Raw genomic sequence first — 72,089 nt, 5'->3', positions numbered from 1 at the left:
AAGCTACCCAAACAAATTGGGCACATACCCTTAATATATAACTTAAACCAACCAAAATTTACTCTAACACACTTAGCATACATGCCTAAGACCAACAAAGCAAAGATATTCATGATGTAAGCCAAAAGAGGAATAAAATCAAGACCACACAACACAGGGGACAGACCCCTCGTCGCGAGGTGCGACGAGTGTCGCTGATCGCGACACCCTGCCGTCGCGAGCTGCGTCTGCTCGTGGCTTGCAAGCTGCGCTCGTACTCCAATCAGAAGTCCAACGATTCTTACACCTAGCCTCCCACGTCCAAACCAACTCAATTTCATGCCAAACAAAATACCAATCACCCTCACATGGCTAAACCTCATCAACAACAATGACTACTCAAAATCCAAAGTTAACTCAATTGAATCAAAGAATCAATTCAACCACAACAACAACAAGAATACGACGAATCAAGAAGACTTAACAAGATGATCATAGTAGCAATCCAAGGTATGAAAACAACCCTAACAATCATGAATTTACATGAAACATCAATCATAAAATCCTCTAAGTTCCACCTAGCATGATTCTACGTTCTCTAACGCATATTCTAACAACCTAAGTTCAAAATCTATACTCTACCAAACTAGAGTAACACCAGTTACCTTTTCCTTGAAGAGAAATGTAGTAGAACACTTCAAAAGTACTCTAATTACGTTGCGAAAAATCACCGCCTTTGTCTCCTACTAACACAAATGCAACGAACTCAACACGTGCTTGAAACTGGTGCAAAAATGGCTTGAAATCAAGTAACAAATGACTTATTTTTGTGTGAGAATTGTGATTGAAAATCCAAAACTTTTCCTCTCCCTTTTCTTTTGAACTAGGCGTGTGAAATTGAGGAGGAAGGAGGAGTTTTTCTGATTTTATTTTCAGAAAAATGAAGGTGAAAAGATGGTGATAAAAAGGTGTATTAAGAAAGGTAAATGAAGAGATGACTCTTGGTTAACTTAACGTTACAAGAGCTTAATAAGGCTGTCCAAAACCGTTCATATACCATCAATAAAAATCAGGAATTTGGACTTTCTAAAACAAATAATACAATGTACGAAAGCACTTGTACAATGTACATTACAGGCACCAAGTAAAACGTTCAAAATAATATGTATAAGTAAATATTTTTATAATTAAAAATTATAGTTATTAACGTAATACAAATACGCACTTACTACACTACCACATTTTACACCTTGCACAGACACGAGCATTACATTGTCCGTTTAATAAAATAACACAGATACAAGTATTATACGTCTAACAACAATGCCACACATAAAACACATTATAAACACATTAAAACAATATCGATCAAAATAATGTAGGTGTAAAAGTATATATATATATTTATACTTACCGAAAATATATTAGTAACATATAATTTAACACTCAAGTAATAATAATTAACGCGCGAAAATTTCAGAGAAATTTTGGGGTGTAACACGCACCTGATCCACTGTCTCCTGAATCATCTCAGGTCCTAATACCACAGTCTCACTAATGTCGTCCAACACAGAGGGCTACGATACTTTCTCCCATACAGTGCTTCGAACGGTGCCATTTTAATACTAGCATGGTAGTTGTTGTTGTATGAGAATTCTATGAGGTCCAAATGGTCTTCCCATGATCCCTGGTATTCTAAGGCACACGCTCGCAACATGTCCTCTAAGGTCTGAATAGTTCTTTCGGTTTGACCGTCTGTAGCTGGGTGAAAGGATGTACTCATCAATAGCTCACTACCAAATGCTTCCTGGACCTTTTTCCAGCAATTCGAAAGGAATCGCGAATCTCTATCTGATACTATACTCGTGGGTACTCCATGCAATCGAATGACATATTTCACATAAGCCTTGGCTAAGGCTTCCATACTCCACGTATCCTTCATAGGTATAAACCTTGCTGTCTTGGTTAGTCTGTCCACCATCACCCATATGGTATTATTTCCTCCTCGACTCCTAGGTAAGGCTACAACGAAGTCCATGGATATCGAATCCCATTTCCATGTCGGAATGTCTAAAGGTTGAATCTTTCCTTGAGGTCTCTTGTGTTCACTTTTGACTTTATAGCACGTTAGACATTTGGAAACAAACTCAGATACCGCTCTCTTCATTCCAGGCCACCAGAACATCTTCTTGAGGTCTTTATACAACTTATCTCCCCCTGGGTTGACGAAATAAGTCGTATTATGACCCTCACTCAGTATCTTCTGTTTTAACTCTTCACACTTTTGTTGTACGTACCACCTATCCTTATATCGTATGCTTCCATCCTCATGGATCGCAAACCCCTCTGCTTTGCCCTCCTTAAGCTTTGCTTTGACTCGCTCAAGCTTCACATCCCCAGGTTGACTCTCTCTTATTTCGTCTAGAAAGTTGGGCTCGATGGTTAGGGCACTCAGCAATCTTTCTACCTCCCCTTCATGAACAACTTCTATCTGGAGTCTAGAAAATTCCTCACAAAGTTTGTCGGCAACGACTAATGTATTCAGGCTATGGCTAGACTTGCGACTTAACGCATCAGCAATGATGTTGGATTTACCCTCATGGTACTGGATGTCTAAGTCATAGTCCTTAATGAGCTCTAACCATCTGTGTTGTCTCATATTGAGGTCTTTCTGGGTGAAGATGTATTTGAGGCTTTTGTGATTAGTGAAGATTCGACAGGTCACCCCGTAAAGGTAATGTCTCCAGATTTTTAGGGCAAAAACTATGGCGGCCAATTCTAGGTCGTGTGTTGGGTAATTGACTTCATATGGCTTCAACTGACGGGACGCATAAGCTATGACCTTACCATTTTGCATAAGAACACAACCCAACCCATTCTTGGACGCATCACTATACACATCATATCCCTCATTCCCGTTAGGCAAGGTTAGGACAGGGGCTGATGTTAACCTCTCCTTGAGCGTTTGAAAGGCTTTCTCACTGTCCTCATTCCAGTTAAACCTACAATCCTTCTTCATCAAGTTGGTCATGGGCTTTGCTATTTTGGAGAAGTCTTTCACAAACCTCCTCGGGACAACGGTTACTATAGGAGATTTGTGAAAGACTTCTGGAACTCTCGGACTATAGGTACATCCTCAGGTCTCAACGGATTATCCTCAACTCTTCTCACCGAACACATGAATAGAGGTTATCCCTTGTCTACGTAGTTCTTAAGTTGCAAAGCATTGATCACCTTAATCCCGGGTTCTCGAGGTATTCTCCTATGTGACACCCTTTTTCCCGAAGGATCCCTCAGTTCCACTTTCTGCGCATCGCAATCTATCTTAGCCATGTACTTTCCAAGCCAATCCATCCCCAAAATGACGTCTAGGTTCGATAAGTTAAACTCTATCAAATCAGAAGGAAAGAAACCCTCCCCTATTTTCAGTGGCACTTTTAGAAATCTCCTAGAGCAATTAACAGTCTCTCCAGATGGAATAACTATAGGCATAGAAATCGACTCAGACTCGACCAATGCTAAAGTTCTAACAGTTGAATGGGCAATAAATGACAATTATACTCCAGAATCAAACAATACTTTAACAAGAGTGGAGTCGATAGAAAATGTACCCGTGACAACATCTCTACGAGCCTCTTCTTCGCTAGTCGTCATCATATACAGCTTCCCCTTGCCCTTATCTTGGGAATTGGTTGCATGGTTCCATTAGATGTCTGATTGTTGGTGTTGGTTGAAGGCTTGGAGTAATTAGAATTCCCATTGTAAGCACTTCCCCCATTTCCATTCCCGTTTTCGTTTCCTTTCCATTCTTTTGGTCATCAGGGTTAGCTTTATTCTTCGAGTAACACTCATATGCTCTATGCCCCAATTTCCCACATTCATGTCACTATACCTTATAACCCTCACAGTCTCTACCAGGATGGTTGTTAGGGCACTTTCTACACCTATACACACGCTCAGGTCTGTGGTTGTTGGTGTTGTTATTGCGGTTATTGTTGTTGGGATTAGAGTTGTTGTTATTGGGTCCCTTACCGAAATTCCTTTGAGGCTTTTGATGGTTTTGATTCCCATTATGCTTCTTCTCAAACTTCTGGACCTCGGGGTTTGGATTATCTTTCTGTTTCTAACCCTGCTTACCCCCTTCCTTTCTCTTCCTGATGGCATAAAGATGAGCAGCTTTGCCAAACACGTGATCTAAAGAGGTGAATGTATCTCCCCCCAGTCTTCCTTGCAGGTCAAGGGTAAGTTCTAGCTCGAAACGTGAGGCTTTAGCTTCCTCAATAGGGGCAATTTTCGGGGCAAATCTCATCAACTCAATGAACTTCCGGTAATACTCCTCCACAGACAGGGTCCCTTGCTCTAACATCATAAATTCCTGGGCTTTCTGCTTCTTAAGGTATGGAGGGTAATATTTGTCCCTTAAGGCCTTTTTGAAGGTTTCCCACCCAAAACCAGGCTGATTCAAAAGGTTGTCCTTAGCTTAGGTCCACCAAAAATGGGCATCTCCTTGTAGGTAGTAGCTAGCTAAGGGCACAGTTTTCTCATCAGGGAAGGATAGGGTAAAGAAAAGTTTATCGAATTCCCCAAACCAGTTCTCTAATTCCTCGGGTCCCCCTTTCCTATTCAGTATCGGTGGGTTTCTACGGGCAACCTTCTCAAATAAATTCCCATCACGGTTGTGACCTTAGACTAGGTTGGCTGTGATTTGCACCAGGTCACGTATCGATTGCTCGATATTCAGAGAGGTTTCAAGGGTGCCTCCCGTCCGAACCATTCTGCGCTGAAAATAACATAATAGATATCTCAGTGACACACACGTCATCATTTACTTAACCAATACACATTGCACATATAACAAGTAGTTGCGAACAAATATTAAGTCTCTATTGACTTGCCACACAAACATCTCACATGAGACATGACAACCAATAATAAAGAATAACATAAAAGTATCATTGAAGGTTTTAAAACATATTATATATAGGTATTTAAGAGATAAAACGATCGTTTCAATCAAGTAAATAGTTTTGTCGCAAAATAAGGTTTTAGTTTAACACCATTTTTGAAACATCCTTGTACATCCTCTTAATCTATTCATATTTGAAGATTTCAAGAATCTTTCACAACTTCAATTGAGCAATCAGCAACACATATGAATTCAAGGCATGAAACGAAATCACAATTGAAATCAATTCTATGACTTAATGCACATAACATAATCTATATGCTCCTATCCCATACTACTCGTTTTAAAATCCTTTTAAAACGTCTTTGAAAATAGGAGCTTCTGAATTGAGGAACAAGCTCCCTTAAAAGGTAACATTCGATGACCTCCCAAAATTCAAGGGGCCGAAGATCCAAATGATCATCTTAGAGCTTTCTCCATCTCTATGGCTCTCAAGGGCATGAGCAAGGACCTATTTACTTATGTCTTTCTTTCCCTTTGTGTAATACTCCGTATTTTTGGGAATTCATTTTGTAAATAAGAAAATATAATGAATAAAGCGAATGTATTTCAATATTTTTTACAAAAAAAATACAGTTTGGATAAGCCTACAGTTGTAATTTAAATATACAACCTACTTTTTATACTTAATTATATTATGGAAATAAAATAAGAAATAGAAATTTGATTTCGAAACAAATCCTATTACACCTAGGTTCTCATACTATAAATAGGTGAGAAGAAAGAAAAAAAAATAACAGATGCCTAACCCTTCCTATCAGCCGTTTTTCTAAGCCAAGGAATTTTCCCTCGACTCTCTTCCTCTCCCTCGCCAATTTCCTTTCTTCGAGGCACCTCTTCTTCATCCTTCCATGCCTTCTCCCCACTGTGCAAGACCTTCAAGTGTGTGCGGTGTGCTGTGTGTGTGGCGTGTGCAAGGGTCGAGTGTGGTGCAAAGTGTCGCGAAGTGTCGAGGGCGAGCGTCGAAGCCGAGGGGTTGTGCGAGGCTCGCGCTGTGTGACGCGAATGCTGGACGAGTTGGAAGGTTTTGTGCGATGCGGTGCGTGCGAGCGAGCGGTGAGCGTTCGAAGGTTTTGTGTGACGCTGTGTGTGCGAGCGAGTAGCGAGCGTTCGAGAGATTTGTGCGACACCACTATGTGAGCCGTCGGCGGGTCAAGGCGAGCGAGGGTGCGAGGGTGTTGTGTGTGCAGGGTGTTCACGTGGTTGTACAGGAATCCGTTTGAGTGGTTGGGTTAATTGAGTAGCTGTTCGAGCCCGCATGTGTCGCGTAGTACAGTCGACCAATCGGAGGTTCGAGTGGTGGTGGTCATCGTCGTTGGTCGCCGGTGGTTATCCTTTTCTTTTCTTCTTAAAATTATTAGATATAATCTGATTTTCTAATTCAAATGTATTGGATTAAGTTGTAATTTGAGTAAGTTTCTGATTTGACTAAGTTTGTTATTTGATTAAGTTTGTAATTACAAGTAATTTGTAAAATAAGTAAAGGAAATTAGATTTATAACTATAGTTGTAGTTCTTATGATAATTTTATTATTCAAGTCTGTTTTTATAAGACTTGTACATAATGGTTTAAGTGGTATTGTAAAAGTTGAAGCAATCAGATTTGCATATTATTATCAGTTATTAAAAGATGTTAGTATCAATAAAGTTTATGAAAGGGAAGTTTAAACAACAAGATTGGTTATTTTTATATTTCGAAACACTAAATTTTACATAGTTAGTTAAGCTGATTTTTATTTTAATAATATCAAGGACTTAGCACTGAAATATTTTATTATTCGATTAGGTCCCAATTTCATAAATGAGGCGTTAAATAGTCAGCAAAGATTCTTCGTTATAAGGTACGTACGCATACTAGTTCAGTTGGATATGTTAGTATCATGTCAAGTTATGAATTCTTCCATTGCAACCTTGAAATATGATAGGAAACGTACAATTCATGATTATGATTGATGAGATTATTTGGTAACATGAAATCGATTGGAAATTTGTACATATTTCCTGGTTGTATGACTTATGAATTGGATTGCATTATTATTGGAATGCGAAAATTCTATCGTATCACAAGCATGAAATGTATTGGATTGGAATCCGATTATTTAATGTTGTAGCAAGGATGTTACAAGAACTAAAGAATTGAGCAGTGTACTTAAGAAGGAAAATTAAATGACTATATGTTTAATTTTATGTGAATGAATAACACTAAGAATAGATATTTGGCGATAAACTTATAGTTGGAATCCCTACAAGTAATGAACAATGGGGGAGTGTGGGACTTGCTCTACACTCCTACGCGGGCCTACTGTGACGATAATAGTGTCCTTATAAATTTTGATAACTCAAATAGGCGGTTCCGTACGATCTTGGGTTATGCATACTAAGGTGATGGATGTGGGACGGAACAAAACCGTATTTACATTTCATCTAATAGACCAAGTTGTTTATTAAGGATTCAGTAGCCCATATGATTCTAGTAAGATGACGGTGCTCGTTCACTGCTAACTACATTATAAAAGTAATAAATGTAATACTTTTGTAGTATCATGTCTAGGAAAATAAACATATACTAGTGGAAAAATGAAGAAGGGCTGCGCTGAAAAAGGCCTGTAGGGCTGCGCTTTTTGACAGCAGCCCTTCACTTTTTAAGTAGGGCTGCGCTAGAAAAGCGCAGCTCTTAAGCTAGAAGGGCTGCGCTAGTTAGGAAAAAGCGCAGCCCTTCTGAGCTAGAAGGGCTGCGCTTTTTCCTAACTAGCGCAGCCCTTCCTACCAAAAAAAAATAAAAAATTTTTTTTTTTTTGACATTTTTTTACTCATAATCTCACATTTTCTGAAATTAAACAGAAGAGAAGAGAAACGAAACGAAAATACTAAACCCAAAACAAAAAAAGAATGAAACGAAAATGAAAAAAAGGAACAAAAACTAATATACAAAGAGAAGTATACAAGAACATTAATCAAAACAAAGATGAAAATACAAGAAATTATATACAAAGAGAAGTATACAAGAACATTAATCAAAATAAACAAAGAGAAGTATACAAGAACATTAATCAAAACAAAGAGAAGTATACAAGAACATTAATCAAAATATATTAAACAAAGAGAAGTATACAAGAACTTTATAAATCTGAAAATACAAGAAATACCTCCAAACATTAACCTAATAATGTTTAAATACATAAAACAAAACCCTAATACGTAATTTAAGGGAAAAAAATTTCGGAAAAACTTAAAATGGCTATTTGGAGGCTTAAACGAACTCGGATGGCTTAAAAAGCCTAAACCTCACAACTTAGTGGTGAGTTTGACTCGTTGGCTCGTTCCGCTTCCGAAAAGGTATCACAATAGGCAATCGGACTCCGTCGGCATGATTCGTGCAAATCATTTCAGCGTTTTTGTCGCAACATTTCTGGGAGTTTTTGAGAGGATTAGAGAGAGAGAAGGAGGAGAGGAAGAGGGTGTGAGAGAAGGAGGAAAAGGAATAATGAGGGACGTGAGAGAGGAGAGAGAATGAGGGATAATATCTGAATCCCCGCTCAATATTTCAAAGCCCGCGGTTTCGAAATTTCAAAATTTTTCAGGAAGGGCTGCGCTAGTTTTAAAAAAGAGCAGCCCTTCTCAAGGTGAAGGGCTGCGCTTTTTTAAAAGGCGCAGCCCTTCCAATTGAAGGGCTGCGCTTTTTTGAAAAAGCGCAGCCCTTCTTATTTGTAGGACTGCGCTTTTCCAAAAAGGCGCAGCCCTTCAACCATAGGGCTGCGCTTATATCAAAAGCGCAGCCCTTCTTGCGCAGCCCTTCTGTTTTTTTCCCCTGGCGAATGTTTCATATTATTTTGATTATGCTTAGTATATTAATTCATTGTTTAAGTGCGTACTCAGCATAGCTGATTGTTTGTTATTTGTGTTGTTTGTTATTTGATAAGAGGTTTTTAGTGTGTCGTACGGCACCAAAAATCGCTATTCAAACAAAATTCATAAAACCTAACAAGCAATTACTAAGAAAATAGTAAGGGCAAGTAGTCTAAGGTCGATCCATAGGGAAAATGGGATCAATTAAATTCTATGAAGTCTAGATTACCTTATTGGAGGGTATTTCAGGATTTGAAAAGATTCGGTAACAACTATGAGTAGCTAATAACAAGAAGTAGCAAAAAACACGAGTTAAAATATCAGATAGGAAGACACTAGAGTTAAGGTTACTAGTATGAATGAGAATAGACAATGATTGTTAATGCAATTGTGAAACACCTGAGATGATTATGCAAGGTTTAGTTTTCCTCTAAAATACTCGAGTCCTGTCTCAAATGGTCCTCAAGAATAATCACTTAGTCAATCAACTAAATCCTCTCTTGAATGGTCTTTAGTCAATTGATTAAGAGATTCAATAAATTCGGAAAACCCCTAATGAAGGATACCGGCCCCCTAATTTCTACCCAATGTCTTGGCCTAGAAATTAAGTTGATTCTTGGGCATGATAAAAGAGTTCAAAATTCGATTTAAGAACATTTGGATTCAAAATACCAAATTACAAATGGGATCAATATCGATCCTAAGGTCTCAAAACACCAAGACCAATGCATAAACTTCTTTAAAGTATCACAATCACATCAACAAAACATTTAAAACCCTAATCCATACTTTCAGCCTAACCCTAGATAAGAAACTACTCACTAATTATGGATGCTAAGCAATCAAACATGAAATTTATGACTAATTTAGGGATAAATATGATTAAGAGATAATTAAACTAATAGAAATAACAATTATTAGACTATAAGAATGGAGAACTAATAATAACGAAGAACAAGAACAACCACGAAAAGATGAAATAAAAACTAAAACTTCAAATTAAATTGAATGAAAAGTACCTTTAAAGTTGTAAGGATCACAAACTATGATCAACGAATCTCAAATCTAGAAGAAGCTTAAAGTTTTTCTCTCTAATATGAACCCTAACAATATTCTCTATAGTTTAGAATAATAAAGCATAAGTTAAGCTAAAACAAAAAACTATCGTTTTTAATGTTGGCTCGAATTTTTCTTTTCCGGAAACAAAGGGTGCGGGCGCACTAAGATGAGGTGTAGGCGCACCACAAGCAGGTGCGGGCGCACCACAAGCAGGTGCGGGCGCACCTCAACCTTTGTTTAAAAACCAAAATCAGTCGTCAAATAGTGTGGGGTGCACCAAAACCAGGTGCGGGCGCACCATTTTTTCTGATCTGGTCGGACAGTTCAACTTAAAACGAGCATAACTTCTTTGTTTTATATCCAAATCCAGCTTACGACTAGTCGTTGGAAAGATTTCAAAACGGGCTTTCACCTTCAACTAGAATTACCTTCATCCAATTTGTGGTTTGAAAGCTATATGCATTTCAAGTTCTCTATTCAAGATTATATTGTGCAATGTACTCCTTTGTGCGAGCGGACACGGGGAATGGTGCAAGCGCACTATTTCTCAATGTATGCTTTGTTTTCATTGCTACCTTTTCCAACTCTACAAATCGTAGCCATCTTAGTTGTTTCACCTATATCAAGAACATGGCAAAACAAGGTTAAAGCAAATGTACTAGAAATTCGATCAAAAGTGACTGAAAATCTAGCAAAATGTCACTATGATCAAGTATTATCAAGTGAATGAAATAAAAGGGGACGCATTCAATTGCAAACAGAACACTGGTTAATTGAACAGTTAGCAAATCTGTACCCCTAGCGGCCTATTCCCCTCTAAACTGTTGGGGTAAGGACTCGTTGAGCAGGATAGGAAGCATTTTGGGTGTTCCACTTTATGCAGAGTTAGATGTGGCCTCTCATTCCTTAGGGAGTGAGAGGGTAAGGGGGAGAGGCGGGTGGCCCTTTACGCGGGGAGAAGAAAGAGGGAAGAAAGGGGAGAAAGAGGATCAAAATGAGCTAAAAGGAGCCCATAAAGTGCATTTGAAACGCACTTATCATACCTGTGATGAACCATTAATGTTTTGATGGAGAGCATATTAGGTATGCTAGTGATGCTGCATGATAAGGGGCATACGAGGAATATTCTCTAGTTTCTAAACTTTTAAATGTTTTTGTTGAATTTATAGAACTATTATAATTTACTTACTTTGTGGTTTGAATAAAAAAGGGTCAATGATGATTCCCGAGTTGTAGTTAACATTTTATTTCCGCTGCAGTTTAGTTTTCATAATAATGTTTTAAGTGAATGTTTTCATTCCAATAGGCCTTGCATTTCACCGCGGCAGTAACACTCCTAAAGTCGACGCGGCATAGTTTAGACGTGTATAGATTTTGGGGGTGTTACACTTGGCCTTGGATGCACATCCATCCAAGTGGTTCAGATCATTGAATAAGACCAAGCTGAATGATTGGGACTATATAAGAGAAGAGTTCAACAAACAATACATATACAATACTCAGCTTCCTATTGGCCTGTGTGAGTTGGAGCGAACTAAACAAAACTCCAATGAAGACTTCGTTACCTTCCTTAACTAATGAGGGAAAAGCTGCACAAATGACTAACAGGTCATCTTAAGAGTATTAAGTCTGAATGGTGATCCAAAATCTACAGCCTTAGTATGGGGATCACATCATATTCCAACCCATAGAGTCTTTCACAAAGCTCTATAAGGTAAGCCTATTGATCGATGAAGAGGTCCAAGCCTCAAAGAGTAAGGGTTGCAACAACAACTCTTTTAAGAAGAGTAACAATAATCCTTCCGGCTCCAAACGTAATAATGTCAATGCTCTAACTACTGAAAAGAGAAGTTATCAAAAGTCTCAAAGAACATTCACTCCATTGGGTATGACTCTAGAAGAATCGTTCATTAGGCTTCATGCAAGAGGAGAAATACAGCTAATTGATCCTACTCCAGACCCTGCTCCTGAGAAAAGAGCCAGTAAATGGAATCCTAATGCCTATTGCAAGTACTAACAAGGGAATGGATACCCAACATCTACGTGTTGGGCCTTAAGGAATACTCTGCGGGACATATTTGATAATGACAGACTTCCTATTCCGCCGGCAGCAAAAGTCAACAACAACAACCCCTTGGGCATCGTATCAACAGTGCAGGGGGCTTCATTTAGCGCTAGTTTTCTAGGTTGAGTCGGAGAGTGCCTCTCCTAGCTCCTTCATTTTCGTTCCCGTCGAGTCTATGTCATTTAAGATTTTTATTTCTTATAAGCCTTGTTTCATTCATTTTCAATTAATAAAATAATCGCATTTTCATTTTCATTGGCCTTCCATCATATTAATTGTGCTTGTAATTTAATGATGTTAGTATTTTCAAATCAAAGCTCCACAAATACCCTTCAAACCTTTCACTAACCTAAACCAATAGCTTGTGTGCAAGCCTTACCACATCAAAATACATCAATGCCAGGCAAAATAAAATTTAAAAAAGTGAAAAGATCAAAGTGCAAAAAATATAAAGCAAAAGAAAACGTATACGACAAAACAAATGTAAAAGGAAAAATGCCAAAGGCAAATAAATAAAAAATCAAGCTAGGAGGCTTGCACACAAGTTCTACCCCTCATTCAAATCCCTCAATCCATACCTTAATCATGTAATCCAAATATATGAACCTACACTCGCCCAACCAATTAAACCTTCATCTAAACTTCAAGCCTTAAACCCTTCAACCTTTCATCAACTGTAAATCCTACTTCAAGGTATGTCCAAGCCCGTCAGGTTGAAAACTCTAAAGGGCGAACTAGGCAAAAATTAGGACACAAATAATAATAATAATAATAATAATAATAATAATAATAATAATAATAATAATAATAATAATAATAATAATAATAATAATAATAATGATAATGATAATAATAATAATAATAATAATAATAATAAATAAATAAATAAATAAAAAAATAAACAAATAAAATCAAATCCAGAGCTACGAAAGATCGTATCCCGCAAGGATACGTAGGAATCCTCATCTCAAGGTTGTCCGACCATTTTAATAAAATAAAATTAGTCATGGTCTAATGATTTGAGCATATCTTTTCTAGATCTCGACATAGACTTGAGTCTGAACATAGCCTCGTCAAAGCCTTTTCCCACCTATATTCATTTGAGTCACAAATTTAAACCTTTTTATTTTTCAATCCAAACCTCAAGGGTACCTTAGGAAATTTTCCTATTTTTTATCGTCCAAAAACCATGGAATTGTTGGAGAGTCGTTCAAGGATGAGTATTGAATTTTGAAGTTCAAAGTTTAAGTTTCAAGGGTACCTTAGGAAATTAATGAACTTGAATTTAGGTGTATGATAAGAGTATTTTGAGCCCAAATACAAAGTTTAGGAATATTTGAGGAATTCCCCAAATGTGAGGGGTAATTTGAAATTTACGTCAAACCTCAAGGGTAACTGAGGAAATTTCCTAAAAAAGTAAGCTTTCGGGTTTTCGGTCTGGACCAAATTTTTCCAGGTTTGGACCGGACTGGATTTTTCCAAGTTTGGACCGGATCGGACTGGAACCCGATCCATAGAAAGTGATGAATCTGGGTTTCCGGTTTGGTCCGGTCCAAACCCGAAAAAATTTGGTTCAGATCGGGAACTCACAAGCTTAGTATTTTTTTTAAAAAAAATAACTGTCAGCCCATCTTAAATGACTAAACTAACATTTTTCACTCTTCCTCTCCCATTCCTAGATAAACCCTAAAATCACTCAACACTGGTCCTCGCACCCCTCACACGGACGCCACGATGCCGATCAGACGACCGCAACCACTGCCCACCGTGTTCTATTGTTCCCCTCTTTACCGGTAAGTACTTTAGATTTTTTTATTTTTTAGTTTTTCATTTCTTCTGGTCTATTAATCGTTACCCATCTTCTATCTTCGATTTTCAGTTTTAGTTTATGTAAAATGAAGATTTATGTAAAGCGAGTCCAAGGAGAAGATGACATAAGCATGGAAATTCAAAGTTCAACCATCTAGTAGAAATGATTATTTCTTGTTTTTGATTGTAAATTTGGTATTTGATTAGACCGGTTGTGCCAATGTTTGGTCATATTATTGACATTTTGGGTGAGAAGAAGAGATTGGCAAAAAAAATTCCTCTTTTCTATGAAGTGGCATTTTGTGGCAACATTCAATGGAAACTAATTCTGAGTAGTGGTGTCATAAACAGATCTGACCACTGGGTCAACCTTATTCTGACCTGACTTGAAGCTGGTTCGACCTGTGAGGGTCAGTCCTCAGACCTGATCGAAACCTGACATGGGATTACCTAAACCTGACCGGCACCTGACAATATTATATGCTGACCTGACAAGACAGACCTGCATTAAAACTTGAACCCGACCGTACTAAACCAGATATTACTAAAATTCAATTATTTTTTATATTTACAAAACTATTTAAATATACTATTTTTATCTTTTACTAAATATATAATATATCATTCCTTTTATCACTATTTATAAGTTGGTATTATTTAGAATTATATTTTTTTATAACATGATATCACTAGTAGAGTAATATCACTGGTATATCACCAGTAGAAACTGCAACAAATTATACGCAATTTTTTTAAGATAATTGTATCTTTGTTATTAAATTTGAAGGATATGAAATCATAGTTTAAAGGATATGAAGATCTTGATTGTGATCTATTGAGTAATACGAACTTGAATATTTTTTTCATTAGAAAATTGAAAGAATGACAATGGTACAATTGAAAAGAAAAAAAAAAGAATTTCCAGAATAATTAATACAAAATTGAGCAGAATAACTTTATCCTAGATCTCACAAAAAACTAATTCAACATAACATAAGTATATAAAAATCAAAAAAATGAAATTACAAAAGGGAAAACTCTCGTGTGGGCTGCAACCACCACTGACTCCGATGAGATCTTCAGTCAGCAAACCTTCATCGAGATCTTCGCTTGTTCAAATCAAGATTTGAGATGAAGTTTTGCTTGAACCTTCGCGTTTCCAGATCTTCGATCTTTTACGTTCGATAAGATCTTCGATCTTGTCCTCCAGCGAGAGCTTCTGTAATACTCCGTATTTTTTTAGTAAGTTAATATTTATATTTTTAGAAAAGTTTTAGTTTTTAAAATGATTTTATTTACTAAAAAGGCTTATTATTTATTAAAAAGGCTTTTATAAAAGATTTTGAGTATTTAAAAATAAATTGTAGCCCAAAAAAATATTGGGTCTAAGTTTACTAGTTTTGAAACCCAAGTATTATGGTTACAAAATATTAAAAATGTTTTAAAGAAAAATCCAAAAAGGTTTAAAAAAAAAAGAAAAGGAAAAAAAAATATTTGCAAAAGATTTTTTTTGAAGAAAAAAGGAAAAAAAAAGGTTTTCAAAAGAAAAAAAAAAAGGTTTCCGACGCATGTCATGCGTTGTGAAGTTTGGTTAGTTTGTTTTGTTTTTATCTTTTTGTTATTTTATCTTAGATAATTATGTATTATGGGATAATTTATATCTTTTCCTAATCTTAACTGGATTATCGTAAATATTAACTATATCTTAGCTAGATTAGTTTATCTTTTTCCCTAAATCTATCTTTTAGTTTTCTAATCCTATCCCGATTCTACTTTTCCAACTAGTATAAATAGGGGTATCCACCCATCATATTTTTCACACCAAATTTGAGAAATAAATCTCTTTTGGAAAACTTATTTTAATATAAAACTCCTTGAGAAACTTGAGAGTATTACCGCCACGTGATAACGTTAAAGGCTTTAATACTAATTACTAACTGAACTTAAACTAATGCAGCGGAAATAACTTTAAACAACTTCTCTTTATTAATATAAACTTTATTGTACAACTATATAACAATGAAAATAAAGAAAATAAAATAACAACTCCTTGACTAATTATGATTCCTCACTAGCTCCCCCATATGAAGTATGCATCAATCAACCTATAAATTCTGCTCACCAAAAGGGTCATCACAGGGACAAAGCCATAAAACAAAACAAAACAAAAGCGTGTCAGTAAAAATACTGAGTACATGTATATGCGGAATATTAAACACTTTATTTAATTAAACTTTTAAAATATTTAATTTCAAAAAACCTTTCTGGATACTTGATAATACTTGTATAATATAAAGTATATAACTTTGATAAAAATCCTTTTTCCTTGCCTAGGTACCTTGCCTAAAGTGTGCACACCCCCAAGTTTAGTATTCTTTTATTTAATTAAACTTGTAAAATATTTAAGGGCTGGGTAACGGGAGGTGTCGGACGGCGCTAGAACAAAAATTCTTCATAGATAGTGATCATCGTAAAGTGATGGAGTTTAAAGAGAAAGAAGATCTGAAGCAGTGGAATTAAATGATACGAGTTTCAGACTCCATAGTCCATACTTATGGTGTTAATCTATTACACAATTAAGTGATAGTATAATTATATTTATTAAAGTGAACTTATATGTAATGTCACATTAACTTTGATTATCGACTTGATACATTCATTGTTCTCATCCGATAATAACTAACTTGTTTCAATCCAAATACATGTTTTAGTTTCAAAATGCATTTACACATGAAGACTACTATCTAAAATAGGGTACTATCACTAGTGGAAAAATAAGGAAGGGCTGCGGTCAAAACAGCCTTAAGGAATGCGTTTTTGGCCAGCAGCCCTTTCCATAGCAGCCCTTCAATAGAAAAGAAGGGCTGCAGTTTTTAACCGCAGAGCCCTTCAAAACGAAGGGTTGCGGTTCAGGCAAAAAACCCAGCCCTTCGTAGCTAGAAAGGCTGCGTTTTAGGCTTAAACTCCAGCCCTTCTTCAAGTAAAGGGTTGCGGTTTTAAGCTTAAAACGCAACCCTTTGAGATGAGAAGGGCTGCGTTTTAGGATTAAAACCGCAACCCTTCGTATTCCTTTTTTTTAATAAAAAAATAAATCTGCCCCATCCTGCACTCCCCCAGCCCTACACTTCCCCCAATAGCCCTGCATTCCCCCCTGCCAGCCCCCCCAGCAGCCCTCTGCCAGCCCACCCCAGCCAGCCCCCCAGCAACCCCCTGCCAGCCCACCCCAGCCAAAAGCCCCCTACACCCAGCCCTGCCCACCCCCCACACCCAGTCCTGCCCACCCCCACACCCAGCCCACCCCTGCCCATCCCCACACCCACCCACCCCTACCCCTACCCCTACCCTGCCCCTGCACTCCCCCCAGCCCACCTGCCCCCTTGCACTCCCCCTACCCCCAGCCCACCCCTGCCCTGCCCTGCCCCTACACTCCCCTTCCACCCCCAGCACACCTGCCCTCCACTCCTGCACTCCCCCCAAGCCCTGCCCACCCCAGCCCATCCCCTGCACTCCCCCGCCCTGCCCCCTATCCCAGCCCACCCCTTCACTCCCCTGCACCCCCACCCCAGCCCACCCTCTGCCATCCCCTCCACCCATTGTTGCTAGCCACCCCAGCACCCAACCAGCCCCATAGCCCAGTCCACCATGGTAGCCCCCACCCCACCCCCGCCCAAAAACTCCTTTCGACACAAAAAAACAGATCAAATTGCAATAATATATGACAAGTTTTTTAACGTAATAATTAACTTTATATATGTATATTTAATAATGTAAAAAGTGTACATAGAATTGATACAAACTAGTAGATGTAGCTAATTATATCATGATATTCCAGCAAAATGTATCATAAACAATCATCGGTAATGTGGGACACCAACTTATCCCGAACTTCACGTAATTCATCTGTGGTGAAGGCCCTCAAACTTGGTGTGTTATTCATATAAACCTTGCAAAACAACCAAGGAATAAACACACATAATATAAGAATTCAATCATTTATCTTAGTTAGTAGTTCTAAAACTGACATATACCTTCCCGAAATTCAATCAAAAACAAATGCAAGCCTAAAACTTTATACACTAGTTATATTATATTTCATATTATCATATTCAAAAAGAAAATGGAGTTAAATAACTCGAGAAACAGTAATTGGACGCGAAAAGGCAAAAATAGGCCTAAAATCACATTTGTGTTCCCGATATACAACCAACAAGAAATGCAAGCCTAAGAATCTACACAATAGTTACATTATACCTCATATAATCATATTCAAAAAGAATTTGGGTTAAATGACTCGATAAGTATGATTTAGAAGCGAAAAGGCAAAACTAGGCCTAAAATGTCCTTTTTGTTCCTGAAATGCAACCAACAACAAATGCAAGCCTAAAAATCTACACAATGGTTACATTATACCTCATAAAATCATGTTCAAAGAATTTGGGGTTAAATGACTCGATAAGTACGATTTGGAAGCGAGCAAAACTAGGCCTAAAATGACCTTTTCATTCCCAAAATGAAACCAACAACAAATGTAAGCCTAAACATATACACAATAGTTACGTTATACCTCATATAATCATGTTCAAGAAGAATTTGGGGTTAAATGACTCGATAAGTATGATTTGGAAGCAAAAAGGCAAAACTAGGCCTAAAATGACCTTTTTCGTTCCCGAAATGCAACCAACAACAAATGCAAGCCTAAAAATCTACACAATAGTTACATTATACCTCATATAATCATGTTAAAAAAGAATTTGGGGTTAAATGACTCGATAAGTACGATTTGGAAGCGAAAAGGCAAAACTAGGCGTAAAATGACCTTTTCGTTCTCCAAATGCAACCAACAACAAAAATTAAGCCTACAAATCTACATAATAGTTACATTATACCTCATATAATCATGTTCAAAAATAATTTGGGGTTAAATGACTCGATAAGTACAATTTGGAAGCGAAAAGACAAAATTAGGCGTAAAATGACCTTTTCGTTCCCAAAAAATAAGCCTAAAAATCTACACAATAGTTACATTATACGTCATATAATCATGTTCCAAAAGAATTTGGGGTTAAATGACTCGATAAGTACGATTTGGAAGCGAAAAGACAAAGCTAGGCCTAAAATGCCCTTTTCGTTCCCAAAATCCAACCTACAACAATTGAAAGCCTAAAAATCTACACAATAGTTACATTATGGCTCATATTATCATGTTTAAAATGAATTTGGGGTTAAATGACTCGATAAATACGATTTGCAAGCGTAAAAGGCAAAAATAGGCATAAACTAACATATAATAATAAGTTACATACCTTTTGAAGATCATCGACGTTAGTGCAACGGTTGACGATATCGAACATGTACCTCAGCACGTAATAGCCACATGCAAGTCCATCTTTTCTTGGACACTAAATGTTCACCAAAAGATGCATTGAATGACATTCATGTTAGATGTGTAGTATGTGGCTAAAAGTGTTTCTATAAAAGGACAAATAAATTAGTCATGTTACGTCGACTAATTTCCAAACAGGAGCTTTTGATGCTCGAAGTCCTGTTGCACTAACATACTTCATCACACTACATCAATATATTATTATAAGATTAGATGTACTAACTGTTTAAAAAGTACATATTAATAAAAGACATGTTATGATGAATTTAACAAGATCCCACATGACTATATTTTTATCCATGTATAAATTACAAATGATGGTCAAAGTGAATTTGTGAATAGTGTAAAATATCAAAGTGTGTAGATTAAAATGAAATGGAGGGAGTATAATAGAGATAGAGATAAAATCCCACACGACATCCTTCACATCCCCTTATTTGAGTTGGAACCAAGCAATAGCGTTAAGACAGTAAATCTTCCAGCAACTGTGACACGCGGGAAATATACGCAAAATTACATTATTAAGATTTGAGAGCCCTCCTACCAACATTTAACAATTAAACAGACTGTTTCAATTATTTTCATTTGTCTTTGTTTTTGTTTTGCTCTTTTCTTCAGTCGTGCTTGCCACTTTCACACCTCTACTCTACTCTCTCTCTCTCTCCTCACTGATGAAGAACCAACGACTACTTCTCCATTTCTCACCACCAACCTCCATTGAATTCACTTCTACATTTCTCTCTATTCCTTTATCTTCTATGCTCCATTTTGTGCGTAACACAGGAGTTTCACGCTAAAGTGAGACAAATTCTGCATTCTGCAATAATGGCGACTCAAAAACCGGCGAAAGAGAGGCAAACATGGCAGACATCGCCCTCGTCATCCTCGTCGTCGGCTAATTCTTTGAATAAGAGCATGAATGGTCCTATAATGACTCAATCCAATCGATCTAAGACGGCGAAACGGTCCGTCACCCCGAATTCTAGGGCTCAGGATTCCAGACGCTCTGTCACTCCAGTTCCAAGAGGTCATAACAATGCCGGAGACCTTGATTCTGTCAAACCAGTTACAATCACCAAGCGCCCGGTTACTCCGGTTTCAAGACCTCATAACAGTCCCGGAGACCTTGATTCTGTCAAACCACTTACTACTAAGCGTTCTGTTACCCCTCTTAATAGAACCACCTCCATTATCGCCCATGATCCAGGTTTTCATTATTTTTTCTTACTCTTATTAAATTTTGCAGTCTTGTTTGTTTCTTAAGCATAGTTCTCAATTTTTATCCGTTTCTAAATACATGCAACATTTCGTGCCTTTATCCAGTATATTACTTTGTTCCTTACTATCTTTAGTTATGCCGGGAAATTGGTGGTGGTGATTCCAATGGTGCAATTCATAGTGGTGTTAAAATAAGAAGGGAAAGGGGAGGTGAGAGAAAGGGTAGAAGAAGGGTATACCAATACAGTATAAGAATAAGTATTTAGGGCGTTAATAATAATTTTTTTGTCGTAATTTAGCAACCCAGCTATGCAAATGCTCAGGGCCGTCTCGTACAATTTATGGGCCTTGTGCTCAATTAAATTATGAGACCCTAAAGGTTGAAAAAACTATACTAAAATATCGTAGGTCCTGTGCAGTTGCTCACCCTGCACAGGGCCTTAGCCGGGCCTGCACATGCTGCATGTATACAGAGCTACATTAGTGTATGACGTTGAGAATTTATCAAGGAAAATTGGACAGGAATAATCAGATCCTAAACAAGAGGAAGATTAAATTGGTAAGATGAAGAACAAAAAGGTAGTAAACAAACCAATCTTAGTTCGATTTGTGAGGGAAGAAGAGGAGAGAGAAAGAGGAGAGAGAGAAGAGCACGAAGATGGCGAAAGAGGGTTTGCTCTGCTGTTTGGTTTGATATTTTATTTGAGATGGATGGAAGGGTTATGATGAGTGAATGGATTGATGAGAGTGTTTAGAGAAAGAGAGAGAGAATCAGGTGTGGTTATTTCGGGAGTGGGGCCGTGGGGGAGATGCCTATGGGGTGGTTTTGGTCGTGGCAGCGAGGTTGGAGAGTGGTTTTGGTGGTGGCAGCCAGGTTAGGGAGTGGTTTTGGTGGTGGCCGTGGGTGGTTTCTGGGTGGGGGAGGATTGGGGTAGGGTAAGGAGGGAGAAAGAATAAAGTGAACATATTATTATTTGACACGTGTCCCTTTTAGTTGTTGAATAAGTTGCATCCGGTTTTTACCCATTTAAAGAAATTTTTATTAAAGGTTGCATTATTCAGGAATATTTGAAAGATTTGCCTACCTGTTGCGAATGACCGAAATGTTGCATTATTAAAATAAAAAAATCTAAGTTAATATGCAAACGTAGGATTATTACAAAATAATTCAAAGGTGGGATTATTTTTGGCAGATTGGCAAAGGTGGGATAGTTCTTGTCCAATTTTCCATTTATCAATCACGTTGCATTTATTTTTTCAACTTTAACAGATATATTAGCTTTGCCCAATCTCAATCTCATATTCATTGTTTAGGGGCATTTTGGTAAATTACAAATATATAGATACAACATTAAAAAACTGCAATACAACATCTATAAATTAATATCTTATGTTTTCCTTTCAACAAAAATAATAATATCAAACATTCATTTGTAATTTAATACAAGACTCGATAAATATGTAAGGTAGGTAGTTATATATATACAACATTTTCTCTTTATTAGGGTTAAATATACAAGTAAGCTATAATAGAACATTTGTAAACTAATCAAGGAAAAATTGATTTAATCAGTCCCAATTATGGGTGTCTTGACAAAAACAGTCTCAACTATTATTTTTTATTGCTCAGTCCCAAACTTTGAAGACAATTTACGTCATTTGCCATTTTTTCTATCTTCTTCCTCACTCCTCCCTACACTCTCCTCCCTCTGCTCCACTGCCACCCAAACGCCTCCCCTTCCACCCCACTACCCCCTCCCCCTCCCCCACCCCCCTAGCCCCTAACCCCTCCCCTGCCCCAGCCAACCCTCCCATCTTCCTTAAAACCCCCTTCCCCTGAAACCCCTGTTGATGTATGAGTATCAATTAGCTTTTCCTGGTACTAAAAACTATGCAATCCAATTATCCAGGCTACTAAGAAACTGTGTTCAGAAGTGTTGAATTTATCTTGTGAACCTATAATCAAGTCTATTACGTTTGCATTTGACTGTTCCAAGCGTGCATCATGGGAAATCATCTAATCAGGAAGAGTCTTTGATGCTTGAAGCTTGTCGTTTGGCATTGATTGCTCGCTGGCCAGGAAAATATCATGGTTATCTATGGAAGTTTAGAGTTGATAAAGTTCTCATCCAACTTTTAATGCACAATTTCCATAACAGTCATTGTCAGTTGAGGACCTTATAGCTGTGGCAAGAGCGGGGTGGGGGGGGGGTGGGGGGGGGTGGGGGGGCTGGGAGAAGGATGTGCAGGGGGATCGGGTGGTGGCAGTATGGTGGTGGGGTGGTAGGGGAAGGGGAGGAAGGAGGGAGGAGAGAGAAAGACGGAAAGAGGGGGTAAAAACATAGGTGAAAAAAAAATGGTTAATTCGTTTTTTACCGGTTTAGCAAGTCACCAGTCCACTCGGACCACCAGTGTAAAGGGGGGGGGGTTTAAAGTAGGGACTGAAGAATAAGATAGTTGGGACTGTTTTCGTCAAGACGCCATAGTTGGGACTAATTAAATCAATTTTTCCATCAATTAATGTACAACATTTATTTATTTGTGAAATATGATTTAGTTTATTTATGACATTGCTACAAATATATGCGTTCTTCATGCTTAATTTTTGCTTGGTTAGATGATTGACTGGGCGAGAACTAGTTATGGTTAAATATAAAATTGGAAGATAATGTGGTATATTTGAATGGTGTGAAGAAAATTGTACAAGAAAGATCAATCTCTATGAAATGGATTGACTTTGCATATGGTATTCTAATGGCTTTTTTTCCTTTCACTCGAGATTTTCATAATTTTGAGTTCAAGAAGTAATGTACCCAGACAGTTCTCGAAAATTACCTTTCTCTTAGCCACATCCCAAGCTAGAATATCATCTATTGTTATGAATCAACACACCTAGTAGCTCAATATACTTGTAAGTAGTTATTCCTCTATTAGTTATTATGCATCACATGGAGAATCGGACTATGATTTCAAGTTCAGCGAAAAGGAAATAAAATTTGTACCACTATTAACGGACGAAGGAGTTGGATATTTGCGCCAGAATAATGGACAAAAACTATGAAGGGGGGAGGGGAGGGTGAGAGCTTGCAGCACACAGAGTTACTGAAACAGAAGCCAATAAAGATTTGTATCCCTATTGATGAAGGAGAGTTTGCAGCACATGATGATCTAGGGTGATTTGCCATCTAAAAAATTTCCGAACAGCGGAAAAGAAAAGAGTTTACTGATCTAGCTTGACGCCCATTACAGAACCTGGAAGAGTAAGAGTTGCTGTGAGGCTTCGACCGAGAAATAATGAAGATCTTGCTTCAGATGTAGATTTTGCTGATTGTGTTGAACTACAGCCTGAGGTGATTGTTTCTCCTATTTTTTGGTTTTTAGTCAAGCATTTATCGGTTTTGTTTCTTTAGCCTCCTTCCTAATTAAATTAGATGACTGAGCTCATAGGGAAGAATGAAAAATTGCATATCTATAAATTTCATACGACAAATTGCTAATTTGTAATTAAGATATAGTTAAATCATACTCTGTCAATGTTTCACTTATTTAAGCAGAGTAAATCTGTAGTCTACATATCGGGAAATGTCTTCTTGATTGCTGTTGGATTGCAAAACTTCTAGAGCTTTGATTTGTCAAAGGTACATATATGGGATAAATACCAATAATGCCTGTAAGGAATCACTTTGGAAGAAGGCATATCGATACTAGCGGAGAATGTTTTATCAGATTGGAAGCCGTTTTACAGGAGCAGTGAGAATATTAATTACGGAGAAGCTGCTCGCTTCTTATTTGAGCTAGATCTCACGCAATCAACTCAAATAAAAGAAATAATGAAAAGACTAAAAGACATTTATGATCAGAGAATTATTGCTTAATGGGTGTTTTCTCAGTTCAGAATCTTTCAATCATTTGAGGTAAGATTGTGTCTGGGAACTGGGAATTCTTGTAGATATGTCGAATTCTTTATAAGACATAAGAACTCTGATTTTCAATTTTTATCTCATTATTTGAAGAACATTTTTGATATTATACTTCCAGATTTTTTAGCTCTAAAAATCCAAATCACCAAATTTTATAGCTCTAAGAACTCTGACCTGGCCATTTTAGCTTTGGCTTCACCTGTTCACCATCATCTTCCAAGAAATATTTCGTGTTGCTGACTATAAAGTTGTTTTTCTCATTTCCAATCAAGCTAACTTAGTTTGAACCAAACCTTGAATCTAAATTCCTACTCCAACTTCATTTTTTGAGTATGAATTTCCAAAAGATGAAGTTATTGGAATTTTGTGATAAAAATGCAGTGTAACATAATTCCCTATTCTCCCCGCAAATTGCGATCCGAAAAAAACGAAGTATGGTCGGTTTTGGCCTATTTTGTGCCAACTTTGGAGAACCGCAATCTGAAAACAGAATTATATAGCGAATTATGTTACACTGTGAAAACGATTAAGGCTTAAATGGTAGCAAATTTTAAACATTACGTTCATCGACTTGCTATTATGGAGAAGACATAATTAAAGACATGGAGAGATACAAAGGGGAAGTATTATGCATCCATACCTTTCTAATATGTGGTGAGAAAATTTTCCATGCTTGATGGATTGTTAGCCATGAAAATTAGCATTTAAGTGAAACTCGATGGCCAAGGTGAGGAAATTTTCCATGCTTGATGGATTGATAGCCATGAAAATCCGTTTAAGTGAAACTCGAGGGCCGAGGATTTGGGCTTTTGCTGAGGTTGCAATGATTTTGAAAATTGCAATACTTGTGGTAAAGAGTCTTTTTATTGATCTAATGAGGGTAGAGACAAGCATCTCGTCCTTTCGTTTCTAACTATCTTTCTATTCTTTGTTTCCATCAGTATTGTTCAATAAAAAATCTCTTTTTCTTTGGCTCACAAAACATGCTTAGCTTAGAGGTGATGGAATCAATCGACTCAATAGCATACAAGTTCCAAAAATAATTCTAGCATAAAAATACCCTTAAAAAATATATAATTTAAAACACAGTCTAACAATTCATTTAAATAAACTATTACAATTGTTCTCATCGAGTTCTCATATTTTGAAATCGAACTACAAGATCATCGATGCTTACTTTCCATAATAAATCTTTCTCTAGATGAGAGATAAAAAAAAAATCATTGAGTAATTGATCTCCCACAGTATTACATAACTTTTTTTATTTGAATCAAGCCTGAAAATGTTCATTTTGGCACTTGTTGTTGCCAAGGGTCAAAGCAACATTGACTTTAGAAGCAGGTATATTCTTAAGTATGTGTCATGCTTTTGTGTCTCAACTCTCAACAAGTTTTATGGGAAGCTCACTAAGGTTCTTCACCGTTGAAAATCTCATCACTTCAAATATTTAACAATGAAATTTGAAATGAGTCTTCCACAAAAGAAAGTTCAACAATGAAAACTTCAGTACGATAAAATTTGGCAAGTCGTGTGAACTTTCTTATGTCAAATGAAGAAATTTGGTTACCTCATCGAACTGGTTTTCAAGTTCTGGTAATTGTACATCAATGGCACTTGGAAAATCCTCAACAGGAAAATGGTGAAGATTTGTCAGTTGTGATGAATGAGCTTATATGAGAAATCAAAATCTATAATCGAGCCTTGCCTGAAATATATCAATTGCTGGCCATTTCTGGAATTTCTTCACACAGCTCGTAGTGTATTGATTCGGTTACCCTATATAGCGTATAAATGAAGCCAAATCTCAAGTTGTATGTGTTATACCTGATCAGATTGGAGAAGTTATTTGTCCAGCGTTGATTTCTGCACATTCCTGGTTGCATGGTTGTTTTCGAGGCATAAAGAAAGGGGGCATCATAGGCGTTCTTCTTGACACTTGTATATTTTTATTTTGGCTAATATGCGGTGAGGGATGATAGGATTCCCGAAGAAGGATTCCTCATCAAGTTTCTTTGCTGGCTGGGTATTCATTTGGGCATATCTTTGGTCTTATGCCTCTGGGACTTTTGCGGTTTTGCTATCCAGTAAATAAAGTCATTCGTCACTTGGTGTACACTCTTCTTTGCTCCCCCCTTGCTTCTGGATGCCTTCTATTATGTGAAGTGTTTTTGCTGTTGTTAAAATTCTTTTTTCATATTCAAGAAGGAAAAAAGTACATAATCGAGTATTGTTTCATTATCTGACAGTCTGTGGTGCTAGATCGGCTGGGTAATTTTTTACTTTTTCTGGTTTCATGCAGCTGAAGAAACTGAGTTTGAAGAAAAACAACTGGAGTTCCGAGTCTTATAAATTTGATGAAGTGTTTACTGAATCCGCTTCGCAAAAGCGGATCTATGAAGTGGTAGCAAAACCTGTTGTTGAGGTATTTGATTATTTTCTCATTTGATTAATAATTGTGTTTGGTGTTGTTGCTTTTTAAGAGGTACCTTCTTATGAATTTTATTATTTCTGTTTCAATTTTATTCTAAAAGGCTGCATATTTGTAAATTAACTTTCTCAAACCTCACTTTTTCTTTTGTTGTACCTTTTGGAAATTCCACCTTTACAAAATCTAGTCATTTTATTTCCACTGCAAAGCTTGTATACAACGGGTGTACAATACAATGGGCTTAGTCACCCCAAATTTCAAAATATCACCCCAAATCACATAGAAGTCAACTTTGCAACGGGTGGTTTTTATGTGGCTCGGGGGAACATGTAAGATTGGGGGAGATTTAGTCTGTTGGATATCGAACCTGCTATTTATTCAATTATAGCCTCTTATAAGAAGTTTATGTTGCTTTTGTAGTTCCAAGTGTTCTTCATATGTGCTACAAATCCTAGTACTTTTATAATGTGTGTCTAAGTCACTGGAATAACAGGATTTTGTCTTGGCCTGTTAAACTAGTATAAATGATTGGTATTTTTCCGTCTGTCACTAATGAATCATTCATATTAAGGTGTCCTTTTCTTTTACCTTTTTCTGAACAAGTCTGTTAAACGTATATGGTTATTAATTGATTTTTTATATTATGCAACCCCCAAACACTTTGCAGAGTGTATTGAGTGGCTATAATGGGACAATTATGGCTTACGGTCAAACAGGTACTGGAAAGACTTACACTGTTGGCAACCTGGGTAAAAATGATGCATCAGAACGTGGCATCATTGTTAGAGCTGTAGAAGACATCATCACTAGTACATCTCTTGCTCATGAGAGCGTGGAGTTCTCCTATATACAGGTATTTGAATAAGCTATGCTCTATAGTGATATGAGGCAATTTTTAATGTATCATAGGAATATGGATTGCTTGCATAATTGGGGTACTGGCAACAGCATTTGCTTGCTGAAATTTTGATATTGTTAAGTATGGGATTGTCATAAATAGTGGTGCTTTAAGTTGTGACTAGTCATTGTTACACATCTCTGTGTTCCATATTGCATGACATTAAATTTTTATGTTTTCATTTGGCTAGTAGTTATTGTTGAAGTTTTAAGGATTTAGAATCATAAGGACACATACATGGTGTTTGTAATTAAGTTTCCTTGTTGAAGTAATGCCATAATGATTAGCGTTCAAGGATTTCCTGTTGTGTTTAGATTTTTTGTATTATAATTATCACAATTCTAGGTGTAAGTGTTCCCCCAATTGGCGTTGCTGATATGGGCACATTGGTATTTCTATTAGCATATCTATTATCTGCCATGTTAGCTGTTAATCATGTTTCATTAATTTACTCTAGCTGTACATGGAAACAATTCAAGATCTCCTTGCACCTGAGAAGGTCAATATTCCAGTAGTTGAGGATGCCAAGACTGGAGAGGTGTTGTTGCCCGGTGCCTCAGTGATTAAAATTCATGATCTTGACCACTTTATGGAACTGCTTCAATATGGTGAGGCCAATCGACATGCGGCAAACACCAAGCTCAACACAAGTTCTTCACGTAGTCATGCTATATTAATGGTGAGAAGTGCATAGGAGTTGTTTTGGTATTGACGTGCTTCTTTTTCTTCCAATTTTCATATCGCGTCGTGTTCTTTGTCATCAGGTTTCCGTAAAAAGGTCTATTGTTGGGAAAGGCAAAAGTCATACGTCTTGTGAAAATGTGACTGTTACTGAAGCACACAGTGACTTAGGCATAGATAAGATACGAAAAGGCAAGCTTCTGATTGTGGATCTTGCTGGATCTGAGAGGATAGATAAATCTGGTAAGCTGGTAGTGGCTGTTTATAGATCTTGTTAAATTAGCCAGCATATTGTTCTTTATAAAAGGTAGTGTTTGTGAAGTATCTTTAGGTAAAACAAGCTTTTGCTTGGACCTGTAACTATGTTAGATCCGGGAACTTGTGTCGGACATACGTGTCCAAGTGTCTGACTCAGCAATGTTTGTGAAACTTTTTCATAATTATGAGCAAAATGAAGTGTTGAAGTTTTTATATCCATGTCAGAGTGTCAAGGATCTGACATGTACGTGAGGTGAAATGAAGCGTCAAGTAACATAGGCTTGGAAGCAAATATATTTCTTCCTTTCTCTGCAATAATGGTGTATGGGTCCACAACAAATGAAATAAAATAGGGAAATTATTGGAGGTAACCCTGTGTTTTAGGCCTTTTTCTTGAATGACCCTCTCATTTACACTTGTGTGTCAGGTAACCCTGAACTTGTATAATGTCACTAAGGGTGACGGAATAACTAATTTTCACGTAAAATCATTAAACTAATTATTATTTCCCTTTAAATAAATAAACAAACAAACCCATTTCACTCTACCTTTTCTAACTCCAGTTCTTGACACCCCCCCCCCCCCTCTCTGTCTCCTCCTCCTTTCTTAAACTGAGAGGCAAGTTCAACAGTAGCTGAATTATAGTGAGCAGCTAAGAGAAAAATTCATTTTACTAATAACCACAATATTGACATGTGAGAAAGTAACAATTTGATATTATCATAAAAAGAGTTCATTATCAGTTAGTAATCAAACCAATTGCACAAACAAACAGCTTAGCGACAATGGATCAATTTGTTACGAAACAATTGAAACTACGAATTCAATAAAAGAAACTCGTAACTGAAGGAGTCCTGGTGATAGAAAGAAAAATAACAATTTTGGCAAACCGAAGATTGGAATTCATCTCAATGTTCGTCCCTTTATATCACCTATACCATCTTGTTGCTTCTCCTTTATCTCCTCAATGCTGGGCAGAACTTGAATGTCGTTTCTTCTAGTTGCTGCATATATGAATATCAAATTTTTGTGGATGTTTCAAGGAGTTTTCGGTTAAGTTTATATTGCAGCTTCACACTAATGGATATGATAAGTTTATTTTGCAATTGTTGCAACTGTTGAAGTTGGGTATGATTTGCAGAAAGAAAGAGAGAAGAAAGAGATGGGCTGAACATAACACGAGAAAGAAACAAAAAATAAGGAGTTTGAATTTCTTTGTATTTTTACTTCTATTAAAATAATAATTAGATTTTATGGTTGTAGTTTAAAGATACTAAGTAGTTAACAGCTTAACACCTTATTACATTTAATGATGTGTAACAAGTTTCGGATTAGTTGAGACAGGGTAAAAATGTGAGGGGCATTCAGGAAAATGACTTATAACACAAAGTTATCTTATAATTTCGCAATGAAATAAGTATAGGTGTATAAGGATAGCATTCAATTGATTGCATGGTCGTTGGTGCCAGATGTATCATACATTCATACTATGCCTTTAAAAATCTAAGTATGCTACTTTTCCTATGTCATGACAGGTAGCGAAGGACTATTGCTCGAGGAGGCTAAATTTATCAATCTCTCTCTGACTGCTTTGGGAAAATGCATTAATGCATTGGCTGAAAGCAGTCCACATATCCCAACTCGAGATTCCAAGTTGACAAGAATTTTGCGGGACTCATTTGGGGGTAGCTCTCGAAATCCTTACTTCTTTACAGGTTCTAGACAATTGAGCAAGATCTCTCATGATTTAATGTATGACTTATTGGTATTTGCTGGATAATTTCTCTGTCCTAAATTCACCGGCTCCAATATTAAGTTAAAAGTCCAAGCTATTAAGTTATGACCTATGGTAATTTTGAAACTCACAAATTAATCTTGGATTAAATTCTAGGGTATCACCCCACCTTATGGTAAAAATAATAAGCTAAAAACTATAATGTGCAACTACACTCATTGAATGAGTAATTGAAAGTAGTTCTGGACATGGAATTTAAATTTTAGCTGTTAGCCTTTGTAATATACAATGGTCAAAGATTGAATTGGAAGACCGTAGTATTTACGGTTTTATAGTTAACATCTTTGCCCCTACATGAGGTCCAAGATCCTCCAACGTTGGTGCTATACATTGTTTGTGATTGGTGATTACTGTCATAATTTACTTGTTTACAATGCAGTTTATATTATTGAATTGATTGTGGAATATGTGGCAATCAATTCTATATAATAGAGGGAATAGTAAATAAATGGAAACTTAACATTTTACATTAGAGGAAAAGGTGCGAGCAAATAACTTACTGGTCTATGCATACATCTGAATTTAGAGTGACCACTGATGTCGATCTAAAGTTAATGTTTTCTCATTGCTAAGAATCTGTTCCTTTCTCATTGAGATCAAAAGTTAAAATTGGTGCATGATAAGAATGTAAAGCTGGATTCCTTGATTTCCTGCTTTTGTCTTTACTCCTTGTCTTGGACCTTCTCTATTAATATGATATTCCATCATATAGTATGTTAGTGTAGAAGTTGTTTCAAGGAATTCAAATAATGATAACTATTAAAATGCTCAGTGGTCTTTAAAATTGTAAATACCTTTTCCAAAGCATGATGTAGCAGACAGTTATTGTTTTGAGTCCCGTTATGAATGAGAACATCCTCTTTGTTATCTCAGAGGTCAGCTGGTAAGGTTGTGTAAATATGGATGCCCCTGCCTTGCTATGTCTGGTTTATTCTCCATAGACATTGAAGTAATTTTATATTTATGGTGTTGAATATGGTGAAGTGCTTTAGGGTAGGGCAAAGGAGGCATGTCCAAAAGTAACCAACCCCTCGGACTACTACGAAAAACACCATCAGATTTCAAAGTAGCACGGTCTAATTCGAAAATTTCACCCCAATTGAGCAAATCTCCTTGCCTCCTTGGAAATAAAGCGGAGAAAGAATTCGCAATTATAGTGCTCTCTTCGTATTTTTCTATATACCCGTTTATTATAGACTCTTGTTTTTAGGAGAGGTGGGTGGGTGTAAGGAAAAGGTGGATAAAGTAAGAGACATGTAGTTAAAAGGTGGGTGGGTGTAAGAAGAAGGTGGATAAAGTAAGAGAGAGTGAGTGGAAAGGTGTATATATTATGGAGAAAGGGGGTAAGATGGTAAAATGTGTGCCAAAAATAGGATCAAGTAGAAACAATCTTGTACAATGAAATGTCTTCACTTTTGTCAGATTACGTCTGAACTGATGGGATGATCCTACCATGATATTACTGGTCCTGATTTTGGTGTGCATTTCTATTGAATAGGCTCTGCTAGGACTTCTTTGATAATAACAATTGGGCCTTCAGCACGGCATCATGCAGAAACTACTAGCACAATAATGTTTGGGCAAAGAGTAAGTAACTTCTCCGCGATTATGGATGAAAATTCCATGGAGCATAGATGTCTGATTTTTTATCATTCTATACCTGCTCTCTGGTTTGTTTTTTCTTATAGAGTTTCTCTAGTGTTTCCAAATGTCTGAGAACTGTCTGCCTTCTTGATTTTTTTCATGGTGACATGCTTTTCTGAAAACTATGGAGAACAAATTACTTTGTCCTTTCAATCAAAGAAGGCAATAAGGCATTGCTTAATTGTCTTGATAATCTGTTGAAGAAAGATGGCTTATCTCTTTCTTGTGATTTTTGTCTGGTGCACTTATTTAATATTTACTAACACTTTGTTTGGATAGGAGGAATGGAGAGAAATGGAAAGGGAAAGGGAGGGGAACAAGTTCCCTTGTTTGGATAAGGGATTGGGGGGAAGGAAGGGTCCATTTTTTCTCCTTCAATAAATCATCCCTCTCAATTTGGAGAAATTTGGAGGGAAAATGGAACTCGATCTCCCCCCTCCCTTCTCTCTTATATTGCTATCCAAACAAAGTGCAAGTCTTCTTATGTTTGTCTTTCATCTGAAAGTTGGATGCTCTGGCAACTAAAGATATTTTCTATATCCTCTTTAATGTTACAGTGTAGTTGAATACTTGAATCTTCCTTCCATTTTTTATGGATAAAATTTACTTATCGCCACTGTAATGAATGCTCTGCAAAGTACTAATATTTTTTTAATCATTATTACCGTGTTCCTTGCGAGTGAGATAGCTTCATGTCTTTCTTCCTCCAAATTCCCCTGATTTTGTGTTAATTTAGACCTGATAAAAACGTCTTTGCTATTATTAGCCTTTATTTGTACTTACTATAATTGTCAATCGAACTTATTTGCTTTATATGATTATAAGCTCTTCTCTAAATTAATTACCACTTTTGACCTGACACGTTTTAAAAAAATTAAAACCTGCCCTAATTTCAATTATTTACCTTGCCAGCATATTTAGATACAAACGCATATTCCTTAAATTGTCTAGAGTCTACATTGATTATTCGATGGAGTCATTTGTTGTTTGGCGTGATTTTAGGCTATGAAGGTAGTGAATGTGATGAAGGTGAAAGAAGAATTTGATTATGAGAGGTTGTCTAGAAAGCTTGAAAGCCAAGTTGACAATCTTACTAAAGAAATTGATAGGCAACAAAAGCTGAGAGATAATTATAAGAATGAAATGGAGAAGAAGATCAAAGTGTTTCAAGATTCATTCCTTGAGGAAGAAAAGAGGCTAATTGCAAGGTCTGAGGTAGTTGCCTTGCTTTTATGATTTTGATACTTTTTACTGTTGTTGACTAGTATGCTTTCATGAAGTCCATCGATGGTAACCCTCTTTTAGACTGTATTTTTGTAAATATTATTCAGTCAATTAAGTTTTGGTCTTGCTCATTTGTTTGTAGATCCTAGAGAAGGAGAATGCTCGTCTTGAGCTGGATATGAAAGCTATGTTGGATGAATTAAATCATCAAAAAGAGTATAATAAACTATTGCATGATGAGGTAGCACGTCTAGAAATGAGTATAGATCATTACAAGGTATCTCCTTTAACTTCCATTCATTAATTCCTCTTATTTCATAGATTTCTGCTTCTATTGCTTTTCAAAGGCACAGCATTCTCTTGATTATCATATGATTTGTTGTCTTTGTACTTGATTCTTTTCTTTTGGAGTGGTCGTTGCTGAAGTATTGTCGTGTATTGTAAAGGTTAAGGCTTTGGAAGTATGATCAGTTTGCATTAATAAAAATATTACTCCCTCCGTCCCAATTCATAGTGCTTGTATTCCATTTTTGGTGTCCGAAAATGTTCTTCCTGTGATAGTACTTTATTTTTAAAATACCCTCATCAAACAATTTTTATTTATGTTCTGTCGTCATTTTTACATTGAAAGTTGTAGGTAGATAGCCACATTTAATATTTGTCCTCATTTTTACATGGAAAGTTGTAGCCACATTTAATATTTGTACTCGCGAATGCAAACGCTTATCTTTCCAATGCAGGTACTATAAAGCAAATGATAATTTCTTTAATCCCATGCAAAAAACACTATAAATTGGGATGGAGGGAGTATTTGATAAACCTTTTTTATTAGCATAAAATCTAATGTTATATGGATTCTTCATTTCACCTCAAGTACTCATGTCAGACCCTCAACACTCCGACATGGGTATGGGGTATGGACGCTTGTTAGTTCTTTGGTTCTTTCTCTTTGGGACTTATCATTAGCGTTGTTAAGATGAGTTGCATGCAGATGTTCTTGTAGCTTGGAAAAGAAGGATAAAGGAACTCTGGCTTGCTGTAGTGTGGAGGATGGTTCCACTGGCAATGTGGTGGTGCACTTGGATAGAAAGAAACCAATGGCTTTATGACAGTAGAGCTTGCATGTATCAAGTTTTTGAGTTTCTTTTCTGAGGCAATTGTTTATCAGTGTGAAGCGTTAGGTTCTGGCTGCTTGGTGTGGCATTTGACGTTTCGTGATACTATAGTTATATATTTACATTATAGCTCCAGGCAGTGGCAAACCTACTGAATCCCCATAAACTAACTTATAAATGACAGAAGATTGGCTAACGTACTGAATTACTTTAACCTCAATAGCTATGTTCCATGGGTGTTTTCCCAGTTCATTGATCATAAGGCCCAACAACACTAAAAAATTGCTTCTCATCTCCCTACGTTAGAACAAAATATCAAGGGAATTGCACTTGTTTTCCCTTTTTAGACAAGCTGTCCTCTGAAAGAACCTAACTCCTTCTAGACCTGATTTCTGTGTCATTGGATAATGGATGCAGAAAGTAAACGCGCATGGTTTTTTTTGCCAGTGATTATGGAAGATGTTACTATAGTCTCTGATAGTCTGATCTGAAATAGAACAATTCTCAACTTCTCAAACAAATCCTGGAACCTTGCAAGTTCCGTGAACTCTACTCTGAGTGTTCCTCCTGAAATGAAATCCAGGACCATGAGGCATTCTCTTATTATCTGTGAGAGAGGGCCCTGGGGGAAGAATTTGGAATTAAACCTGCTCCCTGCTTAATACTCTTTCATGGACTTTATTTTTACTGAATTGAATTTGTGGGTGACAAATGACAGAGAAGAAACCTATGATTTAAGTAAATTAATTTTCCAAGGGCAGGAGTTGGAGGCCTGAATATCGGAAAATGCTTTCCCACAAAGTCCATGCCAACTTTTGCATGATATTAACTTTAGAGTTCTTCATTTTCCTCCTTTGTTACATATAACTGGAATAGTTTACTTCTGACCTTTAGATTGTCTTTAGACAAGTGAATGAAGTGATGTGTATTCATATTTAGATTACTTAAGATATTTACAGTGGCATAGCCCAATGCCTTTGACGAAACTCCACTATGATGATGTAAGTACGCTGTTTCCGTAGAGTCTAGTAGATAATTGTAAATTTATAATGTACGGACTTAAATGCAGAGTCAGCCCCGAATATGGCTCCAATAGTCTGCCATGGAAAAATCTTAACTTGAGAATATATAAATACAGGTACTACAGTATTAGTGTCTACAGATGTGATTGGGACATGAGGACAAGATTACTTTCCGTTGTCGTACATGAAAATTTGCAAGTAGAAAAGTATTAATGTCCTCATTGTTGGCAAAAAATCAAGTGTCAATCCCCATTTGAGTGTCTGGTATCCCAGATGGATGCTTGAGGCTTGAGCTGAAATGATGAATGAGCACTGTTGGGACTTCAAACCTAAAGTCATTGGGATGATATGTTCATGTTTTAACTGTATTTCAATTTTTATTCCCTCGCACCCCCAAATATTCCAATGGCAATCATTTGTGTTAATAGTTAACTGTTCCTCTAAGTTTTTATGGTTCATGAACAGTAATGATCTCGGTCTATGTTGTAGCAAAATTATAATGAAAGCTCTACATACCAGAAAGCTCTTGCGGATACTACCCAGATGTATGAAAACCAAATAGCAGCATTGATTGAGCAATTGGAAGATGAGCGACTACGCTCTAAAAGAGCTGAAAATCAATCAGATGCTTTGAAGGCACTCGTGAGTGATCAAGAGAGCTCAATGAAGGTCTGTTGCCTTTTCATTCGATTACCAAACTTATTTTTTTTTGTTTTATAAATCAGTAAATAGCATAAACTTCAAGAACGGAGGACAAATTTCCCTCATATCGGAAAAAACATTGATTACCAAACCATAATATTGCCACAACTCTTCTAATTAGCCTACCTACTAAGGTGTGGAGGTCCTGGAGGAGAGGGGGTTAGATGTAGGCAACCTGATCCTTACTGGCCTCTTTTGTAGGTTTTGTTCCAGGCTTCCAGCAGAAACTTGACTTAACAACTTCTTTTTAACTAGTGAAAGTTCTTCCACGTACCCCATTGGTTCTTTGTTTAATTTTATGTTCCACTTCTTTAATCTTCATCATATTGTTAGCCATTTCTAATAATCATCTATTTTCATTTCCTTCAAAAAATAGATTCATCCATGTGATCCATCTCTTTTCTTTTATTTATTTCCGCCTATATTTTTGATTTTTGTCGACTCTTAACGTCAGGGAAGAAAAACTCGGCCGTTCCGTTCTAGAACGGGCGCTTTGTAACGGGTTTGAGAGTTGCCGTTCCGAGAAAACCCGTTCTAGAACGGTGGAAGGAAATTCACACCAAACTCGGCCGTTCTGCCGTTATGTAACGGATTTGCGGCGTTCTAGAACGGTTTTTTGGCCGCATTGTGTTAAAACGCGAGGCAAAGAAGGAAAAAGGAGAACAAAAGCATAAATCGGACTAAAATTTCTTGAATTAAATCTTACCAGGCTTCTTCATGCTCTAATTCGACACAAAACCCTCAAGTAATTTCATTTAATTACTTCAAATTGCAGTCTAAAATTGAAACCCTAATTTTAAAGAAACCCTAATTTTTAAAGAAACCCTAATATGCGTATGGGAGGAAAATGATGGCCCTTGCTTCACCGGTCATGACAGAAAATGCCGGCGATATACCTTTAGATGCTTCTGGCATCGTAGCCGCCGGTGGATGCCGGCCGTTGTTGAAGTAGGTTACTTCTCTTTTATGGATCTGATGATTCTTCTTCTTTTCTCTCTCTTCTTTTTTCTTCTCTTTTTCATTTTATTTTGTGACTGCTAGTCACGTGAGAACTGAGATAAAATATCTCGCTTGTTCTCCACTTCTCTGTCTTCTTTTCTTCCTTTTATTTTTATTTTTTATTCCCTTTTTCTTTTTTGTCCCCTATTTTTATTCTCTTTTTCTTTTTATTCCCACACTTAGTCACACCTTTACTATTGCACCAAAAAAAAAAAGAGTAATTTCCATCAAAAGTACCCCAAATGTTGTATTGATAACAAAACAAAGTTAAAATGCTGCCTATGTGAATTTTTTTACAAAATTCACGTCGCGACGACCGCGAAACGTTCTATTTGGCCGTTACGGGGCGTTCCCGCGAAAACGCGACCGTTACCGAGAACGCGACCGCGACCGCGTTTTTTTTCCCTGCTTAACGTATTGTTTGCATCTAGGACCATTTATATTAGACTCAATCTGGAGGAAATGCCATGCTATCTAGTATGAATTTCCACTTTCTTTTGTTCCATTGGTTGATCATTATATATTAAATTTAAGAAAGAGTGAATAGTTAGGTTACTTTCTGGAGGCTAAATTTTACCCCTTCTTTTTAAATATTGTAAAAGTCATGTGAAAAAAAACTGTCCTTATAATTTTGCATATCCTGTGTAAAAATCATAGATACGTCAATAAGTCCATTACAGCTTAAAATTTAGTAGCTCTGTCAACGTATCTGTTTCTTCTATTGATTGTGATTTGTGAGGGCTGGATGGCCGATTGCTCCCACCCCCAACTTATTTTCTTACATTTTCGAAATTTAATTTGATGTTTTCTTTCTGCTATTACATTCTAATCTATTGTTTTGCAAATTAAAGTAATCTGTGGCCTAGATTTAACTTTGTTTTCAAATACTACATACTTTTAGGGCCTTATTCAATCATTTCTCTTAAACTTCAGCCTTCTCACAGTCAAAATACATTTTCCAGTTTTTTATAATAATATGATAATACCATTCTAGAACTGTGTATCTCATTTGATTGATTATTTTGTTTTCCCTAATCTCAACATCTTGGTAAATTTTTCTGTTTCACTTTCCTTTTTGTCTACATTCTATTTGCAATCTATGATATAATTTACACCTTGGAAGATCTTAATATTGGATTGTTTTCTCGTAGTAGCTATGTCAAACAGAAAAGTCCAAACATCAGAAGGAGCTGCTTGATGCCAAGCAAACATACGAGAAAACAATAGCACAGCTAAAGAAGCAATTAGACGACATGCATTTCCGTTGTGAGAATGCTGAGAAGCAAGTGGATTCTCTAAGAAATTCTTCAAGTGATCAAACTTCTGAGCAGAAATTGCTCTTAGAAACAATCCAGATGTATGAGGAGAAATTAGCCAATTTAGAGAAGCGATTTCAAGATGAGCATGCGGGTCGAGAGCGTGCAGAAGAACAAATAGAATCCCTGAAGAATCATTTGAGCGAAGAGAAATCAAGTCAGGTAGGTTTTATTTACTCAAGAACTTATAGCATTATATGTGCCCTGATCACAGTGGCTTTGCTGATGGATCCTAGAGTGTAAAAAGGAAATTCTTAACTTGAAAATACAGGGATTTTATGAAATTTCAAAAATATGATATATCTCACCTCCCTACCTTTATTATAACTTTTGTTCTACTGCTATTTGACCCATGCATGTGTGGATGGCTACCGAAAGGACTGTTATAACTCTCTTGTTACTATTTAACCTCTAATGCATCCTTAATTACCAAATTAATAATTGATACATCTTAAAAATTATTGATTATTGGACAAAATAAAGTGTCCAAGTGTCGATGCTTTTTTGTAGTGTTATATATTCGACACGAATATTTGGGCCAAAATGAAGAGTACAAGAGTTATAGGTTTGCTTTTGTTCCCTTGTCCCCTTTTCCTCTCCCTTTCCTCTTCCCGTAAAATAAGATTTACACGCATGATTTGATAATACCAGTTAATTATTGCTCTGACGTCCCTAATTTGAACTTTAAAGAAAAATGTAAATCACTACACTTTCTCAATATTGCCTATAGGTGAGGAAGACAAGAATTCTACTGATTTGTCATGTCTGAAAGGGCAACCTTGACTTAATCAAATATATTAAGCTTAGGAGCTTTTTTGTCTGAATCTTATCTTGTAAGGCTAATAGTTAACCACTAGTATTTGTTTGTGCTAATTAGATAAAAGGCTGGAGTAGTAGTGGGACTAAACGAATTGGATAATTATTCGGCTCTGCTTTAGGCGATTCTTTAGAAGCCAGATCCTTAGTATATTTATTTTCTAATTTAAGAATAAGATGAAACAACTATGGCCTTGGACGTATATATTTTTCAGACTTGAGCAATAGAAAATACTTGGGAGATTCTCAATGAAGAACATTATTCTAGGCTTTTCTTGTTGAACGAGATACTTGAGAGCCTTGCCATAAGTTTTCAAACCTTGATCTGAAATCAAGAGAAAATTTTTCTTACAAGATTGAATGCCTTTATTGTTTAAATGATCCAGAGCTAATCTTCCTTGTTATAACAAATCAAAACCAAGATTTGGCATTTCATGGATAGAGATTCTTTTCAAGATTCTCGAATCTAATCTATATATTTAGAATTGTTCAAGCACCTATCAACTTGCATCAGTGGAATGAGTTTTTTGCTCACCATATAAGACGATATGTCATGGTCCCTAGTACTGGGAAAATATCAGTTCAGCAAGCTTAAAAAGCAGATGCATTCTAACTGAGCATGGAGAGTTTTGGATTGTTTTCTGTAGTAAGATAAAGCATGCTATATAAAACACTTATTAATGAGTTTAGTATGAAGTTGGATTATCTAATTCTATAGTAGACTATTAATTTTACGGTTGGCCTTGAAGAATACGATTAAAGACGGTATGTCAGTTTTTTAGTTAGACGTAGTTATTAGAATAGGACCCTCAACCAGGGGTATTTTTGTTTCAAATCCTCTGCTTATATAATTTGTAAGTCACAAGCTTGTTGTGATCTAATAATGAAATTGTTTTGTGTGTACAGGATCAGGTGAAGAGCAAGATTACTGATTTGATGGAAAGATTGGAAGCAAAAGACCAAAGTTATCAGACAACTGTTGACACAATGCAGTCTCTGCAAATAGAAAACGCAAATCTGCAATCAGAAAAGGTATAGGAACCTAGTAATTTCAAAAATCAATGACTTTCTAGCCAAATTCAAAGCCGTTGAGCTTTTTGACGAGCTTTTGCAAGCTTTAACAGCAGATGCATTCTATCTGAGAGTGGAGAGTCTTCGATGATTTGTTGTAGTAAGATAAAGTAAGCTATATAAAACACTTATTAATGAGTTTAGTATGAAGTTGGGTTATTATATTTTTTAGTTAGAGGTGGTTATTAGAATGGACCCCTCAATTAGGAGTATTTTTGGTTCAAAATCCTACTTTTGCTTATATGATTTGTAAGTCACAAGCTTGCTGTAATCTAATAATGAAATTGTTTTGCATGTACAGGATCAGGTGAAGAACAAGATTACTGATTTGATGGAAAGATTGGAAGAAAGAGACCAAAGTTATCACGCAGCTGTTAATACAATGCAGTCTCTGCAAATAGAAAATGTGAATCTGCAATCAGAAAAGGTATAGGAACCTTGTAATTTCAAAAATCAATTACTTTCTAGCCAAATTCAAAGCCACCCAGCTTTTTGACGAGCTTTTTCTATTTGTAATTAATTAAGGAAAAGTTCAAGGATGAACTTGATGCTTTGAAGGAGAAATTGTTGGCAGAGGAGAAGCAAAGGATGACACTTGAAGATGAGTTGGTGAAGTTGAAGAAACGTTCATCAGAGGATAACGAAGGCGTTGAGGTAAATGATGCTATAGTATCATAAATGTTTTTTTCTGATGCTGCCCCTTCCAGATGGATAAATTGAAGGTTCTAGATTATTCTTATTAACAGGATAAGAAACTGTATGCCAAACAGCACATGCGAGAATCATCATCATTTCGGACAGCCGTAGGTCTAAACAGATCTATATCTGGGCAGAGGGCAACAATTGCCAAGATATGTGAAGAAGGAAAGATGTTTTTCTTATTATCATTGTCTATTTTTGTAGTAGGAAAAGCATCTAGGTTTCCTCCAATATTTAAAAGCAGAGGTCCTTATTTTTTTGTTTTTCCTTCTATCAGTTGGGCTTGAAAGAATACTGAAATTGTTAGCATCGGAAGATATTGAAGTTCAAATGCATGCATTAAAGGTGGTAGCAAATCTTGCTGCTGAAGGTAATTTATCTTGTTCTTAGGTATACTCATATGTGTTTAGCATATATTCCTTCTGTCCCTTAAATATGGAATGCTATTATGTTTACCTTTTTTTTAGGGGAAATGCTATAATGTACCTTTTGCTTATTAAAAGCAGTTTAAGAGCGACTACTTTTATCTCATTATATTCCCTTGCTTTTCAATAAGAAGTGATTGGGTTGAGACTTGATTTAGTCAAAACTATATAATTGTAGCATTTTTGGCAAGAACACAAGTTAGACTGATTTATCTTGAACTATGTAAAAAGTCCAAGTGGACATTAGTTTGAGAGATGAATGCTTATCAATTCCCTTGTCTTCAGATTAATCAATAAATACCTCCCCCCGTAAAATTTGTATCTGTATTTTGTTAGCTTTGGAGGTGGTTGATGTTGCAGTTTGAATGATTCTTATAATGGAGCTATGTCAGTCAGTCTGTCCCTGTCACTTGGTCACATTATACTTTTGCATGCGTCTTTTTGTAAGCAAACATGTAATGAACTGTGAAATTGTGCAGTAAAGTAAAGAGGAAGATGATGATATTTGATTGATTGAAATGGAAAACTACAGAAAATAAAAGATAGATTGCCAAGTTTTCGAGTGACTTGACACACTCTCAAACTAACCACTAAATTGAACTCTCCAGTATTTTCTTGATACCTTTTTCTCTCCATAATCTCCTCTATTTATAGTGTATTTGCCTTACTCCCCAAGCTAACATATTAACTAGTGTAAATCACTAAAATACCCCTGCCCCCCTAGGCTAGTCTATTACAAAACACTAATGGAAGTATGTGGGTGGAGTTCATGATGCAAAATGGAAGAATTCTTGTAATATGTATAGAATTATGCATTTATGTTAGCATATCTTATAGCACGAAAAAGCATTGTGTATATACTTGTCCTTGTGTTGATGTTTGGCCCCTCCCCCCCTCCCCCCCCCCCTCCCCCCCATAAAAATAAAAGAAAATATAACTCTGTTTATGACCGAAAACATAATCTATAGAGGTATTGAGCTAGCCAAAAATCTCTCTCCATCTAACTGAAATAATGCCATACATAAAATTTGTATAACTATGGTAGATGAAGACAGTAATTAAACGACAGATACAGCACAGAAGCCTAAAAGTGAGAAAGAGCAACATATAATAGAGATAATGTTTTTTAATGTCGGTTTCTGCATGTATATGTGTACATTACATATTTGAGGAGGGAATAGTTTCAAATTTGGGAAAGTTGAAGGTTGCTAGGAAGCAAACTGCAAAACGTTCAAGATTAGTTATCATTTGAGACATTAGAGATATTTCTGTGTTTTATGAACTAGGAAAGTTGGTGTTGAGTGGAACCTTCCCATGAGCACCAAGTTGAATATATCAAGCAACAGTGAAAAGAAATGAACATCGATTTGACACTCATCAGACCAGTAGCTCTAATTGGGTATAAAAAAAATTTGATCTTTCAATGTCCCCAGAAAGTTCATTTGATTACATTAACCTAGTCTCAGTAAACATAGTCAACAAGAGGTAAGCATAACATAAAAGAGCTTGAATAGGCTACACCCAAGCGTCAACATTAGACATGCTGGAAGAACCCATCAAGCATGGTTTAAAGACGTACAAAGCCTTATAATAAAGTATGTAGAAGGAAGATAGGGGAAGTTAGCTAGTCGAGAATGGAGATGCATTACCTTGGGCATTCCATGACTAAGTTGCACATAATCAGTTCTATGATTCTATCCCCTCAAATTATTATCTCATAGACCCCATACTGAATGAATCTCGAGGTAATACAAATCCAAAATCCTTTTAATGTATGATGTGAATATTGCATTTGTGTCTTATTAACACATTGTCATAAGAACTCGTCATGTTTTGTAATGATGTTATTGATATATCTGGTTATAAAAAAAGTTTTATATTTTCTCGTGACCTCTCCTTTATCTCGTATCAGATATCAATCAGGAGAAGATTGTGAATGAGGGAGGCCTGGATGCCCTGCTTATGTTATTGCAGACATCTCGAAACACAACTATTCTTAGAGTGGCTTCCGGTGCTGTTGCTAATTTGGCTATGAATGGTATGTTCGTAAATATTTCCTGCTTACAGATTATAAACTTGCATTAGTAGAGACAGATCTCTTACATACTGCTCTTCCTAAGCTCGAGTTTGTTTCTTCTTGTAAACATCAATGTTATCAGCATTATATTCAGGCACTAAAGTAGGGCTTGTTAGTTTGTGTATCGGTTAGTAATCAACCAAATTATGAAAGCTCCAGGATGTGTAGTTTTGGACTCGAAGGTTTGCTTGGCATGCTATTTTTTTCTTGTTGCTCGTTTATTTTGGATTTTAGAACTCATATTTAGTTTGATATTCTGCAATCAGCTATGATAGATTTTTGAGGAATAAAATGGCTTCAATTTGACAGGAACTTCTTAGTAGAGAATAGAATTCTAACTGTGATGCAGATGAGAGAAAATACAATGAGTCATGACAAGGGACAAAGGGAGACTGGAGGAGGTGCCACCAGTGATGATGGGTGTCAATGTCAATGGATGATTTCCTAATAATACCTTGAAGGAGGTGGTGTAATTTCTGTCAACCATTTGATAGGCTAATAATTTTTGTTTTAAAGGTAAAAAATATTGGAGGGGGAAGAACATAAGAAGTATAATATTTGCTAGGGGGATAAGAATCTTATCTTCAGGTGGAATCTGATGGCTCTATTCAAGAGAATGTTTTTCAGGATGTTATAGAGGCTGTCTAATACGGGCAAACCAACAAGCTTACTTACAGAAGGGTTTCCAATTTACAGTCTTCTCTTCCTTTGCCCACCAGTACTCTTTAGATTCTACCCTTGTCTAACTCTAACCAATCAGTAGTGTACTCGCTCAACCCCGTTTGTGAACCACTTTTTCCATGCACTGGGTTCACAATTGCTATGGTGCACAATCTAGATATCTTGAATACCATAGTGAATGTCTCTAACATGGTTATGTTTGTGTTTTACTAAGAATTGAATATTTGAAGATGGAAATTAAGAAAAGAAGATGATTTTGATGATAAACAGGGAACAACTGAGATTTTAGATGTATGCAGCATTTGAGTGCCTTGGCACTCACATGTCTAAGCAACTTAAACAAAAATAAATTCTCGACAATTTTCTCCATGAATTTCTCTCTTGTTACTCTCCTTTAGTTATGGACATTTTGATTAAGTTCCCTCTGTCCCCTCTATGTAATTCCCTGCTTCTCCATCGAGCTACCTCTTAAGAGCACTATAATGTTTGTCCTATACTTACCAGTTTGCTGGGTTCTTATCATAAGAGATATCACTACAAAGTATGTTCATATCTGGAGTTGGAATGTAATTATAGAACAATCAATTGAAGTTGAAATTTATTGGAACAAGTTTCAAGATATTAGGGCTTTTGTTGGGTAGTGTGTGGTGTCAGTGGTGCCTTACGGTCGTAGTTAAATTGCTGGCAACCATTCTAGATGTCCTTTCTGATGGTGAACGGCTGCAGCCTGCATATGTTGGTCTTTGCTGGTAAAGTTTCTGCACGGAATTGTTTCTCTCTACTTTTCGTTTTGTTTTTCTGATAAAATTTAAAGTCCTCTGAGCAACTCACATAAAACCCTTTCTATATCCCTATGTTGTGCCACTTTCTGCACTTATGCCAGCTTATCTGGGTGCCCCTCGTGGTGGTGAGGCCCTTCACAGCTAGTAAATGAGTCTTCCTTTTCACTCCAACTCATCCTTCAAGTGCTCATATACTTCATATGCTGCCAAAATAACTGAAATCCAATCCTCCAAGTGCATTAAAGTTTATTCAATAAATTTTTGTATATAAAGATAAAATAAAGATACCTTACAGAGATTGATAAAAAAAGCCACCAAATGCACCATTTAGTGATTGTCAATCATCCTTTCAGCCTTACAGCTGCGCCATGCTTTTTGATATGCTGAGAGGGATTACTGAAGCCCACAACATGCTTGATATCAGCGACAAAGTTCTGAGTCCTTTAAGTTTACTGTCGTTTGTAGAGAAAAAAAAGCGAATGCGAAGGGTAGTTTTGGAGTATCTAGATTGTAGCCCTGAATTAGGCTGCTTTCATGAGATGAAAGGTTGACGCACTGGATGCAGCTTCAAAAGCAGGGTCATGCGTTGTAAGCGGGGATTTTTAAACATGGTGTGGCCTTTTGAGGTCCGAGGGAGACCAAAGAAGAAAGGGACGTGAGCACAGGGAGTGAAGAAAGAGAGCACATGTAAACAATCTTAGGAAAGACCATGTGAATGAGTAAGATAATTTTCCCTTATTTTCCCCGCAATGGAGCAATATTGTACTGTAAAATCATATCTTCTGTAATTATGGTTCGAGGCAGTTTCTACAAACTTCACCTTGTTCCTGCTTTATTCTTTATGCTTAAACAACAGGTACACAGGCAGGTAAGAGAACTAGGTTTACTATGTTGGATATTGGGGTATTTTACCTTGATCTCCAGAGGAGTTTCCTTTATTCTTTGCTTATTCTCCCCTTCCCTAGATACCTAAAAGCATATGCTGAAAATGTGCATAGAAAACCATATTATGTAGAGAATTGGAGTACATATAATTCAAATATTAGAACAATAACACGTGTACCCAAAGATGGGAATTGTGTTGTCTCGATTTCACTTATCCCTATTACTTTTCATCATCTTCAATAATGTTGAATAGTTATTGAATGAATTTATCATCTGAATTAAGCTTAAAAGATGTGTAGTGAGAACTAGCTGACAGTTTGAATCTAGTTTATGGAGACTATATCTAGGGAGTTCAGTCATGGATAGATATTTGTGATTTGCCATCCTTCTTTGCACATATGGAATATCATCACTAATTGCTACAGTCATTATATGAGGATATGAAATTACTTGTACAATCATCTTATGGTGAGCTGTCGAATGTTATCTAGTTCCTGTGTGCCATAATTTTGTCAAAATGTGGTAAAGATGATACCTTATTGCATTGCTTATGGCAATGTAGCTTTTTCTCATTGAGCAAAAAGATTTGGCTGCATTTTGTATTGTGAAGGGAAAAAACAAGTTTTATTGACCAAGGGAGAAAACAATAGCATTGAAATTGGACATGGTTTTCCTCCCATCTCTTAATCAGTTTCTTAGGTGCTATTCTTCAATCTTCCATAACCTTGTTCTAGTTAGTAGCTCATATTATATTCTTCAATCTTCCATAACCTTGTTCTAGTTAGTAGCTCATATTAGATAATTTTACATTTTGAACTCAAATTTTCTTTTGATTAATCTATCTTCAGAGAATAATCAAGGCTTGATAATGAGCAAAGGAGGTGCTCGTCTTTTAGCAGATACAACATCAAAAACAGATGATCCTCAAACCCTACGAATGGTGGCTGGAGCAATTGCAAATCTGTGTGGCAATGGTAAGCGGACATGACCACCTTGAAATTACCATGAAGAAAACATGGGTCACATTTTTCCTCGCACAAGTCTACTATATACTAACCTCCGTTTCTAAATAAGTGCAACATAGAGAAAGGGCGCACATACCAATGTTTGGCATGATATTTTTTTCTTTTTGCTCTTTTGATTTGGATGTTAGAACTCATATTTAGTTTGATGTCCTGCAATCAGCTATGATAGATTTTTGAGCAATAGAACGGCTTCAATTTGACAGGAACTTCTTAGTAGAGATCTAATTGTGATGCAGATGAGAGAATATACAATGAGTCATGACGAGGGACAGAGGGAGACTGGAGGAGGTGTTATCATCTGATGATGGGTGTCAATGTAAATGGATGATTTCCTAATAATACCTTCCATAACATAGAGAAAGGGCACGCATACAATGTTTGTAGAGAGAGAAAGTTAGGGACCACAATTACAAGGTAAAAGGGCAATTTAGTTAAAGTAAAAAGTTAGATTAAGCAAATAATCTATCTCACTCATCCACCACCTACCCACCAATCCACCACCCCCACAGTCCCGACCACCACCAACATCACTGCCGCAGCGCCGCTATTTTTTCACGAACACCACCAACACCACCATTGCTGCTGCCATTCTTTCAAGAACACCATCAATACCACCACTGCTTCCACCACTTTCAAGAACACCACCACCGCCATTATATTCACAAGGCAGAAAACCTTCGATAATATCCATTCGTCTTACTCGAAACAAGTAGAGGAGAGAGAAACCTGGTGAAGCTTCAAGAATAACACAATGGTAGCAAACAACCAGATCGAGAAGAGGGGTGGCTGTAAAAGCCCTAATTTCAACAGGAACAACATCAGATCTAGAAGAGGAAGAAGAAAAGGAGAGGAAGAAAAATAACCAGATCAACAAGGAATCCACCGTTCTAGTCTCATTGTTGGTGGAGCTGAAACAGCACCAATCGATGGCACACTGGTGGACACGCAGCAGCTTCACTACACCACCAAGCCACACCAATCCCAACACATGAGAGGCGGCAAAGAGATGTGAAGACGAGGGGGAGATGGTGTAGGGGAAAAGGTAGGGAGGAGAGGTTGCAAAGAGAGTGAAAGTTTGCATGGATTTGTGTGTGGGGGGGGGGGTTAGCTAGGTGGGGTCAGTGGTTGGGTGGCTGAGATAAGAGAGGGTGGCTGGGTTGAGTTGAGGAGAGAGAGAGAGAGAGAGAGAGAGAGAGAGAGAGAGGGGTGGGTGCGTGGGGTGATTAATTACTTTAAGAAGGTAATTAGATGAGATTACATTGGATAAAATAAGGGCAATTATGACTTTACAACTTCAAAACTTTACATTTTTAGCTTGTTAGCACTTATTATGACATTTCCTTTTTAGGGAAAGGTTGCACTTATTTAGAAACAGAGGAAGTATCTAATTCCTTTCTTTGGGAGTCGGCTCTCCCTCCTATTTGTTAACCCCAAGATGGGAGACTGCTTCCTAATAAAACTTGCTAAGGGGAAAGGTGTACCCCTTGCTTTCTAAAAGACAAAAATGATAGGTATTTTGTTCATGCCAAACAGAACTACATCTTTCTACTTTCATACTAATATCCTATACTGTGATGCCTTTATTCTTTGGATTTATTCCAGTTTCATTACACACAGCACTCAAAGATAATGGAGGGATCAAGGCACTTATAAGCATGGCTAGTTCTACAAATGTTGATGTAATTGCACAGGTAGCGAGGGGATTGGCTAACTTCGCCAAATGTGAAACAAGAGAGGTCATACAAGGTTTGTGGAGATCTCTTCATGTGATAAATATTTATGATCCAATCATCTTTGTTAATTTTAGAAATTGAATATATTTCCTATTCAGGTCATAGAACTGGTCGTTCACTTCTCATGGAAGATGGTGCACTTGCATGGTTAATTGTTAACTCTAAGACTGCTTCTGAATCAACTAGACGCCATATGGAACTTGCCCTTTGCCATCTAGCACAAAATGGTATGCTAAATTTTCGATCACTAGACTTTGTGATTCCCTTTATTATTTCATTTATTATTGAACGACTTGTGTAGTCTGATGTAGTCTGTAGAATGACTTCCAGATTTATTTTTTAAGGCTGATGTAGTCTGTAGAACGAGTTCCAGAATTATTTTCAGAAAAAGTTTTTGGTGACCCAGTGTTAATTTCCTGTGTTTGAGTTTAGACACAAATTTCCCATCAAAAGAAAAATTCTAGACACAATTACACAAACAAGTTCTGTTGTCTAACAAGCAACACATATCGAATCATAACTTTCCATTTGATTTAATCGTTATTGGAATGCTGATTTCATTTATCTTTTCATGTAAAGTCTGGTTTTGTCTGGCTAAATCTAATCCTACAATGGCAATTGAACTGGTTGCAGAAGATAACACCCAAGACTTCATATCCACTGGAGGATTGAGGGAGGTGGTGCGAATATCATCTGAATCGGCTAGAGAAGATATCCGCAATCTGGCCAAGAAGACCTTGAAGTTGAATCGATTGTTCCAAGCACAGATGTCGGCAGACTGATGGAAAGTGCAAGTGTAAGTGTGGAGCTACATCCTTATGCTTTTGGTTAATGTATGTACAATAGGGTATGCTTCTCATGAGACCATTTCTGATGAAGGGTTGTTAGTGAAGGAATGGAAATTGTTTTATGGAAGAATGATGTAGGGATAACTCTCAATTGGGTTAGCTTTTGTGTTGTACTTAAAGGTTAGCAGGTAATGCATAGTTTTTGTCAGAGCTGATGGTTACAACCCAATATGCACCGAAGGCATATATGCTAGCCTCACTATATGCTCTGTAAATCATGTTTTATTCTGATTGCTGTTTAGAAACAACATAATTAGTTTTTTTTTTTTTGGGCAAGCAAGTTACAACTTAGAACAGTAAAGGGTTGGGAAAACCTTCAAGGAAGGATCCCTAACGCCTAAACTACAAACACCTAGGAAGGCTTAAGAAAGAATCGTAATACAACCAGATTGCCAACACTTAGAGTTGAACGAATTTAAATCACTAGTACCAACTTTTTTGCCTACAAGATATTTGATCCTATACTTAACATCAAAGATTGTGTTCTTAACAGTATATTTTATGCTATGTACTTTCATTTCCCAGACTGCCAAGTTCCTTGCTCTCCAGATCTGATAAGTTAAAGCAAGTGCACTGTCTTTTCTGTGTTTAGCTCTTCTTCTGATAATCCCATCATTTGTTGTTAATTCTTGCTTCTATTCTGTAAACCAAACCACTGAAATATTTCCTTACAAGTTGTACCGACTCACAATCAAATAACAAATGACTAACAATCTCACTTTACTGAGATCACAAGTCGGGCATTTGTCAGTTTCACCAACACCAATCTGCATCAATGTTTTGGAAAAAGAGTCTGTTCCAAACACCTTGATTCCACCAAACCCTAGTAACAGTGCCACAAAGCTTCTTGTAGAAATCTTTTGTTAAGAGTAAAGGGAGGATGACAACCATTGATCATCCTAAAACTAAACATTTAAGGCTTTTTTCTGTATTGCATATGTGCTTTATTGCTTTAGTTTCCAACTGGCTATGGCAGGGGTCTCATAACCTGACCTAAAGATTGATTCCAATCAGTGGCGGATCCAGGAATTGAGCCAAATGGGTTCATAAATTTTCGAACATAAATCCTAAATTACATTTTTATTATCTAGAGTTATAGTTTTAAAGAAAAGGAAAACTTGCAACAATTGTTCTTAACGAAGCTTCCATTTTTGATTAGCAACTACCACAAATATGAAATCTAAATGACTAATAATTAACAATGAATCAACATGGCGACAACACTAAAAAGCTCTTTGCATTTTGGGTAATATTGAGCTCTGTCACGAATTTTGTTTAGAAGTGATGTATAAAAATGTAAAAAAATTAATAGATACACTTTTAGTTTATAACACGCACAGTTAAAAAATTATAAAAATATATAACATTAATTATTTACATTTTAACACTTCTCATTACATATCATATGAACATATGAGTAGTGAGTCGAGTGATGGATAAAATGAATTTTTGACTAATTTTACTTAGTGCATATTTAATTTATTGCTTAAGCTAAGAGGCCGAAAAGATTTAAACCAAATTCATTACCTTCTCAAATCTCAATGTATTTCATCAAGTCTATACACATTACAATAGTTGTTTGTAAATAGGAAATTATCCTCAAATAATATTTCTAAACAATAGCAAAGGATATCTTAAATATCCGAACATAAAGAAAAAGAAAAGCGAGAAATAAACAAAAGAAGAACCCATTGAATGGGGGGGGGGGGAGAAGACAATGGAATAAAGCTTCCTCTAAGGAGTTGATCCCGCGACCTCGAATACCAAGTTGAGTTAACCTTGCATGCACAAGTTACCACTGAGCCACAATGATATGCTTGAAATAATATGCGTATTTTTTTTATATACAGTTTTTGTTTTGCAGTTTCTTCCTGTTTCTTACCCGGATCCGCGTGGGTTCAATTGAACCCATTGAACCCACGCTGGATCCGCCACTACCATGATATCAACATGAAGATCACTCTCGTGAATTATCCCAATTCAGAAAATTTGATTGGAACGATGATCCTTTTATCCACTTTGTGGGATTTGTGAATGCCTTGCATCCATGGGGCATACTAGAGGAAGATTACCCCATGCTGTTTGACAAGAGTTTATAAGGACCAGCTCTGGACTGGTACTATTCTTCAGATTGTGTAGATAGGGCTAGTTGGGAAAATGCTAGCCAAGCCTTTGTTAATTGGGCTCTCGGGCATAAACAAACTGATATCAAGAAGTTCAAGCTAGTCACTTTGCGTCAAGGTGGCTTGGAAACTTTCTTGCTCTTTTGTTCAAGATGCGCTTACATTAGCGCCCAGCTTCGTGTCCCTGTTACTGATCGGGAATTCATGCTCATATTATTGCAGAACCTGAACAATTTCTTATCGTCATATGGTTACTATCAAATGCACCTCCCTCAGCCACATGGAACAACATGGTTTCGACATCGATACTCTGAAAGTGCAAGAAAAACGACCTTGGGAAGATTTTGAAACTCCCAACACAAATCCGAGGGTATATGCTAACACTAGTAGAATAAATGGTTATTGTTGCGGTTAAAAAGTGGCATATTGCTGCGGTTTTGGACGCGCAGCAATTAAGGGGGCTGCAATAGGTAATAATTATATTGCTGCGGTTTTTAGGCCAAAACGCAGCAATATATTTATTTAATATTAGCAAAATTCAGTATATTGATGCGGTTTCTAGAGCAAACCGTAGCAATATACTCTATTTTATAATAAAATAATGAGCATATTGCTGCGGTTCCTAGCAAAAATCGCAGCAATAGGTAGAAGTACTAGTCAAATTTTTTTTTTTTTTTTGCATTTTGCAATTAAATTCAAAATATGAACAAGATTCAGAAAAATAGCAAAAATTGATAAACTTTCAAAAAAAATTTAACTACAAAACATAAAAATTGAAAAAAAATGAAGACAAACTTAACATTATATCAAAAAGCTTAACATTAATTCTAACACATACACAAAAAAAATAAAAACACAAATTCAACATTACATCAGAAAATCGAAAAAATAGATCTAAAATAATAATAAAAAAAACAGATTTGTAATTATTAAAAAAACTAAAAAATAAACAAATTTGAAACAATTAAAAAACGGAAAAAAAAAAGAACGACGAAGGGGTCTTCGTCCCGTCTTCGAGCCGACGAAACTGAACGACAAACCGATAACCACGAAGAAGGAAGAACGGTCGACGAAGATACTCAATCTGAAAGGAGGCAAAACGGCCAACGAAGACTGATGAAGAACGGCCGCTATTAAAGAAGAACGACGAAGAAGCACGGTTCATGGAGAGCAACGACGAAGAACGACGAACGACGAAGGACGAAGAACGACGAACGACAAAGAACGACTGCCATTATACACAAAGATCTGATTGAGGAGAGAGATCGCAAGAGAGGTCAGATTTTTTTTCGTTTAGGGTTTAGTGAGGGAGGTGCAGAAGTGAGGGGTGAGGGAGGCGCAGGAGTGAGGGGTGAGGGAGGCGCAGGAGTGAGGGATGAGGGAGGCGCGGTTTGAGGGAGAAATGAGAGTGTAGGGTTTGGTTTTGAGGGAGGCGCGGAGTGAGACGCGGAGTGAGGGAGAAGGGAGAGTATAAGGTTTGGTTTAGGGTTTAGTGAGAAAGAAGTGATAGAAAGGCTTTGGTAGCGCGCCTTTATGTTAGCGTGATTTATATTGCTGCGGTTTCGTAAAGAAACGCAGCAATATATTTGGTTACATAATTTTGAAAATCTATCGTTGATATCGATTGCTGCGGTTTCGGCCCAGAACCGCAACAATATGTTAATTTTCAATTTTTTTTACGTGGTTTATTGCTGCGTATAGGTGAAACCGCAGCAATATTACCGCAGCAAATAGCATTTATTCTACTAGTGAATCCGCAACAATAAGTATTTTTAATAATAAAAAAATACAACCTATTGCTACTTGATTTTTGTAAGAACAGCAGCAATAGGTATTTCTTTTAATAAAAAAATGTAACCTATTGCTGCTGTTTTTGGTAGGAACAACAGCAATATGTATTTTTTAATAAAGTAAAACCTATTGTTGCTGTTTTTGGTAGGAACAACAACAATAGGTGTAGTAAAGATTTTTTTTGCGCTAGCTAGAAAGAAAAAATGGCATCAACAACAAATCACGCTACCACTAATATAAAATATATAAACGATCTAAAATAATATTTAGTATATACAAAATAAAAATTAGTATATACAAAACAATCACAAAGAAAAATACAAAAACTAACAACTCAAATTTGCAAAATAAAAATCACTATATACAAAACAAATCACCAATTACAGAAAAAAATATAAAAATATATAGATTAAAGTAAATTATCAGATCTGATAATTATCAAAAAAAAAAAAAAAACCAAACCACATTTTGACGGTGGACGAGCGACTGAGATGGGTGAAGGGTGATGAGAACGGTGAAGGGTGAAGGGTGATGAGAATGGAGAACGGTGAAGGGTGAAGGGTGAAGGGTGATGGGGAAGGTGAGGGTGGTGAGGGAGGCGTGTGAAGGGAGTGATGAGTGAGGAAAATAAAAAAAAAACCCTAATTGCATGCTTTTTATACTTTTTTTAAATATTTTTTAATGATATTGCTGCGGTTTCTGGCAAGAACTGCAGCAATATATTAAAATATTATTTTTCAATATTATTTTAATATATTACTGCAGTTTTTGACAAAAATCGCAGCAATATGTCTAGTCAAATGTCAACTTTTTTTCAAAAATTTTCCTATTGAAACCATAATGTTGCGGTTTTAGGTCGAAACCGCAGCAATATTTTTATTTTATATTTTACTTTTTCCTTTTACGTGATATATTGCTGCGTATGGGTAAAACTGCAGCAATACCACCGCAGCAATAAGCAATTATTCTACTAGTGTAAGATGGATGAACCATTGAGTATGATGTATGATCGTCTTAAGAGGCAAGGTATACTTCAAGTTCCAGCGCATGTGCATTGTTTACTCCTTCTTGGAACCGACATGAGCAAATTCTGTTATTATTGTCGTCAATTTGGGCATGAAACTGATCGATGCCATGGCCTTTACTACAAAGTGCAAAGCCTGATTGATCGAGGCATCATTAGTTCAACCCACAAAGAAATACCTGCAAAGATGGTGTCATCACGTCCGCAACCGCGATCCCAAGTCGATATCTTTCGCAAACTGGTCGAGCAAGTAAGATTCATCCGCTTCCCAGACGCCCTGGGGTAAGTCCAGTAGGTTCTAATCTTCACAAGTACTGCCAATATCATCAGTTGCATGGTCACGGCACAACCAATGTCATGCTCTCAACTATCGCATCAAGCAAATCACCAACATAGCTCTTGTCTACCGCTACTTGATCATCTTCCAGAAAGAGAAAAGTCTTCGGTAAAAGTCCTATAGGGGGTTAGCCCGTCACCAAAAAAAAATCTTATTTCAACTTTTTAGTATCAGAGAACTACGTGAAGCTTGAATCCCCATTATCACTTACACTTGCACTGTGAGATCACTCCACCTATGTAACACCTCGGGTACGTAGGTAGCTCAATATGAGTGCAACTGCTTTATTATATAAAAAAACTTTAGTTCTTTTCAAAATAACGAACTACGCTAAGTCTGATTACCCATAAAATACACTTGGGAAAATGTGGATGTGTAGGGAACCTTCGGGTTCGACTCAAATATATTAACCATTGTATTTCAGTCAATGTGATCAGATTTCAAGATGACAGTCATCACAGGAGCAATTTGAGAATGCTGAATTGGCGCATCAATGGGGATACAGGTTGTATCCATAATCTCTATAATTTCTGTCTTGTTCAAATATTAAGCAGGGAATGAAGAATAAAAAAAAAATCTATTTTCAACCCCAATGACAGTGAAATCATTCAAAAAGGTCAAAATAAAGTCAAAAAAATAGAAAAATGAATAATAAAAAAGCAAAATTGCGAAGGTGGACCATTCCAGTCAAAATATGGCAAAGTTGTTTTCGAAAATTTTCTTTACTCTGCAATGCACTCTACAATAAGTAGCCTTCTTTTCTTTTAATTCTTTTTCTCTACCTTTAGGTCCAAAAAGAAGAAATTTGTCCCTTCTCTAAGGATGACCAATTACTGTCAGAAAAAAAACTCCTCGGCCCTACCCACGAATGCGATCAAAGAGTCTGTGGGGATTGCCATGCAACCTTTGTCCAAATGATTTCAAATTATGATGAAGATGGGTTATACTCAAGGAGCCGGATTAGGGCATGATGGTAGGGGAATGAAGCAACCAATCCTCGTAGTAGACAAACAGAACCGACATGGATTAGGATATGATCCGAGCAACACTTCTCAAAACACCAAAAAACCTTCTTCTACCCTCAATGGTCAGTTCGTCCTGCAAGGAGATATTGAGCCATACCACAAATTTCCAGAACCTTGGCTTAGTAGGAAAGAACAAAAGATTTTACCGGGATTGGAGATATTCTTCAATGAAGCTAGGAATTTGGACTTAATCAAAATTTGGTTTGTCCAAGAACAAAACATGAAAAAAGAAAATGACTGGGTGGATAATCTGGAACATGGAGTCCTTAAGAAACTTTTCACTTTTGAGTCCTCTGGGAAGGGGATTTTGACTCGGTGTCTTTGATGATACCTTTTGGCGAAAGCATTGAATATAAGTGGAGTATGTATGTCAGGCAAAAGACGGGCCATTAGAATTTAAAATGTTTTTAGGAAACCATCCTCCACACCCATCTCATGAACATACCTTTTGACCTCCTTCAGATGGGTATCATACCGATAGCTCATCTTCCAGCCAATCTGCCTTACATACCCAGTCAGAAGACTCTGATAATGAGGAAATTGAATGTGAATCTTTATCTAAATACATTTTCATGCAAGATGTTATTTCTGACAGTGAATTTAATAATGATGAATCACTTCATACAACTGAAACATACATAAAACCCATGAAAGAACCCATTGTAATTAATATTGGTACAGAAAATGCTGTAAAAGAAGTCACAATAGGATCGTCATCCCTCTCCCCAACTGAACAATCTATGTTTATTGCATTATTAAAAGAATATGTAGATGTGTTCGCATGGTCTTATGCTAATATTCCTGGTCTTAATAGAGAAATTATGGAACATCGTATTCCGTTACATCCTGAAACCAAGCCTAAGCAACAAAAGCTCCGCCGAATGAAGCCAGTGGTTAGTCTGAAAGTGAAAGAAGAAATCCAAAAACAGCTTGATGCCAAATTCATCAAACTTGTAAAACATCCAAGTTGGCTCGCCAATATAGTGGTTGTAGCCAAAAAGGATGGGAGAGTTCGGGTATGCATTGATTTTCGAGATTTGAATATTGCGTCACCAAAAGATTGCTTTCCTCTACCCCACATCGATGTTCTCGTGGACAGTACGGCTTGTCATGCAATGTTTTCCTTCAAGGATGGATTCTCAGGGTATAATCAAATACTCATGGCTCAAGAAGACATGACAAAGACATCTTTCATCATTCCATAGGGCACTTTTTGCTACCGAGTTATGCCTTTTGGTCTCAAGAATGCTGGAGCCACATATCAAAGGGCTGCAACCACTATCCTTACCTCATCCACGACATTGTGGAGGTTTATGTATATGACATTATTGTGAAAAGTGAAGATCGTGAGGGGCATATTCCTACATTAAGGCCCTACTTTGAAAGAATCAGGAAATACCATTGAGGTTGAACCCTCAAAAATGTGTGTTTGGCGTCACTTCGGGGAAATCGTTGGGATTCATTATCAGTCAAGACGGTATCAAAGTGGACTCTGAAAAGGTAAAAGCTGTTTAAGGACTACCTCCTCCAAAAACAGAAAAAGAAGTAAAAGGATTTCTCGGCAGAATTCAATATATCAGCAGGTTCATCTCACAACTCACTATAAGATGTGAACCTATATTTAAGCTGCTCAGAATAGGAGCATCCCATGAGTGAAATGAAGAATCTCAGCAATCTTGTGATTCTATGAAAGAATACGTTTCAAATCCACCTGTTCTAATGCCACCTAGACCAGGAGAACCTCTTATTTTGTACCTCACTATCAAAGAAACGGCTCTGGGAGCTCTCTTAGCCCAATATCAGGAGGGAACAAAGAAAGAGGTTGACATATACTATCTCAGCAAGAAATTCTTGGAGTATGATACAAGATATACCCCACTGGAAAAAGCGTGTGTTTCCTTGGTCTATGCCACAAGGAAGTTAAGGCATCACCTTCAAGCTCATACTACTTATATGATCTCAAGACTTGATCCAATCAAGTATCTGTTTGAAAAACCCATTCTTAGTGAAAGATTGGCAAGATTGCATGCTATGCTTTCTGAGTTTGATATTCAATGTGTCAGCCAAAAATCTGTTGAAGGACGAGTTATATCTGAAGCCCTGGCAGAAGGACCAGTGTCAAGGGATGAGTATGATGACGCATTCCCTGATGAGTACTTATGCTTTATTGACAATCCACAATGGTGCATGTACATTGATGGAGCCTCTAATAGGAGAGGTAATGGAGCAAGTGTTTTGTTTGTAGATCCTGATGGAGTCTATATTCCATTTGCATTCAAACTGGATTTCCTAACAACAAACAATACAGCTACGTATGAAGCTTGTATATATGGAGTAAAGGCCGCCTTGGTAGCAGGCGCGAGACATTTCACTGTGTATGGAGATTCTAATCTCATCATATCTCAAACAATAAGAATTCGGAGGGTTAGAGATGAGAGACTTCAGCTCTACACTAAGTACCTTCAAGAGTGGATCCCTTATTTCGATGACATCAACTTCAAACATCTTCCTCGAGAACAAAATAGTTTCACTAATGCTTTAGACTACTATCTCGCTGTTAATTTAACATGGGAAAATGGGACAAAGATCCAGTCAGTTTTAATTGAAGAAAGGAAGGGACCAATAATGACGGTAGCACAAATGGTCTCCACACTGACTCAACAAGATGATGATGATGTCTGCTACAAGGATATCAAGAATTTTCTGAAAACAATGCAATATCCAGAGGGAAGTGGCAAGATGGACCACATAGCCATCATAAGACTAACTACTCATTTTCTCATACTAAAAGGCAGACTATATCACAAAGGGTTTGATGGTACCCTGCAACTCTGCGTAAATGATGTTATGATTTTATATAGAGTTTTTCCCGCTATTTATATGCTAAAAGTGAATGGTTATCGTGTTCTTAGGAGCCATTTTATACTAACTCTCTCCATCTAGTTGTGGTTTGCAGTTTTGTGTTGCGTTGCAGGTTTTAGGGAACTATTCCCTACTTTCTATCTGTTATATGACCGCTACATTGGATAGGAGAGGTTCGATGCTGAGTCCCAAGATCCCGAGGACGCTTTCTGGAACCTTGAGCAAAAAAGGAGCCAAAGATTTGGCTCTTGAGCCAAGAAACGAGTAAAAGATGCTTGGTCCGACAGAATCGGGCGGCGTAGCCCGATCGGGAGCAAAAGCGAGATAATGATTTTTGTTGCGGGCCCGATCGGGCGATGAAGCCCAGTCGTAATTCGCTGTTGACGCCCGATCGGGAGGTTTGGCCCGACAACATCGGGCACCCTTGGAAGATATGTTGTGCAGCTACTGAGTTTTTAGGCGGCCCGATGACATCGGGCGCCTTTGATTTTGAGCTGCTTTCTATATATATGTTAGAGCCCGATTGGATTATCCCGGGCGAATTTTTTTAACCTATTGGTTTTAGGACTTGTATAAATAGCAAAATCAGAATTTCTAGAAGACATCTTGGTTTTTATTATTAGTTTTCTCTAGAGAGTGTTTCAAGATCCCTAATTTAGTGCTTTTTGATTTCAATTCAAGATCGAACCTTTGTCTTATTCACAAGTTTAATATAAATCGGTAATCTTTCTTTATTAGTTCCTCTATTGTTAATTAGATTCTTTTTTTAGTTATTTGCAATGTTTCAAAGGGGTTTTTCTCCTTTCTTTCACCCACTTTCTCTCTCACACTCTCTCCTCCAAACCCTAACCCCCAAATTCTCTCATCCTCTTCCCCAAAAACTCACCCTCCACCATTAAAGAACTCCACTCAAATACTCAAATTTTCAACAAATTACCTTCCTCATCACTTCCTACCCATTTCTTACTCCACCCTCTTCACTTTCTTCCAATCTATCTCCCCACCTCCACGTCTTCTTCATCCCTTCCACCATTAAAGTGAGGGTGAGTGAGTAAAAGCTTTATTTTCTCTTCCAACATTAAAGAGTGAGTAGAAGTTTCTCAATTCTTGGGCATTTAAGCAATATGTGTACAAGGTGGAGAAAAACCGGCACCGGCTCACAATCACCACCTACCCAAAGCTGCGTGCCGATGGCACATTGACCTCTCGTCCCATAGTGAATGGGGGATTAGTTACTCTTTTTGCCCGGGCAATTCCCGGTTTCGATGAGACTCGTTACCAGCCGGCCGTAGGACCTACATTACTTTATTATGCCTACCTACCTCGCCTCCACTGGTGAGATCGGGGTGGGAATGCCTACCAGTGGCACATTAACGGGATGCTCTCCATCGAACTGCCCAATCCTTTAGCAAAAATCAAACCTGGCCAACCTCATTACCACCTTCGTATTGCCGATTCTGACTTTCCTACCCCTATCCCCCCGATACCCGAGCGTACCCCTCTACTTCTGATGCTCCCCCTCCCCCATATTCTAATGTTCCTCCCTCTTTTGATTTTCAGGAGATGATGAGCATGCTCCAGCGGATGGAGACTGGCATTATGACCAACACAGCAGCCATCCAGGGCCTCAACCAACAGGTTGATGCCAATGGTGCAGTTCTACAGAGCCTCAGTCAACGTGTCAATACATTGGCCAATGATCAGCACATGGCTCTGTATTCAATGTATGACGAGAACTGCCACTTTCATTGAATTGCTGAGCATGACGCACACCCATCTTGGTACACTTAGAACCCGAGTTGCCAGCCGGGATCCTGTAGTCAAGGTGGCGGCGGTGAGGATGACGGAAGTGAGGATGACGATGGTGAGGATACTCTCATGGATGACTGATATCCATGTCCCTCTTTCCCCTTGTTGCAATGCGGTCATTGCCAAGTTCAGCTTGGGGGAGGAATTCTGTAAGTACTACTCTCACTGTTACTGTTTTTTAGATAGATTAGTTTTACTGTTTTCTTTAGGCTAGTTAAGTTACTTTAATTGCTTTAAAAACAAACAAAACAAAAAAAATGAAATATTGCTGAAAAAAATACCAAAAATACGAGTTAAACATGAATATATAGTTTAATTGCTTCCCTATGCCCCGAACTTTGCTTTGATAAATGATTTAACTCATTATACTGGATGGTTGGGCTTTTGTGCTTTGGATGTTGTGATGTGATCTCTGATTGCTTGGTCTTGAGTAGATTTTGATGATAAAGCGCCTACTTTAACTACATGCTTGAATTGGCTACATTGTAAGGATCCATGCTAGCCTTTGGATGTATATTTATGTCCGGACCATCCTTGTGTGTTAGTTTCTCGTATCATTCTTATCTTGACTTTGGCATTCTACTCGTTGATTTCTGATGACTTTGGACATGTGCTATGATAGAGGCGTTCATTTCTTTGATTTTTTTTAGCCTCAGAGTTGTTAAAAGAATCACTTTTTTCCTTCCTAGCCCCACTGAGCCTAATGACTTTTTGGATCTATATTAAGCCACATTACACGCCTTGAGCCTTTTCAATGTTTATTGTCCCAAGCCTAGCTTGGGGGAGCATTTGTTATGTTAATATTATATTGTGTGATTGATTTTGCGGGTTGATTGAAAAATATTATTTTATTGAACAAAAAGTGAAGTGAAAGAAGAGAAAAAGAAAGAAAAATAACACATGAAAAGTCTCCATGATTTCCATTCGTTAAGTTTCAAGAAATTACGATTCATGAAAAGAAAAAAGGAAAAAAAATATAAATTTTGTTGATAACTATATTGAGGGAGACAATTTTTGGTTGATTCGAAAAATTTAAAGTTGGTCATTATTTTGGGCATGTGATTGAAGCCATGGGAGTTGTTTTTGCCACATCTAGTTATTCTAGTGCTATTTGCTCCCCTATTCTGGGGTTTTCCACCACATTCCTCAAATAATTCCCGTACCTTTACTCGAGCCCCATTACAACCCTGAGAAAGACCTTTTGAGCACGTGTTTGAATGATTATTAGAATGATACAGAGTCAATTGATGTTATGATTTTATATAAAGTTTTCCCCCTATTTATATGCTAAAAGTGATGCTTATGGTGCTCTTAGGAACCATTTTGTACTAACTCTCTCCATCTAGTTGTGGTTCGCTGTTTTGTGTTGCATTGCAGGTTTTAGGGAACTATTCCCTACTTTCTATCTATTATATGACCGCTACATTGGATTGGAGAGGTTCAACGCTGAGTCCCGATATCCCGAGGACGCTTTCTGGAACCTTGAGCAAAAGAAGAGCCAAAGATTTGGCTCTTGAGCCAAGAAACGAGTAAAAGATGCTTGGCCCGACAGAATTGGGCGGCATAGCCCGATCGGGCGCAAAAGCGAGTTAATGACTTTTGTTGCGGGGCCCGATCGGGCGATGAAGCCCAATCGTAATTCGTTGTTGATGCCCGATCGGGCGGTTTGGCCCGACCACATCGGGCGCCCTAGAAGATCTGCTGCACAGCTACTAAGTTTTTAGGCGGCCCGATGACATCGGGCGAGCCAGCCCGGTTACATCGGGTGCCTTTGATTTTGAGCTGCTTTCTATATGTTAGAGCCCGATCGGGCGACGATGCGCCACGCGCTTTTTCATGAATCCCGGACGGATTTTTTGAGACTTTTTTCTATAGGTTTTAGGACTTGTATAAATAGCAAAATTAGAATTTCTAGAAGACATCTTGGGGTTCATTGTTAGTTTTCTCTAGAGAGTGTTTCAAGAACCCTAATTTAGTGCTTTTTTATTTCAATTCAAGATCAAACCTTTTTCTTATTCACAAGTTTAATATGATTCGGTAATCCTTCTTTATTACTTCCTCTATTGTTAATTAGATTCTTTTCTTAGTTATTTGCAATGTTTCAAAGTATGAGTTTTTATATTAATTTTGTTATTGTTTTCATAATTATGAGTGAGTAGTTTTATTTCTAGGATTGTGGGGATCTATGTATGTAATGAGGGATTGGTAGATTAGTTTGATTGTCTTGTATTTGAATTGTTTCCTGTGGTTGAATCTTCATGCTAGATTTATAAGTTAGGCTTGATTTATGTTTCCATTATTGTTGAATCTGCTTCTAGAGGAGAGGTACCGTATAGGCTTTCAATCATTAGGCTAAGTGACCCTTGACCATGCGAGAGCGGCTGGGTGATCTTTGAGGGAGGTAATGTTCGAGAGAAATTACATGTGCCATAGACAATTTGACTTATTAGGTGGTTGTTATTTGTCCCTGATTTCCCAAATTGTATGCATAGTGATCCATAATTCTAGTGCTTTATTAATCGATTTATACCTTCTTATTTAGTTCTGTTATTTGCTTAGTTTAGCAACACAACCATATTCATCTGATTTTGTTAGTATAATATTAGAGTTCAGATATAATAATATAACTTTTTCCATGTGGATTCGATCCTGACTTCCCTGACTACTAGTTAGTGAACCTTAGGTTATTTTTGATTAGGTGATACGACTTTAGCCTGTCAGTAAATGACAGCGAAAAGCAAGTCATCATGGAAGAAGTTCATAGAGGGGATGTGGACCCCATATGAAAGGAAGAATGTTGGCTCGTAAAATTTTGCGAGAAGGTGATTGAAACAGCTTTGTCCGTGCCTGCAAGTAGTGTCAAATATTTGCTAACCTCAATCATATGCCACCTGTGTCATTACTCTTACACCCCGATAATTTTCTCTTTCTAGAAAATACTTTTATAATAAACCTTAGAGAATTACCCAGGCATTATCGCCCATGTGATAACGTATCGGCTTACTCAGAATTTTGCAGCGGAAAACAATTTACTAAAAACCAACTTTACTAAAACTCATTAAATAAATGGCAAGTGTTTGAAACTAAAACACACCAACTGAAATAAACCACAAACTGAAATAAAGATGTTCCTACGAAAACAGAACTTAAACTATGTTAGGTATATAAAAAGTCTCTCCATTCCAGATTCCCAATGAGATGCATCTGCGAACCTGTAATGTCAATGCAATATCGACTCTGCTCACCAGAAGGATCATCACAGGATCAATAGGCAAAGCCATGATTACACACACAAACAAGCACGTAATCAGCAAAGCTGAGTACTACATATCAGACATAAATAATCCTAAACATGTGTTATTTCCCTAGGAACACTACAAGAGGGGGGGTGAATTGTATGTGTAGAAATAAACGTAACTTTTTGCGGAAATTTAAACTTAAACAAATAAACAATCTAGAGGAACACAAGGGGTTTTACCAGGAAAAATTTCTTGGGCCCAACAAGAAGAAACAGCCTCGACCACTAGGGATTTTGAACTCAACTCTTTCACTAATTAGGCCAAACAACTTTGTTACAACCTAATTCTATTCTCGAGCCACACCTTGAGTTCCTAAACTCAAGTTCCTGAGCCACTGTTCCCTTAACAGCAGTTCCTCTCAACTTCACTCGAAGTTTTCTCACTCTTACTAGCTTTACTCAAAGCTTCTTTCGTACAGAATTTCACTCAAAGTCCCCTTACCGCAAAAACCAAAATACAATTGATCGAAATAAGCTTAGTGAAATTAGAGTAAGTAAGCAAAGAACAAACGGCTATTATGAGAGAATGAAGGCACTAACAATTAATTAGTTAAACTCACTTAATTACTTAGTCAGACACACTTTGGAACTTATTTAGACTTCAATATTTATAGTAACAATAATGTAGAACGTGGGGATTAAAACTGTGCTGATGTCTAATACCATTTTCCCATGATGTTCCTTCGCTTAAGGAACACGTTCCTTAACACACCCCATGATCCCATGATCGTTGTTTTGGACGTGGACATGTTGTTACTGCTCCTAGTTTATAGGAGTTACTTGAGCTTTATCCGAAAATCAGTTTAATTTAAAACAGATTTAATATTAAAACTGAAATTAAATCTTTTAAGAAAATATTATCTTTTAAAATAAAAATCTTTAAAAACCGAATAATATTTATCTTATTTATCTTACCTTTTTCGAAAAACAAAATCTTTTCCTTAAAAAGATTTTCCATAAAAACTGATTTTCTCTTAGATAGAAAACGGTTACCTATTTTTAGGCATGACTTACTCAACTTCCATAATTGAATCGTTATACTATTTTAAGCATAAGTCCAGTTCCTTTTAATATTTAAGTTCCTTTTAACAGATTTGTTTAGTGCCAATTCGTCTGTTCCTTAGAAAGGAACAAACTATCATTCTCAAATAAAACTGCCAATGTTCCTTACCAACATTACTTGTTCCTTTTACAATGGAACTAGAAAATAAAACGCCTTGCTTTTATTCTTCTTGATCCAATGCTGCTCCAGTATCAACTTCTAGAAACATCTTTACTTAGTCTTTGAAATCCGCTCTTGACTTCTTCCTTGACTTACACTAGTGGAAAAATGAAGAAGGGCTGTGCTGAAAAAGGCCTGTAGGGCTGCGCTTTTTGACAGCAGCCCTTTAAGTAGCAGCCCTTCACTTTTTAAGTAGGGTTGCGCTAGAAAAGTGCAGCCCTTAAGCTAGAAGGGATGCGCTAGTTAGGAAAAAGCGCAGCCCTTCTAGCTCAGAAGGGCTGCGCTAGTTAGGAAAAAGCGCAGCCCTTCTGAGCTAGAAGGGCTGCGCTATTTCCTAACTAGCGCAGCCCTTCCTACCAAAAAAAAATTTTAAAAAAAATTTTTTTTTTGACATTTTTTTACTCATAATCTCACATTTTCTGAAATTAAACAGAAGAGAAGAGAAACGAAACGAAAATACTAAACCCAAAACAAAAAAAGAATGAAACGAAAATGAAAAAAAGGAACAAAAACTAATATACAAATAGAAGTATACAAGAAGTATACAAAAACATTAATCAAAACAAAGATGAAAATACAAGAAATTATATACAAAGAGAAGTATACAAGAACATTAATCAAAATAAACAAAGAGAAGTATACATGAACATTAATCAAAACAAAGAGAAGTACACAAGAACATTAATCAAAACAAAGAGAAGTATACAAGAACATTATAGATCTGAAAATACAAGAACTACCTCCAAACATTAACCTAATAATGTTTAAATACATGAAACAAAACCCTAATACATAATTTAAGGGGAAAAAAATTCGGAAAAACTTAAAATGCCTATTTGGAGGCTTAAACGAACTCGGATGGCTTAAAAAGCCTAAACGTCACGGCATAGCGATGTGTTTGACTCGTTGGCCCGTTCCACTTCCGAAAAGGTATCACAATAGGCAATCGGACTCCGTCGGCATGTTTAGTGCAAATCATTTCAGGGTTTTTGTCGCAAATGTTTATGGGTTTTTGAGAGAGAAGAGAGGATGAGAGAGAAGAGAGGATGAGAGTGAAGAGAGGATGAGAGAGAAGGAGCAAAGGAATAATGAGGGACGTGAGAGAGGAGAGAAAATGAGTGATAATATATTTGACGAATCCCGCTTAATATTTGAAACCCGCGAACTTGAATTTTTGAACAACTAATGCTACATATCAATGTTCTTCATACCATGCATGTTTCTTAACCTTAGGAACAGTAAGGGGAGTATTATGTGACATTTGTGAGTTGTTTTATTTCTTTGAATCCATGTTTATTTTTAACATTCTTTTTGCAATGGTCTTAGGCAATTAAACACAATTATTTTTACACACAGAGTCACTCAAATTGATTCAAACATGGGGGAATGAATAGGAACAATCACTTAATTTTTATTAACCTAACTCAAGCCTTAATTTTTCATATCTATCTCTTTGAAAGGCTTAGTTAGATATCAGCAATCTGATTCTCAGTTTGACAAAACTCAAGTTTAATCAAACCTTTTTCAACATTTTCTTTAAAAAGTGATGTCTGATATGTATATGTTTACTCTGAATGATGCACTGGATCTTTAGAATACTATAGCACTTGTATTTCACAATAAATAGGAACACATTCAAAGTTTATTCCATAGTCACTAAGTTGTTGTTTTATCCAAAGCATTTGAGAGCAACATGCAGCAGCTGCTACATATTCTGCTTCAGCAGTGGATAAAGCAACTGTGTTTTGTTTCTTGGTACTCCAAGAAATAAACTATGACAAGGAATTGTGCCATACCTGAGGTGCTTTTCCTATTTACAAGATCTCCAGCATAATCTGCATCTGCATATCCTTTTAGTTCGAATGTATCACTTCTTGGATAGTAGAGTCCAAGATCATCTGTTCCTTTAAGATATCTAAGAATTCTCTTCACAGCAGTGAGATGAGACTCCTTTGGATTTGCTTGAAATCTAGCACACAAACCAACACTGAAAGCTATGTCTGGACGACTAGCAGTTAGATACAAAAGTGAACCAATCATTCCTCATATTTTGTTTGATCAACACTTGTTCCTATGGAGTCTTCATCTAATCTAGTTGAAGTTCCCATAGGAGTGTGATTTATCTTTGAATTTTCGAGGCCATATTTCTTTAATAGTTCCTTTATTTTTTTGTTGGTGAACAATTATTCCTTTTCAGTTTGTTTGATTTGTAGTCCAAGAAAGAAATTTAACTCACCCATCATACTCATTTCAAATTCATTGCTCATGAGATTGAGAATTCTTTGCACAATGTTTCATTAGTAGCTCCGAATATGATGTCATCAACATATATTTGAACAAGAAAATTCAGTTCCTTTAGATTTTAGGAACAAGGTTTTATCAACCTTTCCTCTTTTAAATTGTTTTCTAAAAGGAACTTTGATAATCTCTCATACCATGATCTAGGTGCTTGTTTTAACCCATAAAGAGCTTTATCAAGCTTTAGACATGATTTGGGAGATTATTATTTTCAAAGCCGGGGGTTGTTCAACATATACATCTTCTTTAGATAGCCATTTAAAAATGCACACTTAACATCCATTTGATATAATTTAAATCCCATGTAAGCAGCAAATGCAATTAAAATTCTAATGGCTTCTAATCTAGCTACAGGAGCAAAGGTTTCTTCATAATCTATTCCTTCTTGTTGATTATAACCTTTTACTACAAGTCTAGCTTTGTTTCTTACAATGGTTCCATATTCATCTAGTTTGTTTCTAAACACCCATTTTAAGCCAATTATTTTTGTTGTTTAGATGAGGAACTAGATGCCATACCTTGTTTCTTTCAAACTCATTTAATTCAGCTTGCATTGCAGTAATCCAATCAGAGTCAGTTAAGGCTTCTTCATGATTTCTTGGTTCCATCATTGATAGGAACGCATGAAATGCACAAAAGTTCCTTAACTGAGATCTAGTTTGCGTACCTTTGGATATGTCGCTGATTATGAGTTCCATGGATGTGACTTTGTTGTTCTCCAAGGTTTTGGTTGAAACTCTCTTATAGGAACATGTTGTTCCTCATGAGTTCCTTGAGTAGATGAGGAACTCTGTCAGTTGTTCCTCTGTTAGCCTCGGTGGACTCAGTTCCTTCATTTGAGGAACAGGACATCTTCTCCTCCTTGAGGAACAGGAACATCATTCATGTATTATTCAATTCCTCGTTCCTTTCCTCTTTCACTTCTTCTTCTTCTTGTGAATCTGCTTTTTCTCACTTGGTTGTACAACCCATTCTCATAGTCATCAACCTGTATGCTTGGATTTATTTGTCAGATTCATCAAAGATTATGAATGCTTTCTTCAACACACATAGTTCTTTTGTTATATACTCTATAAGCTTTACTATGTGAGAGTATCCTAAAAATTGCTTCATCACTCCTTGCATCAAATTTTCCAAGATTATCTTTTCCATTATTATGCACATAACATTTGCACCAAATGTTCTAAAATAGTGATATTGGTTTCTTTCCAAATAAAGTTCATAAGGAGTTTTATTAATGATAGGTCTCATCATGGCACGATTAATTATGTGACAAGCAGTATTAACAGCTTCAGCCCAAAAGTTCCTTGGAAGTTCACTAGCAATTAACATGGTTCTAGACATTTCCTCCAAAGTTCTATTTTTCCTTTCTACAACACCATTTTGTTGTGGTGTTCTAGGGGCAGAAAAATTATGATCTAGGCCATTATCTCTGCTTAAGTCATCAAATTTATAATTTTCAACCTTTGCCATGATCTGATCTAATGTGCATTATTTTATGACCACTTAAGTTTTGAACTCTTTTAGCAAAGACAAGGAACTCATCATAATTTCATCTTTACTAGAGAGAAAATAACCCAAGTATACCTAGAGTAGTCATCTACAATACAAGTACATACCTCTTTCCACTTCTGCTTTGAATTCTCATGGTCCACATAAGTCCATATGAATTAATTCTAATGGTTTAGTGGTACTTACAATCGTTTTAGATTTGAAAGAGGATCTTACTTGCTTACCTCGTGCACATGCATCACAAACTTGATCAATATGAAATTTTATGGATGGTAATCCTAAAACAAGATCTTTTGATCTAAGTTTCTCAAGTAATGAAAAGCTAGCATGTCCTAGACGCTTGTGCCAAGAAGTGAATCATCTTCAATAACACTAAGACAAGTTAAATTGATTTGAGGAACAAGGTCTAGATCCACAATGTATGTGTTCCCTTTCCTTGTTCCTTCCAAGATAACCTTCTTAGTTTTAATGTTGATGATCAAGCATTTTTCTTTATCAAATTTTACAGTATTTCCTTGTCACAGAATTGAGAAATGCTTAATAGATTATGTTTTAGACCTTCAACTAAAAATACATTTTCAATGGAGTGTATGGTGACTTACCAACCTTACCCATGCAACTATGTTACCTTTCTTATTATCACCAAATGTTACACTTCCACCTTCATAGGTTGTGAGTGAGAGAAACTTGTTTTGTCTCCTGTCATGTGCTTGGAACAACCACTATCGAGATACCATGTGTTGTTCCCCCTCACTCCAACCTGCAAAAATCAACTATTGTTAGTTGTAGGAACCCCATCTTTCGTGGGTTCCTGTTCTTGACTAGGATTTGTTTTGACAACCCATTTTTCTTACTTATTGTCACATTTTTCCCAATCATCTCAGATTTTAGTTGACATTGATTTATGTAATGACCTACCTTCCACATACATACAAAATTATCACTAGGTAGATCAACATATTTTTTGTCTTGTTCCTTTTCTTGTAGTTTTCAAAACCAAGACCTTCTTTCCTTTTGGTCTGTGGTTTCTCAATCCACTTAGGAACTTCATGTTTTGCCTCTGTTCCTTGCGACAACCAGTTCCTTTTTAAGATTACAGATCTGTTCCTTTAAAAATTTTTCTCTTTATTTAATTTTCAATCTCAGATCTGTATCCTTTCAAAGGGTTGATCTTATATCAAAGGAACTCAGAACAGGGACAAATCCTTCAAGTGTGAAATCTCTAAATTAATTAGATAATTTTCATTTTTCAAACTTTCATATAATTCTTTGATTTTTAAGTTTTTATCAAAAATCAAAGAATCTAGTTTCAACATCTGTTCTCATTTTCTTAAGCCATTCTATGTGTTCCTTGAACCTTTAAGGCTTGTTCAGTTCTGTTCACGTTCATCTCTACATTCAAGAATTGCATCATAAAGAAGATCATATATTTCAGCCTAGTTTTACATCTAAGTCTGACTCAAGACCATGTTGACTTACCTCAACTTTTTCTTCATCTTCTTTTTCTCAGTTTTGCCATGAGGCAAAGGTTTGCTGTTTCTTCAGTTGTTGTTCCTCTTCTTCTTCCGTCTCTGAATCTCCCCAAGCAGCTATCATAGCTTTGCGACCTTTGCCTTAGAGAAAGGTGCTTTGATTCTTTGTTCCTTTCAGCAAAGCGTTCCTTGTTCCTTTCTTTGGTTTTGTCATTTTCCCAAAGAGGACATTCCTTGATGAAGTGATCTTACACCACATTTATGACAAGCAGCTTTGTTTGAAAATTTCTTAGTTTTATGTTTGAAGTTTCCATTCTTCATCTTTCGAAATTTTCGAACCATGAGGGCTGCTTCTTCTTCTTCTGAGTCCGAATCATCTTCATCATCTGCTTTGAGAGCAATTGATTTTGATTTGGAGCTTTCACCATATTCAGTATCAAGGTGAAGCTCATGAGTCATAAGTGACCCTGCCAGCTGTTCTAAGTTGAACTTAGTGAAGTATTTTGTTTCTTGTAGAGCAGTAACTTTAGCCATCCATCTGTCCTTAGATGAAATAAACTTTCCAAGAGAAGCTAACTCATTAATAATGTTAGTAAAACGAGTAAACATGTCTCGAATGCTTTTTAGATTTCATGCAGAACAGTTCATATTGATTCATAAGTAAATCAATTTTGATCTTTTAACTTCATTAGTTCCTTCATGGGTTACTTCTAGTAAATCCCATATTTGCTTTGCGGATTTGCATCCCATGATCCTATTATGTTCATGGGGTCCAAGTCCACAATGCAACAGTTTAATAGCCATGGCATTTACTTCCATTTTTTCAAAATCAGATTTGTCATAATCAGAGAGGGTTTTAGAGTTACCTCATTTTTGTCATTTGTAGTTGTGACTTCGAAATCACCAACTTCAATGACTCTCCATACCTGATAGTTTTCAGCTTTGATGAATATCTCCATGCGGTTCTTCCATAGTTGTAGTACTTCCCATTGAACATAGGAGGCCTTTGAGTGATAACCTTCTCAAGTTTCTCGGTGGTATTCATTGTTCCTTGGATCTTTTTCTCAATAGGGTTTCCTATCTTCGTGAGTTCTAGCTCTGATACCAATTGTTATTTCCCTAGGAACACTACAAGAGGGGGGTGAATTGTAGTGTAGAAATAAACGTAACTTTTTGCGAAATTAAACTTAAACAAATAAACAAGCAGAGAACACAAGGATTTTTACGAGGAAAAACTTCTTGGCCCAAAAAAGAAACAACCTCGACCACTAGGGATTTTAAACTCAACTTTTCACTAATTAGGCCAAACAACTTTGTTACAACCTAATTCTAATCTCGAGCCACACCTTGAGTTCCTAAACTCAAGTTCCTGAGCCACTGTTCCCTTAACAACAGTTCCTCTCAACTTCACTCGAAGTTTTCTCACTCTTACAAGCTTACTCAAAGCTTCTTTACAGAACTTCACTCAAAGTTCCCTTACCCCAAAAACCAAAATACAATTGATCAAATAAGCTTAGTGGAATTAGAGTAAGAAGCAAAGAACAAATGGCTATTATGAGAGAATGAAGGCACTGACACTTAATTAGTTAAACTCACTTAATTACTTAGTCAGACACACTTTGGAACTTATTTAGACTTCAATATTTATGTAACAATAAGTAGAACGGGAATTAGAACTGTTCATGTTAATACCATTTCCCATGATGTTCCTTCCCTAAGGAACACGTTCCTTAACACACCCATGATCCCATGATCTGTTTTGGACGTGGACATGTTGTTGTTACATGCTCCTATTAAGGAGTTACTTGAGCTTTATTCGAAAATTAGTTTAATTTAAAACAGATTTAATATTAAAACTGAAATTAAATCTTTAAGAAAATATTATCTTTTAAAATAAAAATCTTTAAAAATCGAATAATATTTATCTTACCTTTTTCGAAAAACAAA

At 36.8% G+C, this 72,089-nt stretch overlaps 2 protein-coding genes across 7 annotated transcripts; both read left to right on the top strand.

Moving 5' to 3' along the window:
• Window positions 1-19,682: 19,682 nt before the first annotated feature.
• On the top strand, window positions 19,683-49,598 carry LOC104896724 (kinesin-like protein KIN-UC). Of its 6 annotated transcripts, none has more exons than XM_010683497.4 (22): window positions 19,686-20,314; window positions 23,575-23,675; window positions 26,545-26,667; window positions 27,341-27,526; window positions 28,029-28,250; window positions 28,336-28,495; window positions 30,046-30,195; window positions 31,804-31,892; window positions 32,952-33,164; window positions 33,316-33,450; window positions 35,800-35,979; window positions 38,166-38,489; window positions 40,050-40,175; window positions 40,516-40,641; window positions 40,740-40,868; window positions 40,961-41,078; window positions 41,191-41,283; window positions 43,251-43,376; window positions 46,612-46,737; window positions 48,406-48,534; window positions 48,620-48,748; window positions 49,155-49,598. In XM_010683497.4, exons 1-22 carry the CDS (start codon window positions 19,933-19,935, stop codon window positions 49,301-49,303), a joined length of 3,516 nt encoding a protein of 1,171 aa, XP_010681799.1. In that variant the 5' UTR covers window positions 19,686-19,932; the 3' UTR covers window positions 49,304-49,598. The 6 variants fall into 6 exon arrangements, with proteins under 6 accessions (XP_048503612.1, XP_010681799.1, XP_048503611.1 ...); XM_010683498.4 differs by having other exon boundaries at window positions 19,687-20,314; window positions 35,830-35,979; window positions 48,391-48,534; XM_010683496.4 differs by having other exon boundaries at window positions 19,687-20,314; window positions 48,391-48,534.
• A 7,757-nt stretch (window positions 49,599-57,355) lies between these two features.
• On the top strand, window positions 57,356-60,283 carry LOC109135213 (uncharacterized). Its single transcript, XM_019249935.2, has 2 exons — window positions 57,356-58,504; window positions 60,092-60,283. Exons 1-2 carry the CDS (start codon window positions 57,356-57,358, stop codon window positions 60,281-60,283), a joined length of 1,341 nt encoding a protein of 446 aa, XP_019105480.2.
• The last annotated feature ends 11,806 nt before the right edge of the window (window positions 60,284-72,089 follow it).

This window comes from Beta vulgaris, chromosome 6 (genome assembly GCF_026745355.1).
Source record: "Beta vulgaris subsp. vulgaris cultivar EL10 chromosome 6, EL10.2, whole genome shotgun sequence".
In the NCBI taxonomy this organism is placed as follows: Eukaryota; Viridiplantae; Streptophyta; class Magnoliopsida; order Caryophyllales; family Amaranthaceae; genus Beta; species Beta vulgaris.
This window is presented reverse-complemented; position numbering and strand designations above follow the sequence as displayed.

Excerpts from the sequence above, each read along its gene's own strand:
- LOC104896724 (XM_010683496.4), top strand. The coding sequence starts at position 19,933 with ATGGCGACTCAAAAACCGGCGAAAGAGAGGCAAACATGGCAGACATCG. Across the intron at positions 28,496-30,045 it reads TGAGAGGATAGATAAATCTG|GTAGCGAAGGACTATTGCTC; the intron begins GTAAGCTGGTAG and ends ATGTCATGACAG. Across the intron at positions 43,377-46,611 it reads TGCTAATTTGGCTATGAATG|AGAATAATCAAGGCTTGATA; the intron begins GTATGTTCGTAA and ends ATCTATCTTCAG.
- LOC109135213 (XM_019249935.2), top strand. The coding sequence starts at position 57,356 with ATGAAAGAATACGTTTCAAATCCACCTGTTCTAATGCCACCTAGACCA. Across the intron at positions 58,505-60,091 it reads ATGGTACCCTGCAACTCTGC|GAGATGATGAGCATGCTCCA; the intron begins GTAAATGATGTT and ends TTTGATTTTCAG.